General features: G+C 35.1%; 4 protein-coding genes, 2 long non-coding RNA genes and 5 other non-coding genes across 13 annotated transcripts; 6 read left to right on the plus strand and 5 right to left on the minus strand.

The window, feature by feature from the left end:
* Positions 1 to 4881: 4881 nt before the first annotated feature.
* Positions 4882 to 9870, plus strand: LOC110894696 (protein PSK SIMULATOR 2). Its single transcript, XM_022141920.2, has 12 exons — positions 4882 to 5520; positions 5905 to 6218; positions 6302 to 6394; positions 6837 to 6927; positions 7039 to 7132; positions 7576 to 7673; positions 7825 to 7894; positions 7987 to 8096; positions 8202 to 8318; positions 8409 to 8485; positions 9019 to 9063; positions 9146 to 9870. The coding sequence occupies exons 1-12, from the start codon at positions 5215 to 5217 to the stop codon at positions 9609 to 9611; spliced, it is 1881 nt and encodes a 626-aa protein (XP_021997612.1). The 5' UTR covers positions 4882 to 5214; the 3' UTR covers positions 9612 to 9870.
* An 818-nt stretch (positions 9871 to 10688) lies between these two features.
* On the minus strand, positions 10689 to 10795 carry LOC118485324. Its single transcript, XR_004875626.1, has one exon. It is a non-coding gene; the product is annotated as a small nucleolar RNA Z279/snoR105/snoR108 (small nucleolar RNA).
* A 900-nt stretch (positions 10796 to 11695) lies between these two features.
* Positions 11696 to 11802, minus strand: LOC118485323. Its single transcript, XR_004875625.1, has one exon. It is a non-coding gene; the product is annotated as a small nucleolar RNA Z279/snoR105/snoR108 (small nucleolar RNA).
* Positions 11803 to 34132: 22330 nt separating this feature from the next.
* On the plus strand, positions 34133 to 39099 carry LOC110894694. 3 transcript variants are annotated; one of them, XR_004874795.1, is made up of 8 exons: positions 34133 to 34662; positions 34747 to 34795; positions 36021 to 36189; positions 36322 to 36438; positions 37018 to 37062; positions 37143 to 38179; positions 38631 to 38854; positions 38956 to 39099. It is a non-coding gene; the product is annotated as an uncharacterized LOC110894694 (long non-coding RNA). The 3 variants fall into 3 exon arrangements; XR_004874796.1 differs by lacking the exon at positions 37018 to 37062; XR_002566615.2 differs by lacking the exons at positions 37018 to 37062; positions 37143 to 38179.
* A 4696-nt stretch (positions 39100 to 43795) lies between these two features.
* LOC110894693 (sister chromatid cohesion protein DCC1) lies at positions 43796 to 45212 on the plus strand. The gene is made up of 4 exons (XM_022141919.2): positions 43796 to 43893; positions 44052 to 44107; positions 44206 to 44876; positions 44976 to 45212. The coding sequence occupies exons 2-4, from the start codon at positions 44058 to 44060 to the stop codon at positions 44993 to 44995; spliced, it is 741 nt and encodes a 246-aa protein (XP_021997611.1). The 5' UTR covers positions 43796 to 43893; positions 44052 to 44057; the 3' UTR covers positions 44996 to 45212.
* A 124-nt stretch (positions 45213 to 45336) lies between these two features.
* On the minus strand, positions 45337 to 45443 carry LOC118485321. Its single transcript, XR_004875623.1, has one exon. It is a non-coding gene; the product is annotated as a small nucleolar RNA Z279/snoR105/snoR108 (small nucleolar RNA).
* Positions 45444 to 46957: 1514 nt separating this feature from the next.
* Positions 46958 to 47066, minus strand: LOC118485325. Its single transcript, XR_004875627.1, has one exon. It is a non-coding gene; the product is annotated as a small nucleolar RNA Z279/snoR105/snoR108 (small nucleolar RNA).
* A 2123-nt stretch (positions 47067 to 49189) lies between these two features.
* On the minus strand, positions 49190 to 49296 carry LOC118485322. Its single transcript, XR_004875624.1, has one exon. It is a non-coding gene; the product is annotated as a small nucleolar RNA Z279/snoR105/snoR108 (small nucleolar RNA).
* Positions 49297 to 53590: 4294 nt separating this feature from the next.
* Positions 53591 to 54115, plus strand: LOC110896610 (NADH dehydrogenase [ubiquinone] iron-sulfur protein 4, mitochondrial). The gene has a single exon (XM_022143853.2). The coding sequence runs from the start codon at positions 53657 to 53659 to the stop codon at positions 54113 to 54115; it is 459 nt and encodes a 152-aa protein (XP_021999545.1). The 5' UTR covers positions 53591 to 53656.
* A 2403-nt stretch (positions 54116 to 56518) lies between these two features.
* LOC118484872 lies at positions 56519 to 59429 on the plus strand. Its single transcript, XR_004874797.1, has 2 exons — positions 56519 to 56639; positions 57810 to 59429. It is a non-coding gene; the product is annotated as an uncharacterized LOC118484872 (long non-coding RNA).
* A 3845-nt stretch (positions 59430 to 63274) lies between these two features.
* Positions 63275 to 63931, plus strand: LOC110894692 (chaperone protein dnaJ 11, chloroplastic). Its single transcript, XM_022141918.2, has one exon. It carries the CDS (start codon positions 63348 to 63350, stop codon positions 63744 to 63746), a length of 399 nt encoding a protein of 132 aa, XP_021997610.1. The 5' UTR covers positions 63275 to 63347; the 3' UTR covers positions 63747 to 63931.
* The last annotated feature ends 8158 nt before the right edge of the window (positions 63932 to 72089 follow it).

Raw genomic sequence — 72089 nt, forward strand, 5'->3', positions numbered from 1 at the left:
TAACCCAAAGCTCTTTTTTTTTCAATTTAACCCCAACACTTTTTTACTTTCAACTTTTATCCCTTATGCTTTTCATCTTTCGCAAGTTTTTCGTTTAACGTTTCATTTTATTTTTTTCGAGTTAACACGCCGTAACATGTGTGTGGGGTTCAACGTTTTTTCATCTGTTTTTCAGTTTGACAGGCCCGTCACAACGCATCTATTTTTCCCTGTTTGATAGGTCTATCGCAACGCGCGAATCAGAGATCGATTTAGTTATTCTTTTCTGTGTTTTACACAGGCTTGCGGGCCATGTAAGAAACACTTGTCTTTCATCTAATATGATATATATAACTAACGAATCCCCACCACATTGCAGCGGGTGGTAATTCTAGTTATCTATAATTTTGTTAAAGATGATGGTTTAATTACTTAGCTATTAAACATTCTAGGATAATAACTAAGTAAGTTGGGCTTTAATCACTTGTACACTAAGGCATCATCTACTTGTACCTTTTAATCCACACGTCAATACTGACCAAGACAACTATCGAAACGTCGACAAAAATGAGTAGGTTGTCACGGTACTTTTGGATTTTTTAATACATTATAGTTTATAAGATATGACAAGAATACGTAAAATAATTAAAATTTGTTGTGAAAGGAGAAAAGTGTAACTAATTAACCATAATTAGGAGTGTTATAAAAAAGAGGAAAAAAAAAGGACGCCAACACAATAAAAGAAGCAAATGGGATAATAGAATTACGAATCAAGGAACGTCGAAGCAATAAAAGAAGCAATGGGCAAATAGTAGAATTACGAACGAAGGAACAAAACCAAAAGAAAAGTAAAACAATGTTGAAAATGTGTGTCGTTGCAAGTCTAATCTAGTCGCAACGTCGATTTTTAGTGTTGAAACAACACATGCGTGGCCAAGCAAGGTAAGCATACGCCTAGTCCTTTAAACGAATCGAACGTTCATGAACTTGTTCGGCGGGAAGTTCGTTTGTGTTCGTTTATTTAATAAACAAACGAACACGAACAAAAAAATTTGTTCGTTTAATTAAATGAACGAACATGAACACACCTTACGTTCGTTCATTTATGTTCGTGAACATTCTTTTAGGTTCGTTCATTTATGTTCGTGAACGTTCGTTTATTTACGTTCGTTTGGATTTTAATAATTACATAAATAATTATATTTATATAAATAAATATTAGGTTTTCTAACTAGTTATATAAATATAACTATTTAGTTTATCTATGAACCCTTTATTTAGATGTGTTTTCGGATGAAATGTAATATATTAGACTTGTTTTTTCAATCATGTTAATTTATGTTTATTCAAATATATACAGTTAATTTTTTTTATGTTCGTTTGTGTTCGTTTATGTTCGTGAACTGTTCGTTTAGCCTTTAAACGAACGAACATAAACGAACACGAACATGCCCAAGTTCTTAATGAACGAACCTGAACAAAAAAATGTGTTCGATTATATGTTCGTGTTCGTGTTCGGTTAAAGTTAAATGAACGAACACGAACATGCCTATGTTCGTGTTCGTTCGGTTCGTTTACAGGCCTACGATACGCCAAAGTAACATAGAGTTGCACCAGAAAACACAAGTTTTAAGGTTTCAAGTTATTCAAGGTGTATAACGGCAACAAATCAAAGAGGTTTGATTATACGGTTTTGGCTTAAGCACTAGAAAACACAAGTATTAAGGTTTTCAGGAACATTGTTAATTGATTTAATTAAAGTATAAGATGATGATTGGGTGTTGAATAACACATTCTTCCTTTTCATTCGTTCATTCTTTTAATTTGGTTAAGATGTATCTATGCTCATGGCAGGGGCGGATTTAGCATGGTTCCATGGGTTCTCAGGAACCCATTCGATTCGAAGAAAATGGAAAAAATTAATGTAAATCTTGTATGATTTGAGAAAAAATAATGAAAATTAGTGAAAAACTACCAAAAGGAACCCAATGGAATCCGACCCTGGATCCGCCACTGGCTCATGGGGTTCCTTTGCTCAACGCATTAAGGTCTGAAAAACGTCCCTTGATCACGATTTGTCTCTTTTGATGTTTAACTTTGACATATAGTATTTGCATTCAACTTTTAAGGGTTTTGCTGAATTGTGACACGATAGTTTATATTTGTTCTTGTGTGATTGTTTGGTTGAGTCAGTCGTAAGACAACTATCATATGTTCCTCGATCGTGCGTATTCCAAGTTGGTTCGTTGTTTGACTAGCGATATAGTATGTAATACTCTTTCGGATTACAATTTTGCGTATCATATAATAATTGTGGTCCATAACTTTTATCACATATATGTCCATTTTACCAATATGGATATTTTCTTATGGTATTTTCAAAAGTGGTCTGAATAGTTGGAACAACATGTAATTCATATAAACCGTTATCACATGTAACACATCAATTTTATATTAAATTAAACTATACAATATATGAATTGTATCTTTAACCAATGCGGTAGTGTTTTAGCGGTATCCGGTGACTTTCTTTAGAGAAGGTCGCTAGATAGAGTTCATTCGTGACAAAATGTCGAGTTAGAGGTTTTACCACAGTGAGCCTTCTGACAACATGTTTCCTTTGCAATTGGTGACGAGCTGGGTCACGAACGCTGTCTGCGATCATGAACGTGGGTGTACCCATGGGCGCAGCAGCTTAAGTAGGGCGGGAAGGGCGGCCAACCCCCCGAACTTTTTGCTTAGTAGTGGAGAGTATGTAGTTTTCGAATACAAATTTTTGAGTATATATGTTTTCAACCCTGCGATTTTATAGAAATTTTAGATCCGATAACTTCTGGCCCCTGGTCGGAAATCTTATGATTCGCCACTGTGTGTACCCGGATGCCCGAGCATTGTTAGGTGATAAAAAAACTCTAAAGACAATATTTTTCAAATCTAACTACTATAATAAAAGAAACCAACTTTTGAACACGTGTCATTCATTGAAGGTATCCTCAAATTTATACTTATCTTATATTAACTAATAAATAAATAATAAATTAATATTAAATGTTATCCTAATTTATCAAAAATATAACTTTTTTTATTATTTGGTATACAAAATTATATTTATTCAACTCGTGTAAAATGCGGGGTTTTGAAAAATATAACTTTTTTTAGTATTTACTATACAAAGTTACATTTATATAACCCGTGTAATACATGAACTTTTTAAAGATATAACTTTTTATCATTTGCTATGTAAAATTAGATTTACTCAACACGTGTAATACACAGTGTTTTTAAGGATATAATTTTTTTATTGTTTGGTAGATTTTTCAACCCGACTATACACGGGATTTTTAAAGATACGACGTTTTTAGTATTTAATATACAAAATTACATTTATTTAATATGTGTAATACACATGGTTTTTAAATATATAACTTTTTTTTAGATCTATTCAACACGTGTAACGTACGAGGTTTTTAAGGATGTATTTTTTTATTTATTGGTAGATTTATTCAACCCGATTATACACGGGTTTTTCAAAGATACGACGTTTTTAGTATTTAGTATATAAAATTACATTTATTTAATCTGTGTAATACACATGGTTTTTAAAGATACGACGTTTTGAGTATTTAGTATACAAAATTACATTTATTTAACCCGTACAATACACATGGTTTTTAAAGATATAATTTTTTTTATTATTTGATATATAAAATTACATTTATTTAACCCGTACAATATACGAGGTTCATAAAAATATAACTTTTTATTATTTAATATATAAAATTACATTTATTCAACCCGTAAAATACACGGGATTCTAACCTAATAGTTTTATGAAACAAAACTACAAATCATTATAAACTATTAATTAGTAATATATCTTGGCTATATGGTGTAGTAACATGTGTTTAAAAGGTTTTTCTTGCTTTAAGATTTTGTACATAATGCTTTGGTTGACATACATGGTTTATAAGAAACCCATGGGCTGCTAACTCATAAGGTCGGAGGGTGTGGGGGCGTCACTCCCGCCAACTCATCATCTATAACGCCCCGAGACACTATACCTCCTCTATACTATAAATAAGCAACAACATTTAGCTTAGGGTGATTGTATCTTTGGCTTTGGTTGTGTTTCAAAAAAAAAAAAAGATTATGTGGTTATGCTTCATACATTTATATATTTATATACTATTAGTTTGGAACATTTGTATGCATGTTTGGTTGTAAATTGTGCTTAAGTGTTGTACCTTAATCAAATAATGGTTTCATTACTTTACCAAATTCAATCTGTTTTGTATGCATGTATGGTTGTAAACTGTGCTTAAGTGGTTGTACCATAATCAAATAATGGTTTCATTATCTTACCATATTCAATCAGTTTGATCAACTCTAAGTTGTGTTGGTTTATTTGTAAATTATTATTATTTATAATAATCTAATTAATTTAACCAAAATCTTGTATAAATATAATTTGCAACATATTGATGCAATGGTTGTTGTAATGTATGCATTATGGTTTTTATAGTGATAATGATATATATTATATATAGATTACGATGAATCTGTCAAACGGGAAAAAATAGATGCGGGTTCATCGTAACGCGCGAGTGCTAGATGAACTTAGTTATTTTATTCTATGTTTTACGGTTCGGTTTAATTTCTTCACATTAACACACCGCAACTTCAGTGTTGGTGGTCGCTAGCAGTAGTGTGACCTTAGTGTTTGCCCCCGCCGCAACGCGGGGGCTACTTAATACTAGTTACAATCTAAGTTAAATAGTTTTCCAACAAAAAAAAAGAATCCAAATAATATTGTTTCTCTTTTAAAAACAGTAAATATAATTTTTCTATTTCAGCCGGCCCCTCCTAAAAAAATCGAAAGATATTTAGAGAGAGAAAACACAAAGAAAAGTTCTAGAGAGAGAGAGTAAACTGAAGAACAGTCAAACCTTTTAAAAAAGTCTTCTTATTCTTAATTCTTCTTCTTCTTATTGATAATCGATATTTTGTATTTTAGGATCACATTCATTCATCAAACTCCAAATCTCAAAATTCTCAATTCCCCCAATTTTCTTCAAAAATAACACTCATCAATTAGTGCGTTACAATCATCACATCTACATCTTCAATCCTGTTCGTCAATTCTTAGGGTTTGTTTCTTACATTATCATGTTATCAAACAATAACAATAATCAGTGAAGTAATATTATTATTGTGGAATAATTCGAGGCGTGTAAAATGGGAGGGGTGTGTACCGGCGGGACGATGAAGCGGAGCACGGTGGCGGAGTACGACGGAGACAGGGGTAGTTTAGGGTTTTCAGGGAAGTTGAAGTCAATGACGAGTTTTGGTCAACAGAAGAAGAAAAAGAACGATGATTATTATTATGATGATGATGTTCATGATGATGATTCAGGTGTATCATCTTATGGTGATGATGGTGGTGTTTATGATAGGAAGATGACATCATCTTATGGTTCTGCTGAAATGTTTTTAACCATTTCAAGGGAGTTGAAGCCTTCTACACCTGCTAGGGTTAGTAAGGTATATAATTATATATGTTGTTATCTTTAATTTCAGTTTTCAGAATAAGTTCATGTTTAATAATGTATCTGAAATTGAAGTTATTGTTATGTTCTAAGTGTACTTAGGTTATATATGTGGTGTTTGATGTATTTAGGGGAAATTATTGGCTAAATGTTCGCCGTATGTATACGTGCGTATAGAAGTGTGTGGCGCTTTGATGCGTTTTGATCCCAAAAGCTGATGTGTGATACGTATACGACGCTTTTGTTATTAAAAAAATATACTAATATTATGCGTTTTGATCCCAAAAGCTGATGTGTGATATGTATACGGGGCTTTTGTTATAAAAAATATACGAATATTTATGCGTTTTGATCCTATCGGCATTTTGTGTTTTGGTAGGCACCTCATGTGAGTACATTTCTCGGGAAAGCTGGTAACGTAGGTCTTGAAGTGTTGGATACACTGGGCAGTAGTATGACTAATTTAAACGCTAACAGTGGATTTGTATCCAATATGGCTTCAAGAGGAGATAAAGTATCGATTTTAGCATTTGAAGTAGCTAATACTATTGTTAAAGGGTCCAATTTGATGCAATCGCTTACCGAAGAAAGCATCCAGATCCTTAAAAAGGAGATTTTGATTTCAGAAGGTGTCCAGCTTTTAGTTTCTACAGATACGAAGGAATTGTTACGTATTGCAGCTTCTGATAAGAGGTTTCTTTCTTTCTGTATTGTGCAAATTAAGGCATTGTTATTTGTTTTATGATTATAAATTATAATACGTTTGTTCTTTTTAGGGAGGAACTTGAGGTATTCTCCAGAGAGGTTGTTCGGTTTGGAAATATGTGCAAAGATCCACAATGGCATAATCTGGATCGTTTCTTTATCAGGTAATCTGAGTGTGAATATCGTGTTATTAAGGGCTGCAAACGAGCCGAACGGACACGAAGAAGACCTTCTTCATGTTCGTTTGTTAAGGAAATATGTGTTCACGGACTGTTCATGAACATTTACCAAACGAGATTTTCTGTTCGTGTTCGTTCGTTAAGGAAATGAACGTGTTTGTGTTTATTTGTCGGAATTTGAAGTATTTGAATAAAATATAAAAATTGAAAACACTAATGAGCTATCGAACACAAACGTACACGTTACCGAACGTTCACGAACATAAATAAACAAACATGGCCTCCGTTCATGTTCGTTCACTTATTATACTAAACACAAACGAACTTCCTGCCAAACGGTTCATGAACTGTTCGCTGAACGTTCAGTTCGTTTGCAACCCTTTGTTTTTATGATATTGGAACTGGATTTTGATTGTTGATGGATCAGATTGGACTCGGATCTTGTAACAAACAAACAGCTCAGAGAGGAGGCCGAAATTACTATGCTCGAACTCACCAATCTTGCTCAGTATACATCCGTAAGTTATCATCAGTTTATTTTACATTTATAACCAGATCAAATACTAATGTATACCATAGTGTCGACAAATATTAACGTAAAAGATGCTAACATGTTTGTTATGCTGCAGGAATTATATCATGAGTATCATGCGTTAGATAGATTTGAACAAGATTACCGACGCAAGCTTGAGGAAGTAGAAGCCTTGCATCTTCCTCGAAAAGGTTAGATGAAGTTATAATTTGATTAAAGTACATGGATGGTCTCCGTGGTTTAACAAAATTTTGGATTTGGTCCCTAACTTTCCAAAAGTACACGGATGGTCCCTGTGGTTTGTATTTCGTAACGTATTTAGTCCCTATCTTTTTTCAAAAGTAAATGGATGGTTCTTGTGGCTTGCACTTTGTAACACATTTAGTCCTTTAGATTTGTTGGCTAGAGACTAAATGCGTTACAAAGTGCAAACCATAGGGACCGTCCGTGTACTTTTGGAAAGTTAGGGACCAAATCCAAAATTTTGGTAAACCACAGGGACCATTCGTGTACTTTACTCTTATAATTTCTTATAGTAATTTAGTATCTAAGGGTTTGTTGCCCTTTTGAATTATCCGGTTTCTGGAATGAGGTTGATTATTTGGTTAACATGTGATTTTTGTTTCCGTTGTAGGAGAGAGTCTTACAATCTTACATAGTGACGTAAAGCATCAAAGAAAACTCGTGAGGAACTTAAAAAGGAAATCTCTTTGGTCTAAAAGTTTAGAAGAGGTATTCTATCAATCGGTATTTACATTTTAATTTTATTTCATATTTTTATGCAAAGAAGTTGAAAAATCAATAACTGTCTTTGCTAAATTGTGTGTTATATGTACTATTGAGCAATCTTTTTGATCGTTCCTTATGCCGTTACCCATTCTAGGTTGTGGAGAAGCTTGTAGATATTGTGACCTTCATCCATCAAGCGATTGCCGAGGCCTTTGAAGAGAATGGTATTAATTATTAAACTTGTTTATGATATATTATATCTATATATCTACTATTCCAAATTTCTCGATAATTTATATATCTTCATCATTTGTAGTACCAAGTTCAATGACGAATGAAAAGATAGTTCATAAAAAGCCGGAGACACTAGGTGTTGCAGGTCTTGCTTTACACTATGCTAACTTAGTCACTCAAATGGACAACATTGTAAGCTAATTATCCTCCGCATTTGTATTTACACGCTACACATACATGTATATATAATATATATACATACATATATAAATGTATTTGTGTTGACAAATATTCCAGGCAGCGCGGCCCATCTCATTACCTCCTAATACGAGAGACAATTTATATAATGGCTTACCAGCAAAAGTCAAGGCAGATTTACGTTCTCGCATACAAGCACTCGACTCTAAAGAAGCGGTATGCCTTACCACTATTATTTATTTAATTATATGTTTTTAATAATTACAAAATTTTCTTTTCTAAAAAGAGAATATGCATTTGTTTCAGATGACAATGCCTCAAATTAAAGCAGAAATGGAAAAAACACTTCAGTGGCTTGTTCCAGTAGCTACAGATACTACCAAGTATGTTTTTCGTGCGATGTTAGAGTAAAATGCCATTTTCGTCCCTGAGGTTTGGCCAGTTTTGCTACTTTCGTCCAAAGGTTTGTTTTTCGCTTCTGGATCCAAAAGGTTTGAAATCTTGCCATTTTCATCCGGCTCGTTAACTCCATCCATTTTTCTCTGTAAGTCAGGGGTATTTCCGTTTTTTTTGTTAACTTAACAACAATTCAGTCCTTTTCAAGGGTATTCTGTCTTTTTGCATAAAGTGAAAAAGACCGAATTGCCCTTTAAGTTAACAAAAAAGACGGAAAATACCCCTGACTTAACGGAGAAAAATGGATGGCGTTAACGAGCCGGATGAAAATTGCAAGATTTCGAACCTTTTAGATCCAGATGCGAAAAAACAAACATTTGGACAACAGTCGCAAAATTGGCCAAACCTTAGGGACGAAAATGACATTTTACTCGCAATATTATTAACAATTTAATTTATGTTCCAAATAATTTCATTCAGGTTACCATGCTTACCAATTATTTACTATCGTGATTTGCAGAGCACACCAAGGGTTCGGATGGGTCGGAGAGTGGGCAAACACAGGGTAATCATTCTGTTGTTATTTTCAGTTTTTCATGATTTTATCTTGCTGGTTTTAGATTTTAACGGGTTTATTTTTTCAACAGTAACGAGTTCGGGAAAAAGACAGCAGCAGGGAGTAACAGTATTATTCGGCTTCAGACACTTTATCATGCCGATAAACAGAAAATGGACCGATACATTCTTGATTTGATCATTTGGCTTCACCGTCTAATAAGTCTAGTCAGATTCCGAGACAAGGTTCCAAAATACATTCCCGCTCGACCTCCTAATAATGATAACGGTCTGATCACGGGTTCAAATCCGTCTAGATTGAAAGCTAATGGTAAACTTCAACGGGTTCAAATCTCCTTGGAAGATAGGAATCTTTTAGAAATGGTTATGAAGCGAACGATGCTGGTTCCGGGAATTAGCAAAAGTCAAGAGTTCAAGAGGAAGAGATCTGCGGTTTTCGCATCAAGTAGAAGCATGGGAAGCTCACCGAGGAGGGAACCGGGGTATGCGAATGCTGATATATTAGACGTTTTAGATGGCTTAGGTACAACATATTAAGCGATCGGTACAAGTTTCCAATCAGGAACTAAGTGGGATATAAAATGATGATATGGTTGAATGCAGTGGGTACAACATTTTGAGCTGTTGGTACACATCTGCAAGCCATTGTTTCTGTGTGTATATATCATATATGAAGTGAGTGTAGTAGATTATTAGAGATCATGTTAATATTGTGGTTGGAGTAATTTGTTGGAACTTATCCTGTGATTTTTATTCAAACATTAAGAATGCTCAATATACAAATACATCATGCATTGTCCTTTGTGCATGATAGATAAAAGGCTTCAAGAGTTAATTGCTCAAGTTGTAGGGATGATTGCAAGCAACTTTTGATGACACTACATTGTTTAAAACTGTTAATCTTGTAAAATCAAAATGGTTACACAATTTAAGTATCCATTTAATACAATTTAAATGATTTGTGTTCTATCATTAGGGTGGTGGTCCATTTGCAAACGCAATGCCTTTAAACATCTTGGGAGGGGAGGTCTTGGGTTCAAGTCCCATAGACGACAAGATTAAAGAAATTTGCCGTTCAAAAAAAGATGATTTGTGTTCTACTTCGGATCTTGCCATGGAAAAAACCACAAGCAACTCAGCTTCAATGTTAGATAAAAGTTTCTCTGTGGTAATACAAGTATTGTTCTGATGTTGTACCCACCAGACAACTATAGACGTAATCGAATGTTGTGTTGTACACGACGTTATATCGAATGTTGTACCCGCCAGACAACTATAGGCTATAGGCGTGAAATGTGTTTCCACGAAAACGTGTCACATTAGTGGCTAGTAGTGTGTTTCTGTGTTATTTATCCAGCTTATTTTTCAATAGTATCTAAATTTATGTGCAAATTGCAATCAACTAATTTGCAGTTAAAAAGATAGCTAGCGATAATATTTATATACCTCACAAAATATGTAAAAATAACAAGTTAACTTATATACCTCACAAATTATGTAAAAAATAACAAGTTGACTTGTATACCGCACAAAATAGGTAAAAAACAACAGGTTTAGAAAACAAAAGGTTTTAAAGAAAACAATACTTTAGTAAACAAAAACTTAAAAAAGATAGGGATCAGATGGCTTAAATTTGGAGGTGCCCAATTGTCGTAACAGGCTTTGGGCGGACACCCCATCTTGCATATTTAAATGCAAGCATTGACCACTCCTCATTTCCCTTCAAAACTTGCCTGAAGGATCATGGGTTTAAGATATTTCGTGCTTCCTTTTTATAGCTTCTCCCAACCTATCCTTTTTCTTCTAGTTTCGATATGGGACCGTTTATAACCTAACCAATGACGATGTAGTGAAAGTTGCCTTGCTTGGAGTGATCATCTCGGTCAACACGTTTGCTAACGAATCCAGAGAATTTAATGATGTATGCTCTATACTTTTACTAAGATGATAAAGTGACAAATTGAGACCTATTTACATCTAAGTGTTGTTGGATCTTCATGTATTTCCCCTGTCAAGTTTATTGCTTGAAAGATTCATGTTTATGACCAATAGTCTAATACCCATGTTTTTGTTTATTCAAAATCAGCACATTCCATGACCTGCATCATGTTTCCGTCGCAAGCCGAACGCTTAAGAGGACCATATAACAGGCTGCACCAAATCAAGCCATATAACTATCCAAAATAATGAGAGATGGATCATGTTACTTGGGGGTTTGTTATCATGCAAAAATGTATGCATAAACCTCTTTTGTTTTTCTCTAGTAAAGTAGTAATCCATGCAAAAACACAACACAAAAACATGCATATGTTTTCTTGGAGAGTTTAAGAGAAGGGACTTTTTCTTCTCAAATGGGTTTCAAGTGACTAGAATCATATATAAAAGCTTGAAGTGTTAAAATAATAAAAATAACGATAAATGTCTCTATTAAAACATACTTCGTTTCAAATGGTTTGTTTTTTAAGATGATAGAAACAATATCTATTTTTTTTTTTTTTTTTTGTGTTTATAAAACAAAAACTTTCAGAAAAAATGTAAAACTTAAAGAATTTAAATAAATGATTTTTTTTCAAATAAATAAGAAAGATAATTTAGAAAACAAAAAGTAAAAAAAAAAGACAGGGATCAGATGGTTTAAAAATGGAGGTGCCCAATTGTCGTAACAGGCTTTAGGCGAACACCCCATCTTGCATATTTAAATGCAAGCGTTGACCACTCCTCATTTCCCTTCAAAACTTGCCTGAAGGATCATGAGTTTAGCTTAAACCATGTGGTCCCTTTTTATAACATCCCCCAACCTATCCTTTTTCTTCTACCCTCGATATGGGACCAATCATGATGCCCAACAGCTACTCTTTGATCTTTCATTTATTTGGTTGTTGTCATTCACTTTTGTTTTTCTTTCAAAAGATGTTTTCTAGCTATTTGTCGAAAATTGTCACTCTAGTTTTGTTTGTGTTTAGAAACTTGATGACACACACCTTTTGTTTGATGAAATGCATTGCCGACCTCTTCCCCTATTCATTAAGGTGATTGGATCGGCTTCAGACCAGTGGCGGAGCCAAAACTTATTGGTTGACTGTCGTAATAAAGTTTTTTTTTCCGATTATTAGGGGAGTGGGGGTGGTCCGTTATGGACTGCCCATCACTCGTTGAAATATCACGAACACCGCCGCCACCTAGTTTATAACGAGTGATACTTATAACGCGTGCATTTTATCACGCGTTGAACATTGATGAATGTATGTGTATGACTTATATTGTGTATTAATACTTGTACATTGGAATCCCATCACTAGTGATGACCACCGCCACTAAAGAATGCTTGTGAGTGATAGAATAGTAGTTGCTGACATGGCGGAACATGATTGGATGTTTGTGATGTTGATTATATCATAAGATCATGGGTAAAACATAAACCCTAATGATGTAAATTCAATCATGAACAATAAAATAAGAGGTGTGTACCTGATTAGCAGTCACCACACCAGAGAGGGAAGTAGACGTCATGTTCGTCAGATTGGTCTGGTTCCCCTTTAGGATGTATCTTCTTGATGGTAGTACCGAGTTCTTTAGGGTTGAAGAACTCGTAGTAATGGAGAGAGAGGATGGCGATTTTTGTGTGATGTTATGAGGGTCTAACCCTAATCCCTCTCTAGTAATCTCCTTATATACACCCAAGGGGAAACCCAATTAGTTAATTAGGGTAATCTGGCCCATCAACAATTACCAACTAATTTATTATAGGTTTTAATATATTTTGATCCGTATTATATAAATGATAATGATGGCTACTAGATTAAATATAAATAAATAAATATTTAATCTTACATTCTCCCACTTAGCCGAATAATCATTTATCATGAGTATTAGATAAGTCTGATCAGAAGTTAATACTCATTTTAGCTTTAAACAAGAACTATAGCAGAGAAATACAGCCGTTGAATCATTATGCGACTCAGGACCCCCATTAGTCATACTATAGCCTTAATTTAAAACCTAACAGTTATGATCAAAATACAAACAAGCCCTTTAGCGTTTGATTTGTATTTATAGTTGTCTATATGTCATTACACCGGCAGAACATATGTAAGAGACATACAAAATCAAACTGATGAGGAATATTAAAAGTTAATCATTCATAGTACGATATGCAGTTGTACATAGTCATCAATAAACCCGTGATTATTATAAGCGCTTACATAATAGTTATGGGTGATAGACTTTTAGTTATAGGATCCTTAAGCATATCATGAATGCATTCGATACAAAGATTTAGTTTCCTCAATTCGTTCATAAACGAATAATTAATTGTGTATCGAAATGTAATGCAGCACCTCTCGAACTGTTACTGTTCAAGGAGACATGGTAGCTGACTTTATCACAATAAGTCTTCAATATATTAATTATATGGAGTTAATAAACTTATGAGTCCACTGATAAATTTCCAACAACATTTAGTGACTATTGCTTTGTGATCAACAATATATTATATCGTCATATCTTAGGTTGTTATTATCAGTTTATTATGACTCCTCCATAAGATAGGTTTTGTCTGCTGACATAAAGATATACCCGAAATTACATTTTGTCATCTTTGAATATTACAAAGTTAGAGTAATAAACCGGTTTTAATTCTCACTTCTTCTTTAAATTATAGTCTCTCGTTTCTTTTAAAGATATTGTAATACTCAATTAAATGCTTCACATTAATCTAGACATATCTAGTGTGTTGCAATATGAGTAATATCTAAACGAGTATAGACTTAAACTTACGTAAGGCTTCTAATTAGTGAAGCGTAAGAAATAATCTCATTTATCCTATTATCCTCTAAAGGAGAGCAGTATTGTTTGTTACATATGTAAGGACCAATTTAATGTTAAACTTATGGAACGGAAGTAATGTCCCATTTGGTCTATCTCAACATGTTATGATATCTATTATGTAAGAGATATCTCTGAGATCTATTATATCAAAGTTTTTGTTAACAATGCTTTGACTTATGTAACATATACCTGTCAAAAGAATATCATCTATATAGACAAGTTTAATTTAGTTGCTCCCACTCATTTTGAGGTAGGTTCATTAATCCACTTGATTCTTGATGAAAATAATTACGTTAAGATCACATTATAATGTTTGCATTAACCCATACATGGATATTATTGGCTTACAATGAAGCGTTCTTTAACCTTCAGTTTGAAACTTTAGGTTGTTATCTAATGAACATGTAAATGTGTCAGCCATTGTTAGGGAAAATTCTTTTAATGTTCATCTAATGTAGCTTTAAACTATTATAAGCTACTAGAACAGTGATGATCCTCAAAGAAATCTTTGATAATTTATCTCTTCCTAAGTATAACCTTTGACAATCAATCATGCTTCTTTGTGTCTTAACGTTTATATAAGGATTTGGTTTAGTTATGAACACTCTTAGGTAATTCAATCAAATCCCAAACGTTATATGAACACATAAAATCAGTTTTACTAGAAAACGATTTTATTCTATTTAGAAGATTGATTAACTCTACTGGCTTAATTTGAAGAGATAGGATCAGTAAACTTTTCCAAAATCCATTTCAACTTCAGTTAGGGAGGTTATGTAATCATCAAAGTTAGTAGGTTTTTAAACCTAGATGACCTCCTGAGTTGATTATTGGGTTCATTAAAAGTTTCAATTTTATGGATTAGCTCTTGGTTAGGTTGCTATCATTTTCATTCTAAGTTTGTAAGAGTTGGTGCAGTATAGTGTACAAGAGGTGTAATCGGAGTTAAATTCGGAGTGAATTTAATGACACTCTTCCCCCCGCCTCTTGTATTCCTTGCAAGTCATAATAAGGACTTTGACTGCTCCCACTGACCTTAGAAAACTTAAGGAACTCGGCATGCTTAGGGTCAATGTTTAATAACCAACAAATTCTAATAGAGAAAACATATTAATGACGTTAGTCGTTGTAGTTTCTCTTGTTGAGGATTATGTTAGTTTAGATAAGAAATCTAAGTGTGCCCACAATTAAGCAACAATGAAACTTTTGTAAGAGTAGCTTTAGATTTAAGGAGGCAAGTTTTGATAGAACAGTGTCATAATGGAGCAGTGTCTTGTACAAGAGGTGTAAATTGAAGTAATATAAATTTTTCACTCCCCACCTCTTGCAACTATTGCAAGTTATTATTAAGACACTTAATGCTCCCACTGATCTTTAATATCTCTAGAATGCTACAAGAGAAGTTTCAATGAGCTACGTGACGTAGGAACCTATCATATATACGTTAGACTTTATTTGATTCCTTTAATGTCCAGATATCATGAGAAACTTTAGGGACATATTTAATAGAAATCTTATTAAGTACATATATGAATAGATTTCTTTTAAAAAACTGTGGGCCATATACGACAAATTTAGATACAAGTAGATAGTCTTTAAATGATAAATGAATTATGTCTAAATGTTTCATTTGGAATAAGTTCCACGAATGTCAATGAATGACTTATGATGGACCCATACTTATTCCTTGAGCCATGTGATATTTAGGGCTATAACGCCATGATTTAAAAAACACTTAGAATGAGATTAGATAAGAAATCATCCTCATTAACCATGTCATGATTTCTCATGAATTTTGGTTATAATGGATGAAATTTTTAAGTCTCATTTTCCTTTTGTCAAATTCTCATTTACATGATGACAAAAGTTGTGAAAGTGTAAGGTATCATCTAGTTTTATCTTAGTAATGTTTCAATTCAGATATTAAAACAAATAATATGAGAGTTTAAGTAAGTGTGACTTTATGTTAACCATGCAAACCTCACAGCCTTCATAACATAGCTTAATTATGATACTATATTCTGATTAATCTTTAGAATATGTAAGGTATCGAAAGGTTTTGTTAGAAGACTGCTTATTATGGTTTTTATAGCCTTAACATTTAATTTTGTCACTAACTCTCATGTTAATTATTTGTTGAGTTCTGGTAAGGAAACGTTTAGAACTAGAGTCAACTTATCATGTGTTAATAGGAATATTAAAAATTAGTAGACTTAAATATCATAGGAAGTGACTACCTAATTAATTCATCCAACTGTTCTTTAGAATAATGGATAGTCTCGTTGCTTATGTTTAGTCTAATGACATAATTATGCAGTGAGATTTTCCTTTGAAGAAACTAAAAGTTGGAATTTTTACTTGTAATTTGTCTATAGACCTTAAAACAATCCTCTTTTAAATTAAGTGGTTGTAAGGTGAGTAACAACTTATTTTCCAGCTTTAAACATTTATTTATTTGTACATATGTTGCTTATCAACACACTCATTATACTTTGGTACTTTTGAGTGTTATAGTTGATTTATAAGGCATCAAATTGTACAAGTGAAAATCTTAGTATGTAATGTACTGGAAAAATGTACTTATTTCCATGCGTAAGCCCTTAACTTTATGGGTCATGGTATCGTACATTATTATGTATTCACATATACCACTTAACTTTATAGTTTAGAATTTTAAAAGAAGGCATGCATCTTAGGAGTTCTAGTGATTATTCCATATATAAGAGATTAGCCTTAGGAAAATCTTAATCTGGAATAACTTTAGTGATAGCATTATGTTAGAGAGTTCTTGATTATTATAAGAGACATCATGTTCGATTTGTCCTGATCATCATGCTCTAATTTTCTTCTTTATAATCTTTATCAGAAGAGAGCAATAGGATTATCGTGTCTTAAGAAATAATCAAGGATTTAATTTAAGAGCTAATTCCAATAGAAACTTTAAATAAAGCAAACATTTGGGTTTAGGAATTAGAGTGGATGAGATATAGGTAGAAGTAAATTATAGTGAGTAAAATTATGGGTACTTAAAATAAGGCAGACGAAATGATCATAAAATTAAGTAAGGATCATTAATATAAGGATCATTATGTGAAGAGATTGTGATATGTCTATTACTAACATCAAAATAATAGACTTAGTAAAATCCTACTTAAACAAAGACAAATCAGCTTTGGCCAGAAGTGTAATCATTTAAGTATGTGTGCAAAGTAATCGTGACAAATCAGCTTTGGCCAGAAATGAGACAATCACTTTAGTTATGCACTTGTCAAGCATGCTAAACATAAATGAATTAAATCAGCTTTGGCCAGAATTAAGACATTTCACGTTTGTAATGCATACTTAACATAGCTTTTATAAGACTTGAACAATAAATAGATGTAGTAAATCAGCTTTGGCCAGAATTAATACATCAAAAGCTCATTCAAGTTAAGCTATTTTGGTTTTGTAAAACATTATTTGATCCTTATTAATTAACTAAGTATTTACAAAACCAATTATTAATTAGCTAAGTCTTAGTTCACATTAAACAGCCTAAGTTTTGAGATTTCGAGTCATGGTCTCGAGTCGTGCTGTTATGGTTTCGAGTCGCAACCTTAGTCTCGACTAATCACGTTATGGTTGCGAGTCATAACCTCATGGTTTCGATCAATCATGTTATGGTTGCGAGTCGCAACCTCATGGTTTCGAGTCGCAACCTCATGGTTTCGAGTAGCAACCTCATGGTTGCGAGTAGCAACCTCATGGTTGCGAGTAGCAACCTCGTTAACAGCTGTTTTGTGATAAGGTTTAATCAGCTAATTTTAATGGATTTTGATTATCATTTCAAGATATTTCTATCTATCCAAGTTAGTTATTCGATTATAAATAATATATTATTCGAAACTTGGAGATAAAGTTATACAATTTTAGGAAATATAATCAAAATCTAATCTATCACAAAATTAGGTGACATCATAACAAACATTCATATAAATAAAATAAATGAAATCTCAATATAATAATTGATTTAATATTCATGTTGATTATATTTGAATGAGAAAATTCAAATATATGCGTGGATTATATTTCAATGAGAAAATCCATCCATTCCACGAAATTCAATTTATGCGTGGATTAAAAAATGAATTTATGGAGTCATTACAAGAACACATGACTTCAGTTCAATATTCATGTGAACTTTAATACAAAAAACAATTCATTGAATTAATTATACTTTTAAATTTCAAAGCCACATAAAGCAATTCTGGGCGATTATTCTCATAAAAAAAAATGATTTAGTCACCATCAAACAAAAGGTAATTATGATTGATTTAATTTTCAAATCAATATCCAGATTAAAAAATCGCAAATCTGGAAAAATACAATCTTAATGTTTTGATTAATTCATATAGTTCAATTCATTGATATCCTTGATTGAATTGATATAATCAACATACGCTCTGATACCACATGTTGATTATATCATAAGATCATGGGTAAAACATAAACCCTAATGATGTAAATTCAATCATGAACAATAAAATAAGAGGTGTGTACCTGATTAGCAGTCACCACACCAGAGAGGGAAGTAGACGTCATGTTCGTCAGATTGGTCTGGTTCCCCTTTAGGATGTATCTTCTTGATGGTAGTACCGAGTTCTTTAGGGTTGAAGAACTCGTAGTAATGGAGAGAGAGGATGGCGATTTTTGTGTGATGTTATGAGGGTCTAACCCTAATCCCTCTCTAGTAATCTCCTTATATACACCCAAGGGGAAACCCAATTAGTTAATTAGGGTAATCTGGCCCATCAACAATTACCAACTAATTTATTATAGGTTTTAATATATTTTGATCCGTATTATATAAATGATAATGATGGCTACTAGATTAAATATAAATAAATAAATATTTAATCTTACATGTGAGTGATAAAATTGGATCACTAGTGACCACCCCCACCCCCTTAGTCCAACTCATAGTTTGCTTATGAAAACTTAGTTCATAGTTTGCTTATGAAAACTTAGTTTTATATATAATAAAAAGTTCCGATGAATTCTTGTAACTGGGTCAACAGATAATTTTCAAATTTACTGCTTCAGGTTTTCTATGTTTCAATTCAATTTATATGTTTTTTTTTTTTTTTTTCTGTGTAATGTTAAGTTACCATGGTGTTAATTCATTAGGTCAACACAATGTTATTAAAACCTGACCAACCGGCCATCGTAGTTTAACCGGGAGCCTGTGTAGTGTGTACTCTTTGGTTCTGATATTCAGTAGCAACAGCGATATTGCTTGTGTTAAGCCTTGTTGGTTTTTGTGCGAATTGGATTAGACTGAAACCAGATCTTTAAGTGATCTTTTTGCAAGGACAAGTTAAAGTGAGTCACCATACCTTTTCATTTTATAAAGTGAGGAAGGAGGTGAAATCATCCATCAACTGATGCCGGATGGTTATCAACTGGATCAAGTATACAGATCCTGGGCTTTGGCCCAGTGGTCATGCAATGATGGGAACAAAGGCCTGGTCTCAGGTTCGATTCCCGAAGCACACCCGAGTTTTCTATTACATTGCATTTACTCCAGAGACTCTTAGACTTTTGAGGAGGGTGCAACTACACGCTCCTGGTCTTTCGGGTGGGCGGTAGGCTGGAAATTTTCTCGGGGAGCGCCAAGCCAAACTCTGATGCCAAGTGTGGGCCCGGTTAAGACAACATAGTCTTGGCGAGTGTAGGGTGGTGGGCCTGCCGATGTGGTGGATGCAATATCTATCGCCTGTTATAGAAAGTCGCCGTTCAAAAAAAAAATTGTATCAAGGATACAATTCATGATTGGACACATTTACCTTTGAAATTATGAAACCCCAACAAACATAACCTTATTATAGAGTAAACTGCAATTTTGGTCTCTGTGGTTTGGACAGTTTTGCCATTTTAGTCCAAATCTCAAACTTTTTAAATCTGGGTCCCTTTGATTTGCATTCTGTTGCCATTTTAGTTCAAATATCAAAAACTCTCATTTTTTACTGTTCCAACATGTCTTTTTTGTTTTTTTGTGCGGGGGTATATTTGTCCAAGTACATTTCATTAAACATTTTCTTAATTAAAAAACTAAAGTAAATAAATTATTAATTCCTTTATATACCCTTATTAATATTCAATATTCATAGAAAACCCCCCATCCTTTAATAAAATCCCTGCCTCAAAAGATAAAACCCTAAAATCTTTCATCAGCCGCACACCCTTTCTCCCTCATCTGATCAGAACCCTCCGGTCGCCGGAGCACCCCCCGGCCGTCCTTCCTGCCGTCGTGCACCTCCACCATCTTCAACCTCCAGTAGCCTAACATCATCATTGACTTGGTATCCAGCAGAACACCGAAATCAATCTTCAGAAAAAAATGAAAAAGGACGAGGGAAACAGAGAGAAGTGTTACCGGTAAAACAACTCGTCAGACCAAAAACCGTGTCGCCGCTACCGTCGTCGGCGTGGCTCCGCTGTCTCCCCTGCTCCGGTCTCTCTCTCATCGCCGTCACTCTCTTTCTTCGCCGTCACTCTCTCTCTCTCTCCGTTTCTTTGTCGTGCCACCACCAGACGGTGGTGGTGGTGGTGGTGGTCGGCCGGTACACAGATCAAAGGGAGGGGTGGTTTAGGGGGTTTGGATGTGTGGTGAGGTACCAGAGAGTGAGAGAGGGTGTGTAAAGGAAGATATTTATTTGGGGGTTTTTTAATTAATAAAATGTTTTAATGAAATGTACTTGGACAAATATACCCCTGCACAAAGAGACAAAAAGGCATGTTGGAACAGTAAAAAATGAGAGTTTTTGAGATTTAGACTAAAATGGCAACAAAATGCAAACCATAGAGACCCAGATTTAAAAAGTTTGACATTTAGACTAAAATGACAAAACTGCCCAAACCGCAGGGACCAAAATGGCAAATTTACTCCTTATTATATATAATATTATATAATAATCTAATTTACAACATAACTGAGTATATGATGGTTGTAAGCTGTGCTTAAATTGTGTTATATGCTTTTGTTACTTGTACGATACCTTAAAAAGTAGTACATAACAATTCTCACCTTTTCTACTCTTCTTTTTCTTTATCAATCAATATCATCTGCACTCTCCTCCTCTCTTCTCTCTTCTTTCTCTCTCTAGATGACTTCACCGTACCTGATCCCAACTCCAAAAATTTATCGGCCGAGAGTGAAGAGAGAGACAAAGGAGAGATGGGCAACATATATGTGGCGTCACGGTGGTTCTTAGGCGGCGGCGGCTTAGGGATGGGAATTTATCCCGGCGGCCTAGGGTTTAGTAGATTGTCGTGATCACCAATGCCAACCATCTTCCACCGCTGGTCATCGTCTGATCCGTCGTATCATCATCATCATCATCACTGTAATCATCAGTAGCCAAGTATAAGCAACTTTCAGAGTTAATGTTTTTTTTTCAGGTATTATTGATGTGGGTAGTTGCATAGTGTGACCAAAGATTTGAAAAATCACAAACCCTAAAACAGAATTTTGGAATGAATCCATCACTAGAGCTTCATCCACCATGGTAAGTATTCTCCTTCAACTGAAGGCTTGTATCTTTTCCAGTTGTTTCCACTACATGATACAGTAAAAAACATTCAATGATATTTTATTTTTTCTGTTAAATAATATGTTGGGACAAATATGCATGAATTAGTTATTAGCCCAGTAGTCTCTGTAATACCTTACGCCGGAACAAAAAGAGTTTGATAAAAAGTTATAGATTTTCAACTATCTATAGTAAATTTACTAATAAGAGTGCGTTGGAATCGGGTTTTGTTTCGGGTCAGAATTCGGTGTTTGGATGCAGTGAATGTGTTTTGTGGATTTCCGGGTCACCGTGTACAATATAAAGTTTCATCCTTCATCAAACCAAGAGTTAATCTTAGAGGAGAGATTTCTAAGTAAATTGAGTAAAGTGAAGAAGCTGCATTTGGATAAGCTTTTATAAGAACCCTAGAGTTGAGTTTAGCGGAACGTTTTCTAAGTAGATCAGGTAAAATCAAGAACTTTGAATCGACGAGTTTTAGCAGGGTATCAAAGATCGATTCACGTAAATCTTGATTGATTCCATTGTAACATATTCTGGTAGTGTATCTATGTTTCTATGTTACAGAGTGTTTTATTCATGCGTGATAGAGGTGTACAAAAAAACCGGTTTTAGAACCGAAACCGCTTTTTTTAACCGTTTTTTTATAACCGGTTTTAGAACCGAACCGAACCGAACCGCCGGTTGTAGACCGGTTAGGATTCTTGATCTGAAAAACTGGTTAATAACCAAAACCGGTTTTAAAAAACCGGTTAAAAACCGTTTTTTTTGGGCAAAAACTGGTTAAACACTGATCCCAACTGGTTACACCGGTTATTGTTTTGGACTTGAAAAACCGGTTAGTAACCGAAACCGGTTATTAAAAAAACCGGTTTTCGTTTTAGATGAGAAAAACCGGTTCGGTTAATAACCGAAACCGGTTTTTGGAAAAAAAAACCCGATTTGTACACCTCTAATGCGTGATTCTATATCTTTTTAAGTATATTATAGGGTTTTTTTTTTATTTCATTCTATAGATGAACACATGAATAGTCAAACCTACATCAACAAAATGGTTGAAAGTGCAGTATGTTATTCTAAATTCCATGAAAATATGTGGATATTGAGAAGAGGAACTTTGAACACCTGGAAATGGAGTAAATAGGGGTGAGCTGAGAATGGGTTGAACCAACACGAATTAAAACTAAAAAATGCTTATGATGATATCCTTTTCTCATGGCACCGAGTAGTTTGGTAATATTGCGAACACGGGCTTTGTATCTGTCACAACCCCCAATCCCTAGTTCCCGGGAACGGGCGGCCGTGAGCCAGTTTCGGTGGTATCACGTTTATTTATCCAATTTGGCAACGGAAATTTTCATCAGGACCGTAGTTAGGAAATATTTTAATCAGAGTAAACCACCATGTTTTATAACATTAAACATATGGGTAAAACCCAAGTTTTCAATACACACGTTTCATAGGAATACATCCTATTTATTTGAATAAAAACATCCATTTTATTATTAGGTAACTTTATTGCCACTTTTCCAAGCCTCCAGTGCTGTCCAGCTGGCTTCTATTTGGCTTTCACATTTTGTTACCTGAAACGCGTTTTAAAAACATTTTGTCAGTGGGAAATACTGGTGAGTGATTCCCAGTTTAATCAAGTTTAAGTAAAAACCAATTTGCAGTATTGAGGGCACATCCGCAATTACATTTGTATCCAAGACATCACAATTAACATCAGTGGTACGGTCATACTCAACTTATGGGATGTTACCACGCCAGTAACCAATTTTGTATACAAAACCCCAACATACCCACTATAATTGTATTCTTTACAAATACTCAATAACTGGTTTGTATGTATTTAGTTAAGTGAGGTTTTGTAAAAACAGTAAACAAAAGGTTTACAAAAAGTGAATCAACTCACAAAAATGAGTATATAAAAAGAAGAATCAACTCACATTGCTGTTTTAGGTTTTTCGTAAGGGTTTCCTGGAGATAATCTATAAATTACACAAATGCACGTGTGTTAGTATAATAACCCATTTTAACATTAGTAATACCCTCCCCGAGACGGCATTCCAACGACTACGTCGGGCAGAACCACGACAGCCGTTACGGAACCCTAGATCAATCGGGCAGCGTATCTAATACGTCTCCAGGGGTTATAATACTTACATCGTAGCAGAACCTCGCTATTTTAGGGGGTATAATGCCCGGCTATAATAACTCCCTACAGAAATTGTGATTTGAGATTGAGAATGTGAACGACGGAAACTGAAAGCCCGTTGCCTTCTTATATAGGGCTGTAATTGGACTTCCTCGCGGCCCGCGTGACATTAGGGCTGGGCCTACGCGGCCCGCGTCAATCCTGGTCAACGGACTAGCTTGTCCGGCTCACCCCCTAGACTCGCCACGATGATGACACGTGTCATCACCGGGCTGCGCCACTATCTTGGTCGCTCGCGGCCCGCATTAACTTGGATACACCTTTACGCGGCCCGCTTGAACTTAAAAATCAAAGAATTCTGGTTATATCCTCGCGCGGCCCGCGTTAGGTTGAGGTGAGGTCCCATGCGGCCCGCCTCAACTTATTATTTATTTGTTTTTAATTTATTTTATATATTATATTCTAATTTGGGCTCGGTTTTCACATACGGGGTGCATATAAAGACATATTAATATATTTACAATATATATTAGGGTGTCAGAAATATTATGAGGGTGTCGGTTTTACCGAGGGTTGTTATATCCTCCCCACCTTGTTTTAGAGCTCGTCCTCGAGATCTACTGGAACAAGTGTGGATATTTCTTTTGCATTTCTGATTCTAGTTCCCACGTGTATTCAAGTCCTCTTTTGGAGTCCCATTTCACTTTGACCAGAACTAATCTCTTATGCTTGAGATTTTTAATTTTTCTATCTTCAATCTGTAGAGGCTTCTCTACAAATTTGAGTTGTTCATTAACCTCTATATCCTTGAGAGGTACTACGAGTGATTCATCAGCTAAACACTTTTTGAGATTAGATACATGAAATACATCATGTATTCCTGCCATTTCCTCTGGCAGTTGTAGCTGATAGGCTACAGGTCCTATTCTTTTAAGAATTTTGAAAGGTCCAATATACCTAGGACTTAGCTTTCCTCTCTTGATGAATCTTACCACTCCTTTTCAGGGAGAGACTTTCAATAATACTTTATCTCCTACTTGAAATTCTAATGGTTTGCGTCTGTTATCGGCATAACTCTTTTGTCGATCACATGCTGCTTTTAGTCGTTCCTTGACTTGAATGATTTTGTCAGTTGTTTCTTGTACTACTTCAGGTCCAGATAATTGTTTTTCCCCAATTTCTGCCCAACAGACTGGGGTTCTGCACTTTCGTCCATAAGTGCTTCGAATGGTGCAGCATTGATACTTGTGTGATAACTGTTATTATAAGAAAATTCTATTAAAGGTAAGTGTTCGTCCCAATTACCTCCAAAATCAATTACACAAGCTCTAAGCATGTCCTCCATTGTCTGAATTGTCCTTTCACTTTGTCCGTCCGTTTGAGGATGATAAGTTGTGCTTAGATTTAACCTGGTTCCCATTGCTTTTTGGAAACTTGACCAAAAATGAGAGGTAAAACGGCTATCCCTATCAGAAACAATTGATAAAGGAATGCCATGTAATGAAACAATTTCATTTACATACAATTTGGCTAATTGTTCCATACTAAAGGTTTCCTTCATTGGTAAGAAATGAGCTGACTTGGTTAATCTATCTACAATCACCCAGATTGTATCATTACCTTTCCATGTTTTAGGCAATTTGGTAACAAAATCCATTGTTATCAATTCCCATTTCCAAACTGGTATTTCTAATTGTTGTAACAATCCTGAGGGTTTCTGATGTTCAGCTTTAACTTGTGAGCAAGTTAAACATTTAGAAACATAAGCTGCTACATCCTTTTTCATTCCTATCCACCAGAAATTTTTCCTTAAATCCTGGTACATTTTATCACTTCCTGGATGCATCGTATATTTAGACTTATGGGCTTCTTCTAATATACGGTGACATAAATTTCCTAATTTAGGTATCCACATTCTCTTTTGATGGAACCTCCAAATTCCATTTGTTCCTTGTTCTAATTCTTTAATCATTCCTTTTAATTTTTCAGTATCCTCCTTGATTACTGATTCTTGTGCTTTTCTAATTTGATTGTTTAAATCTACTTGTAGATTTAATTTAAGAGAATGTACCCTTTTTGGCTTTTCGTGATATTTACGACTTAAAGCATCAGCCACCACATTGGCTTTTCCTGCATGATACTGGATATCACAATCATAATCACTAAGTAATTCCATCCAGCGTCTCTGTCTCATATTTAATTCTTTTTGCCCGAAGACATATCTTAAACTCTTATGATCCGTAAATATGGTAAACTTACTACCATAAAGATAATGTCTCCAAATCTTAAGGGCAAAAATTATGGCTCCTAATTCCAAATCATGGGTCGAATAATTTCCTTCATGACTCTTAAGCTGTCTAGATGCATAAGCTATAACCTTTTGACGTTGCATCAATACGCATCCATAACCTAACTTAGAAGCATCACAAAAGACTACAAAGTCTTCAGTTCCTTCTGGTAATGCTAGTATGGGTGTATGGGTTAATCTTTGCTTAAGGATTCTAAAGGCTTCTTCTTGTTTTGGTCCCCATTCAAACTTAACAGATTTACAGGTTAACTTAGTTAAAGGAATGGCTATTCTAGAAAAATCTCGAATAAATCTTCTATAATAACCGGCCAATCCTAAGAAACTTCTAACTTCAGTTGGTGACTCTGGGGTTTTCCATTTGGTAATTGCCTCGATCTTTGTTGGATCTACATGAATTCCTTCATGATTAACTAAATGTCCGAGGAATTGTACTTGTTCTAACCAAAACTCACACTTTGAAAACTTAGCATAAAGCTTCTCTTTTCTTAATAAACTTAAAAGTAAGTGCAAGTGCTTTGCATGCTCATCTTTATTTTTAGAGTAAATTAGAATATCATCTATGAAGACAATTATGAATTTATCCAAATATGGCTTACATATTCGGTTCATCATGTCCATGAATGCAGCTGGGGCATTGGTTAAACCAAATGGCATGACAGTAAATTCATAATGACCATACCTTGTTCTGAATGCGGTTTTAGGAATATCCTCTTCCTGTACCTTTAATTGATGATATCCTGATCTTAAATCGATTTTAGAGAAAAATCGAGCTCCTTGAAGTTGATCAAACAAATCATCGATCCTCGATAATGGGTACCGATTCTTAATTGTGACTTTGTTCAATTCACGGTAGTCAATGCACATACGCATTGATCCGTCCTTCTTTTTAACAAATAAAATCGGCGCTCCCCATGGCGATGCACTTGGCTGTATAAATCCTTTCTCCAACAATTCGTCTAATTGTTTCTTTAATTCTTGCATTTCAGCGGGTGCCAAACGGTAAGGTGCTTTGGCAATCGGTGCTGTTCCTGGTAACAGGTGAATTCTGAATTCAACTTCCCTGTCTGGCGGTAGTCCTGGCAATTCTTCTGGAAAGACATCTGAAAATTGGGACACTACTGGAATGTCTTTTAATTCTTTTTCTTTAGTGTTAGTGATTATAGAAATCAAATACACTATAGATCCTTTCCTTATACAACTTGCAGTTTTCATTACAGAGATGAATTTAGGGGATCTAGATGATTTATCTCCTTTAATTGTGATCTTTTCACCTCTTGGTGGTTTTATCTGTATTGACTTTTGATCACATAAGATATTGGCTTTATTGGCTATTAACCAATCCATTCCTAATACGACATCAAATCCTACCAGATTCATTGGGTAAAGGTTTGCAATAAATTTTTGATTAAAAATTTCTATTCTCGCTCCTTGCAAGATTTCAGAAATTTTAATGGTTTCTCCATTTGCTGTTTCTACTAGACATTCTTGTGGTAGTTTAGTTAATGATTGATTTAGGAGTTTGCAAAATGAAGTATTAATAAAACTTTGGTTGGCACCAGAGTCAAATAATACTTTAGCAAAAATATCATTAACTAAAAACGTACCAGCAATGACGTCCGGAATTAGTCTAGCTTCGTCTGCAGTTAGCACGAATGCTCTAGCATTTTTAGGATTTTTGTTGGTTGCAGCTGGAGCCAATTTCGGACAGTTTGTCCTAATGTGACCTTTTTCTCCACAATTGAAACACATTCCATTACTGGATTTCTTCTTGCAATTCTCTTCCTTGTGTCCTGGGGCCTTGCAAAAATTACAGTAAGTAGAGCATCTTCCAGAATGCTTCTTTCTGCAGGCTTTGCAGTAGGGTGCAGAGGTAGAACCTACATTCCTACGATTGGAATTCCCAGAACGGAATTCTTGAGTAAGCCTTTGGGTTAGGTTTCTCCTCTGGTCTTCTTCTCTAGTACGGATTAACTCATCTGTCAAGGTATTGGCTAGTTCTACAGCTTCCTCTATGATTTGGGGTCTAGCTGCCTTGACTACATGTCTAATCTCTCCAATTAATCCCCAGATATATCGGGAGATTAATACTGGTTCAGGTGATGCAAGGGTAGGTACTATCCTAGCATATTCAAAGAATGTGGTAGTGTAACCCTTACTATCTACTCCGGTCATTCTTAGATTTAGAAACTTATTTGCTATCTGTTCCTTTTCATTGGGAGGGCAGAATTTCCTTTCTACCATATTCTTAAATTCCTCCCATTCCATGTTATAAATTCTATCACTTCCTCTTGACTGGAGGATAGTGTTCCACCATTCTAAGGCTGCGTTTTTAAACAGATTTGAAGCAAACATTATCTTATCTTCTTCAGCACATTTGCTTATTTTTAAAACGGCCTCAGTTTTCTCTATCCAGCGTAGAGCTGCAATGGGTCCTTCATTGCCCGAGAATTCTATTGGTTTACAGGACCAGAATTCCTTGTAAGAACAACCATATGACATGGTTCTTCTTCTTTTGGGAATGGGCGCTTGAAGTACGGGTCCATTGTTCACGCTGTGTTCCGGTTCACTTGGTCGTTTACTGCTATGCTTACTTTTATTATTCGCTTCTTGAACCGTTTGAATAATAAATGGCATTGCATCTATAATTCCTTGTGCCACTATATGTTGAACGACACTATTATCCATTTGGTTTCCATTGTTATTGTTGTCCGGATTCTCGTTAACCACGTTAATGTTACTCTGGTTATCGTTATTCAGATTATCTTGATTTCCTTCGTCGGCCATCTGAATTTTAAACATTTACCAAATATTAATATCACAATTAATATTTGAATATAGCCAATCACATGACACGCACGTTTAACCAAAAACGTCGAGCATTGCGACTTTTACTCTATTTATATAGTATGCATCATTACACACTAGTACTGAAATTTAAATTACAATACCGGCTGAAATGTAAAGCTACAATACTAATAATAAGCATCCGTAGTTTTTTTTTTTCTAACACATACACACATATATTATTTTATGATTATTATTATTACTGTTTCTACCATCACCTTCACTGATATGGATTCATCCAAAAATCCATATTACGCTCATCGTATTTCCATACGAGGCGTTCTCCCACCTGTCGCATACGATCACTGCTTTCTAAAATTTCCTCCCCAAAAGTCCTAAGTTCTTGGACATTTTCTGCACTCATTGGGGGTGCAGGTTCTAGGACTGGGTTTGGAAACTGAGGTACGGGTTCCCGATACGGAGGCATAGGGGCCTGGTACGGGTATGGATTCTCTAAAATTTCCCTAACGTATGCATCACTAATGTTGTAGGGATCTTGAGGATCTAACCCTGGATAAGCTCCTAAGTTGGGCATTGGCACATTTTCCTGTATTGGGTTTTGTTGCACGTAGTCCCTAACATCGTCCCACCAGGGGTCGTAATTGTTTGGGTCTAGAGGATCAGGTGCAGGTACCCTAGGTATCTCCTCCGGGTTGTAATCAGGCATTTCTATCTGGTCTTCTACTTCCATGGGTTGGTCAGGATTTTGTGGTTGTGGTGCTAGCATTTGTTCCAGGTTTGGGTCAGCAGCAGTGGTTGCTAAAATATGGATATTAGCGATACCCCTATTGAGCATATCCTGATTATAAGCATCAGTTTCTCTTTTTGCTGCGGCTAACACTCGCTGTTCCTGCAACTTTTTCATTCTTTTCCTACGCTCGTGCGCTCCCCTACTGAACCATCCCCTCTTTTTCTGAGGAAATGGCTCTTCAGACTGAGCCTTAAACACAAAGATCCCTTCTTCTGTGTCAGCAGAATACCCTGAGAGGGCAGGCTGAGAAGAGGAGGTGCCTTCGCTCCTAGGCGAACCAGACAGTTGACGATAGGCGTCAGAAGGTCCTTGGTCACTCATACTGTAAACTAACAAATAGTCAGATAACACATAGCAAGAAATACAATTATACACGTATTTCCATAATTTATTTCCTAACACTTTGAATTTTGATGTCAGCAGAACACTTCTGTGGCTGAATCAGTGGCATAGCTCTGATACCACCTTCTGTCACAACCCCCAATCCCTAGTTCCCGGGAACGGGCGGCCGTGAGCCAGTTTCGGTGGTATCACGTTTATTTATCCAATTTGGCAGCGGAAATTTTCATCAGGACCGTAGTTAGGAAATATTTTAATCAGAGTAAACCACCATGTTTTATAACATTAAACATATGGGTAAAACCCAAGTTTTCAATACACACGTTTCATAGGAATACATCCTATTTATTTGAATAAAAACATCCATTTTATTATTAGGTAACTTTATTGCCACTTTTCCAAGCCTCCAGTGCTGTCCAGCTGGCTTCTATTTGGCTTTCACATTTTGTTACCTGAAACGCGTTTTAAAAACATTTTGTCTGTGGGAAATACTGGTGAGTGATTCCCAGTTTAATCAAGTTTAAGTAAAAACCAATTTGCAGTATTGAGGGCACATCCGCAATTACATTTGTATCCAAGACATCACAATTAACATCAGTGGTACGGTCATACTCAACTTATGGGATGTTACCACGCCAGTAACCAATTTTGTATACAAAACCCCAACATACCCACTATAATTGTATTCTTTACAAATACTCAATAACTGGTTTGTATGTATTTAGTTAAGTGAGGTTTTGTAAAAACAGTAAACAAAAGGTTTACAAAAAGTGAATCAACTCACAAAAATGAGTATATAAAAAGAAGAATCAACTCACATTGCTGTTTTAGGTTTTTCGTAAGGGTTTCCTGGAGATAATCTATAAATTACACAAATGCGCGTGTGTTAGTATAATAACCCATTTTAACATTAGTAATACCCTCCCCGAGACGGCATTCCAACGACTACGTCGGGCAGAACCACGACAGCCGTTACGGAACCCTAGATCAATCGGGCAGCGTATCTAATACGTCTCCAGGGGTTATAATACTTACATCGTAGCAGAACCTCGCTATTTTAGGGGGTATAATGCCCGGCTATAATAACTCCCTACAGAAATTGTGATTTGAGATTGAGAATGTGAACGACGGAAACTGAAAGCCCGTTGCCTTCTTATATAGGGCTGTAATTGGACTTCCTCGCGGCCCGCGTGACATTAGGGCTGGGCCTACGCGGCCCGCGTCAATCCTGGTCAACGGACTAGCTTGTCCGGCTCACCCCCTAGACTCGCCACGATGATGACACGTGTCATCACCGGGCTGCGCCACTATCTTGGTCGCTCGCGGCCCGCATTAACTTGGATACACCTTTACGCGGCCCGCTTGAACTTAAAAATCAAAGAATTCTGGTTATATCCTCGCGCGGCCCGCGTTAGGTTGAGGTGAGGTCCCATGCGGCCCGCCTCAACTTATTATTTATTTGTTTTTAATTTATTTTATATATTATATTCTAACTTGGGCTCGGTTTTCACATACGGGGTGCATATAAAGACATATTAATATATTTACAATATATATTAGGGTGTCAGAAATATTATGAGGGTGTCGGTTTTACCGAGGGTTGTTATAGTATAAACTCTGTCACTATATTATTTTTCTGTAACAAATTTAGTCCACTGGATCAATGCTTGATATACAAGTTGATCTTTTTTGCAACATTATTAGTGTTTTTTATAATATTTTTTTGTAATTTTGTTTTATTTGCAGAGGTATATGCAGCAGCACAATGAAGTTGAGCTTTTAGCCCTTGGAATGGATATTCTTTTTCATATCTTCATACATTACAAGTTTTTCGCTTTTACTTTTGACAATTATATATTTATACAAGGTTAAAAATCGTGTAGTCGTATTCTGGTCTTAGCTCAAATCATAGTGGTTTCTCGGTCGCATCCCTAATCAGTCATCTGATTTTTGAAAATCTATAGTCGTACGTGTCTGGTGCTCAGAAGGTATACAAATTTCTTTTGAATGAAGACTAATAGAGTTGTTAATTTGTGTTTGATTGTTTATTCAGTGTAGTTATTATCATTGTAGGATTAACATCATATTATGTTCCTTATTTCAAAGTTGTCAAATCCAGAGAGGTGTAAATGCCTTTTTAGGGTTAGGTTTCCACCTGGCTTTGGTATTTTTTGCTGTGCGTGAACTGAACTTAAAGATTTTTTATCAAATCCATAATTTCAATTACTTACTGCAGATGTGATATTCAGTGGATTCTTTGATTACTTGATTAATAAGAGAAATCAATAGGAATATGATTAACTAGGATTAAAATTTAATATTTTTGTGCTTTTGGTCAAGAACTGAAAATTTAGGAATGCGAAAGAATCTTAGCAAGCAGTTGTATAGCTGTTTGGAACCCCATTGTTTAAAATATGGTGTATGATACTTTTAGCTAACAACGGATGGTCATTGGATGATAGGTTGTAAAATGGGTGAGGTGATAAGAGAGAAAACAAGTGAAAGGATAAAGCATTTACAAGCCATTGTACCAGGTTGTGACAAGGTGAGTTGGTCTTCTTTCTTTCTGTCTTTGTTATCTATTTAAAAAAATATATCGACTTATTCAAACAACCTAGGTTGGTAACTGGAAAGGCCCTCATGCTGGATCATATGTCCAGTCCATACAAAATCAAGTTGAGTTACATATATTTTTATAGTATTTAGTTGTTTAATTTATATAAAAAAATTAGTTTGCTGAAAAATTAATAAACAAATTTGCAGTTTCTTTCGGTTTGTTCTATATTTTTGGAAGGTTTATTGATTCCGGCGATGATGGTGTCCTGCTTCTTGGCGTGGCAACTCTGGTTGCAGCCGTGATGGCACTGAGTCGTTAAGACAATGATGATCTTTTAGATCTGAGTCTCTTCGTTAACTTATTTGTTTTCTACCCGGTTCGGTCCGGTCTCTTGACTTTGTTCACTCCTAAATTTAGTGATTGTTATTAGTAAATATACTTTATAGATTACCCTAATCTAACTTGCCAGAAAAAGGATCCTATTTTAAAACCCTGATGCAATGGTTGAAATATTTTCAAACCCCCGCCGCATCGCGGTGGGTTACCTTTCTAGTTTAATGGAATTAGTATCAAATTAGCAGGCCGTAGCGTGCGTGTCTATCATTTTTTTAATAAAAAATGGGTATTTAAAAGTAGGCATAATATTGAAGGGGAAATGAGTGTGTTTAAAATTTTAGTGGAAATTTGATTTGATAGTTGATGTGACACGTTTGAATGCACTTAAAAGCAAATACAATAGAGATGCCTTAGAGCATTCACACCCATTCCATCAAAGTCTGTGTGTGAAGTTTTTATAATATAAATAGTATAAAAAGTGATTGTGAGTGGAGGAGAGAGAAAATGTTACTTTTCATCTGTATATTTAGGAGGACACTTTTCACCCCCTATAATTTTTAATATATTTTGAAAGTGGTTGTGAGTGAATGAGAGAGAAAACATAATGATAAAGATATAAAAGAATATTATTTAATTGAAAATGAGAGAGAAAATGTAGTGTTTTTAGTGTAATTTAGGGTGAAAATATGGTGGAATGGATGTGAATGCTCTTAGACCATGGGGCATGGAATGGATAGTCTCTTTGAAGACTACCCACCACGTAGGCACCACGTCATCACGAGAGGAGGAGCATCCTCTTGGGGACTACCCAAGGGTGTGGGGGACTACCCAACCCCACAATAAAATATATTATATAATAAAGGTGGAGAGAGAGAGAGAGAGAGAGAGAAGTTAGAGGGCCCACCACTTTGGTCCGTCTCCATCATCTTGGAGAGGACGGAGAAGCCGGCGACGGAGCAACCGGGACGGTGTGCGACGACCCGGGACGGAGGGGAGACGAGGCCCATACCGGGTGGTCTTAGTTAAGTTCACATATTTAAAACGTGAAATATTTATTTTTAATATTGTCGTTTAATTTGGCTTTTTTTAATCTCTCACTCAATACTAATAATATGAAAAGCTTTTTTTCTTCCGGTGACTCAATAATGTACTTATTAGATGTATATAGCTCACAACTTATTTTCACTTTGATGTCTCAAAATGTAAGAACATGATCTCAAGTATGTATTAGTTGGAGATTTGGTAAATGAATCTATTATCTATATTAAAACAATACATTTTGGTGCCACATGGCAGTAACTTAAGCCAATCTCTGCCACGTGGCAATGTGATATTCCTCCTCTATTGATTTTGAGTGGCATTTTATTTTCTCAATAAGCGGCTTCTCAAACACGGCTTCTCATCCGTGTCATTCAAAAACCCTAATTCTATCAAACACAAAAACTCTCATCTAGGTATCTTTATCATCTTCAACATGCTTTCAGATCTTGAAGATCCATCCAATACTCCTTTTCCTTCGTTCATCCCTTTTCATTATCATCGATTTTCTTTTGTCTTCCCCTTTCATAATCCTCTGTAAACCCTAGAGGAGTCTGCACCAGTTCTTCGAGGTTACTGATTCAGTCTGATGGAATGATGGATCTTTATTCAGGCATTTGGAGAGAGGGAAATGGTCGATATATGGCAATAAGAGAGAGGGAGTGAGTGTTAGAGATAGAGACGGTGGTGGCTGTTGTTGCGACACCACTCGCCACCGGCGACGAGGATGACCATCAGTGGTCAAGGGTTTAGAATAGCGGTCTCGCTTATGACCACAGTGGCCTCCGGCAAGCGTTACATAGTCGATTGGCTCCCGCTTCGTTTTTACCCAACATGTGTCGATTTCTTCATCTCGAAGGTTTGTTTTTCGTATAATTATCCTGCTTCGTTTTAACTTTCTTTCATCAATTTAATGTTAAATATGCATTTGTTTTTTGGTTAGGGTTTTTAGAATCCTCCAATTGATTTGATGTTGAATGTTCATTTGTAAGGTATGTTACATTTATTGGGTTTCATATTCTTTACTTTGTTTAAAATTGAATGGTTTGAAGACGCATGCCAAGTGTTTGATGAAATGCTTCAATAAACTTGACTTTTATTACCCATGTGTTTTTTTTTTTTTTACAATATAAGTGGATGTTTAGTTGTTCAGTACTACAAATTATCACAACTGAGTTTGTTTTTCTGAACTTTATTTCAAAGTGGTTAAAGAGGTTCGTAACTATTTGCTCTATTTTCCAATCGTATCCAACAGTTAGTTTCTGATGGTCTTAAACATTAAATTCATAACTTATGTCATAATCTTGAATTTTAATAGTTCTATGTGCTGAATTATTTTTTAGAATTTTTAATTTTTTTTGATGATTTTGTTACGTTAAGAGGAGAAACAACTATAGTTAAGGATGAGGATAGCATTAAGAGAAATGTGTAACTTTGTGATATTGGCTAATTGGTGTGAAATGTGTTCAGCTAGATGGATCCATGACTATGGCTGCTAGAGAAGCTTCGATTACCATATTTGCTTCCAAAGTTGATTTTAGACATTTGTATTTGTTTAAGTACTTTTTCAGATTTTTTTTAATCTCAAAACACTACACAACATTCATAAATAAACTGTAGCACAGTGGTTGAGCCTGCGCCTGTGTTTGTGGATGGGCCTGAGACAATGTATGTGACTGGGTCGGAAACTCTGTTTGAGACTGGGCGTGAGACTGTGTGTGTGACTGAGACTGGGCATGAGACACTGTGTGTGATTGGGCTTGAGACTGTGTGGTTTGCCCCTGACTATCAGTTTAGAGTCCTGTAGTATTCCAAGAACCGCCAGTATGGACCTGAAAACAAAGAGATGAGAGTCCTGTGTGGTTTGCCCCTGACTATCCGTTGTTTCCAGTGTGATAGACTTAAAAGCAAGTGGAACAAAAACTTAGTGATGAGAAAAATAGGCTGGGTAACATGGAAACTCTCAAAGTTTTGTCCAATGTTTAATAAATATTTGTGTGCCAAATATGATTACAAGAATAAAATCATATAAATTGTTTATATAAAATGGTTTAAGAAATTTTTTGCATAAAATATTGACACAACACAACTTTGATCCGTTCGAGAGAGAAAACATAACATGAACCGGCCCGTTTATAAGTAAACATGTCTAAATAGCCATGATATGAATTTACAAATTTTGTTCGACTAATGTATTCAAAATGATGTCAACTATAGGGAGTCAACATGTCACTAGCAAGATCCTGTCGAAGGTTATTGAGTACTGTAAAAAGCACGTGGAATCGACGAAAACGAAGGAAGGTAACTGGTGAGGATCTAAAAGCTTCTGATTCAGAGTTTGTGGAAGTGGAGCATGGATCGAACGACTCTTTTTTACTTAATTCTGGTAAGTGTCTTTTGTTTCCTTTTAATTTCATCTAATTGAAATACTACAGTTAGATTTCACTTACCCAGTCGTATTACCAACATCGTTACGGTCTGCACGAGGAAAACTCAAAATGTTCTTCCTTCTTGCTAGGGTACATTTATTATACTCAACACTGCTGTGCTAGCTCCTACTGCTACAATCTCACCCACAGAACCTCAATCCACGCCATTTGCAAAAACAACTAACAAAAAATTTCACAGGCCACTGGTATGTTATTCTTAGTTTGTAACCTACTAAGTTTACGTATTTTATTACCTTTTGATTAATTTTTATTAGGGGTAGAGATTGGAATTTGACCTTTCACTAACTTCACAAAAAACGTAAAGTAGTCGAATGATTGATATTTCGTACTTAGTTTTAAGCTGGAATAAAAAAGAGTAAGCTATCATCAATCTATGTAGATGCATGATGAAAAAAACCTTGAGTAGATGTTACCTTTTACAGCTAAAGTTGTTAATACATTTAACTTATAAGTTATCTTTATAGGTAGCTATGTTGACCCACTCACTTATGAATGTGTTGTTATGTTATACTTCTAGCACTTCTAGCGGGTCAAGCTGGTAAAATAAACTAAAATAGCCTAAAATGTAAACGAGTCGATCTGGATGAAAGTCATCGAATGTGTATTTTAAATTCATCTAAATCATATTTTATAAAAATTATATAACATATTAATATGCTATACGGTTCCATTCTCCGAATGGAGGATTTGTTTTATTTTCTTGGATGGAAAAAGCTGATAAAAGTAGTTTATGTATATAAACTGGTTATGGATTCTAAATTTAGGTAGTAGAGAATAAAAGCTTCCAATAACAAGTTTGCACAGAACTGGTAAGAAAGCAACTAAATCATTTATTCAATTAATTTTTTCTCTGAATTTCTAAATTTTGATGTGTCACTCTCTCTGACAGATTAGAATCATTTTTCAAACCTGTTCTTAGCAAGTATGTTTCCATTAAAAGAAAGGTAAAGTTTCATTTGAATTTTGTTGATTCTTTTATCTTACTTTGTGTATTTCTTCTTAAGTGTTAATAAGTTCAGATACAACTTAGTTAGCATTGGTTTTCCATGGTAGTAGCCTTTTTTTCAATTATCACATTGATTCCTCTTACCATTTGTCTTCTTGAGTACGATATGAACAAGTTAGAAAACAAACCTAATCTATTAGCTTTGACTTCCTTTTTCAAACTTTGAATCAAATTTTGGTTTCTGCTTCAATCTTTGAAGGGTGATAATGAGTGGAGGTGGGGGCTCATGGATTGGTATGATACTATGATGTGATGAAAGATGGATGTGCGGAGGGGTTGTGGTAGGTGGCAATGAAGTGTGATGGTGGTTATTGTTGAAGAAGGTGGTTAACAAAGGTTTGTGGTCGTCAATGACTGTGGTGGCTGGCATCGGAAATGCTATATCGTTTCTTTATATTATTCTCTAAAATTTTGAGATAAAATATGTAATTATGTATAGAGGGTGGGATGTGAACGATCAAAAAACTTGAACATGAGTGTGACAATCAGCCTAGAGTATCATTCAAAACATCAACCTCTGCTACGTAGCAAGTTCATTGATTGTGTCGGGTGGTTCAAGCTGTCCTTAATACAAATTTAGTGGATAAAAAAGACGGGTCAAAGAGCTGCTATAAGGGCTGGCATTGTGTGTGTTATCATAATGAACGCGTTGTTTTTCTATTATAAAGTATTGTTGGATAAAAAAGACGGGTCAAAGTTTTGCTTTCCAAATTTAAAACTTATGCAAATTTAGTGTCCCAGAAAATTATTAGCGCTTCTAAGTTTGTAAGGCTTGACTACGATATATTTAGACTCTAAGAAGGTTGAGCTCATCTTTATAAATGTAATTTTTATGACTGATTATTACTTTGTTTCTTTCTATTTTGATAAACATGCATACATGGGATGGCATTGACGAGAGTACCGAAGGGCGGGTTCAGGTAAATATATTTGGTAGTTCTTATTTTCAAAATCTCTGGAATTAGTGGTGCATTTTGTAAAAGCCTGGGATTGAATAAGGTAAATTTAATCTATACTTGGATTAAAAAAAAACCCCTCCTTAAGCCCTTGAAAATGTTATGAGATTTCCAAGTAAATATTTAAGCTCTTGAAACTGTTATGAGATTTGCAAGTAAATAAAAGTTGGAGAATTATATAAAAGCTTGGTTTTATAAGTGTTTGGTTAATTATAAAACTTTGGAAGTGTATAAATGATAAGGTCATCGGGTTTTCCCGCTCATTCCCTCATCCATCTTGGAAGCCCTAAAGAGGGACGTCGCACATACTCATTGAGAACTCCGAGTCGATTCTTTGTTTAATCTTAGGGTTTTCAATTCCTCTTTCAAAGGTGTGTTCATGATACAATTACTTTGCTTTATTTTACTAATTTAGGGAATAGCGGTTTAGAATCGGTGAATAACGGATATGGATGGTTCATCGTTGGAGGTTGATCACGGTAGGAATGATGATATTGATAGTAATGCCTGCATCGCAGGAGAGTCTAAAGGAGGCTGCGGCTGGGGAGGATTCTCCTGCTTCGCCAGCTCAACCCGTTCATTCTCAAGTACTGCTGGAACAAGATGGCTACCCCAAAGTCAACTAATTCGGCTCCTGAGGTGTTCTTTTCTTTTTTTAGTTACCATAATCTCTACAAAACTTATTGTTGAGCTACCAATGTATGTAACTCTCTTCATATACTTGACTTCTTTTTGTCTAGGGTCAGGATGGAGTATTTCCATGCTAGCTGGTGCGGGGATTGTGTGCTAACAAGATAATATATTTGTCTTTTATCCTTATATGATGCACTTTGTTTCTTACATGGAGTACCATAATAAAACTATTATACTTTCTTTCTTTCTCACATAGTGGCTATTCGATTTTACAACTAAACTAACTGGCTTATATATTGATAAGATAAAATATAAGTATCATTGGCTTCTACAGGACACTATAAAGCTCATTCTTCATAATTCTCAAATTGAAAACAACAGCTAACTTGAAGTTTAGAATCTATTCTAATATCTATCCCCTTATTCTTATAAATATTAACAAGCTATCAAATTTAAGTATAAATTATTTTACTGTTTACTCATAGGTATCAATTTTTTATACAGTTATTATGCCATCTACATCTACATGCTACAGGTACTACGTCAATGCCACTATATTTTGAGTTGGAAGACTCTGAACGGAAAATGAGGAGCTGAATGAGAATGGAGAAGAAATTAAATCAATAGCTTTATATCATTACAAAGTTCATCTTAATGTTAGTAGATATTATATGTTTGTTTTAAGCCACCCGTGAAACTCGCGGGATCTTAGACTATATGAATTTAAATAAGAATTTAGATATTGAAGTTTATATAAACTTGATGTCAATCAAAAGATGAAAACAGTGACCTTTCGTTGATCTATTAAAGGTTCGCTGGTATGTAACAGGTTTTTGGTGAGGGAAGTGATCACTCTGTTGGGTTTTGGGTTTGTACCGGTTAGGGTCGTATATTGTCTGTTTGAGACCTGTTTTAACCCTCAGACGTGAAGCCTAAGTTTGGAAAGGCCTAGAAAAAAAAATGATGATCTACATGGGCTTCAATGCCGGTAGATATTATATGTTTGTGTTAAGCCACCCGCGAAAGTCGCGGGATCTTAGGCTAGTAATGTCATAATTTAAACGGCCATATCTCTCAAAGATCGACATAATAATCTCGGTTTTTATTATATAAAAAGCGAGTATTAGTTTTAAGATTTTTTTTTTCATGTACAACACATGTTGAGTAAAATAAAAAAACAACTAATATACAGCTTCTCTAGCTAATATAGGTAGTTGATTTTGACAATTGTACATTGAATGATATCAATGTCATGATCGAAACATACATGATGAATTAATATGAATAAATATGGTACCAAGAAGAGAGTATCTACACAACAATAATAAGAATTTAAGATGGTTAATGTGTAATATTTTAGATTTTATTTTGGAATAGTTGGATTAAGTGACATCATGAAACTAATAAAAATAACTTAGTTAACTTATATATACATTAATCTAGCCATTTTGGTTGATAGCCCAGTGAGTGATGAGAGTAATCTGGTTAGAATTAGTTTACAGGCCTTAAAATGGAGTATTCTATTATGCTGGGTTGGAGACGCATGACCATCTGTTTTTTCAGTGTTCGTACTCTAGATCCGTGTGGGGGAGCGTCCGGCTTAAAGTGGGTATGGATTCGGTTCAAGAGACATGGGAGGAAATCTCAAGTTGGCTGGTCCCGAGAGCAAATTCAAAGGCCATATATTCGGTTGCTGGTAAATTAGTAGTGGCGGCGGCGACGTATGCAATCTGGTGTGAAAGGAATGCGCGCTTCTTTAGTAACCGTTTGAGACCTCCTGAGCAGATTGCAGATATCATTCTTAGCACAGTTCGAACAAAACTAATCTCCTTCAATATAAACACACATCAGATGTGAAGCGGTTTCTGAAGGAGTGGCAGCTGGATGGCAAAGATCTTTTTGATGAAGATTAGAAGTCCATAGATGCTAGTTACTTTTGTGTTCTAGTTTGGTTGTATGTTGGTTGAGTTCTTGTTGTTACTCTTTAGGGGTATGTCACTAAGAGAACTAGGAGGTATTTGAGCCTTCTACTTGTTTTGTTTGTTTTGATATAAAATCACCGGGGTAAACCCTTTACCCAAAAAAATGGAGTATTCTCGTTGTTTCTAATCTAATCTATACTATATAATAAAAGAAACCATTTTTGGGACACTTGTCATCATATTAGGCCATGTTTTATAGATAAGTATTATTGTAGTTTAATCTTTTCTAATTAATTATATATAATCCTCCTACTAAATATTACTTAGTTTAATTTCTTATGGATAATTATTATTAAGGTTAATCTCATTCTCATTTATAATATTATTTATTTAACTAATAGAGTAAATTACGATTTTGACCCATGTGGTTATATCACTTTTACTCTTTTAGCCCAAAAAGAATTTTTAACATCTGAAACCCCCAACGTTTTTTTTCTAATCTTTTTGGCCCCTAACGTCTTTTTCTAACCCTTTTGGTCCCTAACATTTAATGGATGGGTTAGTGTTAGGGGCCAAAAGGGTTAGAAAAAAAGACGTTGGAGGCTCAGATGTTAAAAAATTCTTTTTTTGGCTAAAATGGTAAAAGTGATATAACCACAGGGGCCAAAATCGTAATTTATTCTAACTAATATTATTTATCATTTATACATTTATGGAGTTTTAAATAATATGTTAAATTTATTGAGACTTCGTTAACAAATTTTGCTACAACAAAATAATCTATTTATATCGATCTAAATTTTTATCTATACTATACTATATAATAAAACATTAATGTGTGACATATGTCGTTTATTGTAGTTATTATTTTATGATTTTCTCGCCTCACTTCCAAACTTATCTTATATTAATTAAATAAATAAATGAATGATGAGCTAATATATTTTATCCTACTTTAAATTTTGAATACCATTATTCTATTTTTCTAATAACCGAAATTGTAAATTGTTAATTTAAAACAATTTAAATAAAAAAAATTATTTATCATGAAAACCAAACTTTGTATTAGTACATTAAATATTTTTATTTTCACTATACAAAATTACATTTATTTAACTCGTGTAATAAATGAGGTTTTTTAATGTATTATTTTATTATTTGGTAAACAATATTACATTTATTCAACCCGTGTAATACATGTGGTTTTAAAGATATAATTTTTTTTATTCGGTATATAAAATTACATTAAATCAACCCGTACAATATGGTCCTTATATATGTAACTTTTTATTATTTAATATATAAAATTAAAATTATTCAACCCGTGCAATAAAGAAAGTTTTTAAAGATATAATATTTTATTATTTAGTATATAAATTTATTTACTCAACCCTTGTAATACACGGGGTTATAACCTAGTATATTTATAACAAAAAATGGTTTTTTGATTGCGTATTTAAAAGTTAGGTTATATCATTTTAAATATACGGATCAGATTAAATTAAACGGAGATCTTGTTACCAAAGTTCTCCAACAAAATAATTTAAAAGATTAAATTATAAATAAACTAGGTTAGTTCCCCGTGTGTTACACGGGTTGAACAATTTAAACTATATAGTATAGATATTTCCTGTAAATACAAAACAAGACAGAGACATTTACATACCATATTGACATAAATGAGTTAATATAAATGTAACCCATCAACTCGTACATAATAATTAATGTCGTAGAGTTTGATAAGACGACTCTAATGTCGGTTGAATGAGGTCAATCAGAGTCTATTTGATACCATTTCTACGACTTCTTATTTTTTGAATCTTTTTATTTGATTCTAAACCTATTATTAATATTATTGATAATAATTTTAGTTATATATATCAATAATATATTTTATATATATATATATCAATAATATATTTAGTCTAACATATTAATATTATTATGAATTTCGAAACTTGTTTAGGTAGGATTTAAGATTCTATTGAAGTTTTAGTTTAACAATAGGTTATTGAATTAACAATAAGAATTTGTATTAGATTAGATTAAATATTATTATTAGTTGTATTAGATTAGATTAAATATTATTATTATTAGTATTATTAATAATTTTAATCAATTAAATGAGAGAATGATAAGTGTCCCAAAACAGGTTTCTTTTATTATATAGTATAGATAGATATAGATATTGATGTTTAAAATTTGTATTTTAAAATTTTATATACTTTGAAATCAAAAATAGTTATCTTAAAAATATAAGAAGTATTTATCACTCATATGCTGAAAAGGCAAATTTTGAACGTGAAGTGTGTGACTATTTTTCCCATTTTGGTCGTTAATAGGTTATTGAATTAATAATAAAAAATTTGTATTTGATTAGATTAGATTAAATATTATTATTATTTGTATTAGATTAGATTAAATATTATTATTATTAGTATTATTAATAATTTTAATCAATTAAATGAGAGAATGACAAGTGTCCCAAAATAGGTTTCTTTTATTATATAGTATAGATAGATGCATCCCTAACCATATATTTAAATTTAAAAGATTTAAATTATATGAGAATAGGTATGGTTATTAGACCACCCGTAGTGGTGAACAAAAATAATGCCCCCAGTATGGGGCATTATCCGACACATGACATCCTAGTCAGCGTTGGGCATTATAGCAAAAGTGGCGTAGTGGAGCATTATTCCAATAACGTCCATATTATTTTTAACGCAAAAAAAACATGGCATCCTAGTCAGCGTTGGGCATTATAGTAAAAGTGGCGTAGTGGGGCATTATTCCAATAACGTCCATATTATTTTTAGTGCAAAAAAAAAATCAAATGGATGTGATTGGTGGGTCAAAATATATACAAAGCAATTTGAGCGTTTTAAATAAAACGCCAGCAACAAAATTTTTCAAAAATCACGTCCCACGGTGGTGTTAGAGTATAATATATTTTCTAATTTATAGTATTTATTTATTTATTTAACCGTCATAAATAATCCCAATCAATCGGCTATTTAAACAAACACAGAGAACCCTAAATCGAATACCACCTCTGCTTCTAGATTGGCTATTTCTGTCCCCAAACCTGTTGTTGGACACATCTGCTTGCTTCTGCGCCAGGTAACAACTGTCGAATCACAGCGACGTTTAGATTTTGTAACTTGAAACAATGAGATAGTCGGTTTGATTTGCTTGCTTGCTTACGATGTCTTGTTTTCTCTTCTGGGTTTGGATGTTGTTGTTGGTTGTCATATAATTTAGTTTTCTGATTGTTTAAGCCAGGGATGGGAAATATTGAGCTTGATGAATTTAAAAAGCATGTCTCTAACCAAAGGTAGGTAATTTTCTTTCTTTATTATCATTAATTAATTAATTACTCGCATAAGAGTTGTTATTTCAATTTTGTTACTTATGTCTTAAATAACAATTCAGACTAAAGGAGGCGGCGGTTGCTGTTATTAAGGTGGCTCCTGGAAGCATGGAGTTTGTTAGATTAGAGAAACTTAAAAAACTTCTGCTAGAAAACCCCTACACATCCGGTGAGATGCCTGATTGTGGTTTGTATCGATGGGATGAGCTAAAGCGCGAGGTGCCGGGAGCTACTGACGAGGAACTAGCGTCCGCTCTTAGGGTTCTTTCAGCCGTAGAGATTAATGGGTATTGGAGATTTGTTGATGATATGTACATGAATCAATTGCTACTCACAATTATATGGATATCCACAATCAAGGGCTGGACTTTGAGTTCACTTGATAAAATTGAGCTTGTTGAATCTCTAGTGGACTGGGGATTCTCTAAAGTTGTTGCCCACCATTGTTTCCAACTGTACGGTAGGACAACATATGGGGGTGGATGGGAGATGGATACGACACGGGTTTGTTTACATGTTGCACGCCGGATATTAGCTAATGGAAAAATGAAAATCGGAGCTTTTATGGAGGAATGGGCAAGGCATATGCCTGTAGAATTGCCTCTGAGTTTGGATATTTTGCAAGGGGAAGTTTTGGTAGAACAATCTTCGGTTTATTTGCCATCAGACCGTTTTCCAGGCTATTTCAAGAACGGGCCAAATGGGATTGGAAGGATTTACACTCTTACATCAGGTATATTATTATTATTATTTATGTTGCTTTTGCTTTACTACTTATCCATAAAGTATTTACTTTCCATAAATAATTAGTGTTTGTATTTGTTTGTTGCAGTGTTCCGCAAGATGCACTAGAACAAGTTAACTGCCGATGCTGTGCAAGATGATTTTCTGACTTTCGTTTCTCTCGTTGTTGAGTATATATATGCTTGCTTGCCTGTCTAACTTTGATGTTTACTATTTATTTCGTCACATATGAAGTTTTTGCATTGGTTATTTATGCCACTTTGATGTGCATTCGTTTCATCACATATGAAGTATTGCATCCAAGCAGAGAAACCTTAAACCGGAAGGATGTCATACCCTTGTTTAAATACAAAAACATGATTTACTTCAACTTCGAAAAAAAAAATACAAAATCATTTAAAACATTTAAATTTGAAAAAAAGAAGAGAAAAATAGAAGTTACTAAAATAGGGATCAGATGGTTTAAAAATGGAGGTGCCCAATTGTCGTAACAGGCTTTGGGCGGACACCCCATCTTGCATATTTAAATGCAAGCATTGACCACTCCTCATCTCCCTTCAAAACTTGCCTGAAGGATCATGACTTCAATACATACTCCTAATCCCTTTTTATAGCATCCCTCACTTTATACCTTTTCTTCTAACTTCGATGTGGGATTAATAGTAATCTACAATAACATTTGTGCATAACACTACTTACGTGATAGCTAATCAACGGGCAGCTGATCAGCTTCGGTTAGATCTGCCCGGTGAGGGTGAGATACGACACGCATACTTTACAACCATTTGCGAAGAGGTCCTGCGGATATGCTATCATTGGACAAAACTCATGAAGTTTCTTTCGGCTTTGAAACAACGTGCAAAAGTTCATTTTCAAGAACCGAGCCAAATTGTTTTGTGTTCTTGATGTGATGATGTGTTCTTTGATATTAAAATTCCTTCCGATACAATCTGAAGCTTGTAGTCCTTGATTTAGAGTTTTTTTTAGAATCCTTGATTCAAATGGAATCATGTGTTCTTTGATACATAAATATTTTTATGGATGTATCCTGAGTTGGTTGGATACGAGTAAATTTTTAGTATAGGTTTAAAAGTTTTGAGTTGCATCGGGTCAAATTACGAATTTGGTCTCTGGGTCACAACTTTACAGATATAGTCCATCTGAGCATTTGTTTTTTTCAAAGACGGTCCCTTAAATTAACATCGCTAATGTTTTCCGTTCTTACGAATATCTTTTATTTTACATTACTCAATAAAGCGAAAGATTAGAAGTGAAATGAAAGAAATGGAAAGTAGTAATCTGTTTAGGTCAGAATTTGAAGAAACATTAACACAAAAAGCTAATGCTTCCATGAGTGTGAAATGTATGCCAAGAGATATTGGTACCATGAAATAGTACGTACGACTCTGTCAACAATTTCATCGACGTGCTACAATTTCCATCGACTATGCAGTGAAATGTTTTATGAAAGAACTGAAAGAAGACAATAATATTAAAAATGTTTAAGCATAACACTCTTTATCATGCATGTTGTCTTGCAGAGTTAGAAGGAGCTATTTTAGAATCCGTTTTAGGATCGTTGCCATAGTCTTCACATTTCTTAAAATCCCAACAATCTAAAGTTAGTCTTAGCCCTGTTATTCAAACAGTCAACAATTCCTCACATTTGTTGATAAGTGGTCCATTTGAAGCATGAGGATAAACTAGTTGAGGAAAACAATGAAGTATACTTTTTTTTGCATTCCGGTGAGAGCTATGTATGACATTTTGCTCCTACATGTTTCTATATGAATTTATTGTTCAGGTTTTCTATGTTTCAATTCAATTTATATGTTTTTTTTTCTGTGTAGTGTTAAGTTACCATGGTGTTAATTCACTAGGTCAACACAATGTTATTAAAACCTGACCAATCGGCCATCGTAGTTTAACCAGAAGCCTGTGTACCCCAACAAACATAACCTTTTTTTTAATTTAAACACAAAAACAGAATTTACTTTTATTAAAGAAAAAAAAAAGCAAAGTTATTTAAACATTTATTTAAATTTGAAAAATAAAAGTTACGAAAATACAGGGATCCGGGTTTAAAATTAGAGGTGCCCAATTGTCGTAACAGGCTTTAGGCAGACACCCCCTCTTGCATATTTATTTAATTGCAAGCAATGACCACTCCTCATCTCCCTTCAAAACTTGCCTGAAGGATCATGAGTCTAAACTATACTCATGGTCCCTTTTTATAGCATCCCTCACTTTATCCCTTTTCTTCTAACTTCGATGTGGGATCAATAGTACAAATATTCCAACAGAACTTACGTGATAAAAGAACTTGCAAATCAACGGGCAGCTTCTGCCCGGTGAGAGTGAGATACGACACGCATAATGTACAACCATGTGCGAAGAGGTCCTGCGGATATGCTAGCAGTGGACAAAATTCTTGATGTTTCTTTTGGGTTTGAAATAACGTGCAAAAGTTCATTTTTAAGAACCGAGCCATATCGTGTGGATGCATATGGAACTTACCTCTAGAACTTGCATTCGAATAGATTCAGGTAACTTGCCAACCTAAACTCTCATTTTATATGCTGTTATGCGCATAAAGTTTTATTGTGACTGGTAAATCTTATAAGTGATGATGTGACGCGTGTGCCAACAAAATTAGAAAAGTAAAAACGGGAACAAAAAGATGCACATTATACCCTATGGCTTAAATCGTTTTGTGTTCATGATGTGATGATGTGTTCTTTGATATTCATTAAGGGGTATCCTTTGTATAAAACTGAAAAAATACACTACGAATATGGGATTGAGCCGTAGCCCGTGCTACCCCTCTTATAACACTAGTTCCGCCCCTGCTGAGTTGATTGGATGACAGGTCATTACGAGTAAGTTTTTAGTATAGGTTTAAAAGTTTTGAGTTGCATCGGGTCAAATTATGAATTTGATCTTTGGGTCACAATTTTACAGATACAGTCCATTTCAGCATTTGTTTGCTTTCAAAGATGGTCCCTTAGTTTAACAGCGCTAGTGTTTTCGGTTATCTTAGAAAGATTTCATATTTTTTTACAACTCAATAAAGCACAACAGTTTTCGATTATCCAGAGAGATTTTATATTTTTTTTTTATAACTCAATAAAGCACAACATGTTTGATGAAATGCGTGAAAGGATTAGAAGTGTAATGAAAGAAAGGGAAAATAATAATCTGTTTAGGTCAGTATTTGAAGAAACATTGACACAAAAGCTGATGATTCCATGAGTGAGAAAAATATGCCAAGACATATTGGTACCATGAAACAGTACTATGACTTCCTACAATTTCATATCAATCACATTTCATAAAATCCCAACAATCAAAAATATGCCCATAACCCATTGTGTAGGTTTTTAATTCAGCTTCCTTAATCTGATGCATTTGGATCATGATGAAATTTTTTTAGCGTTTCTCTTTTTTTATTGCAACTTATTTTGAAACAGTCATACAGACTCCAATAGGATGTTACCTATGATTCTGCATTATGTGACTTGTTGGTTAAATCCGGTCTTTTAACAACTTTTGCAAGAAATGTGTTTGCGAGGGATGCCCAATATGATTGAGCATAAGACACGTGATGATGCTTACCGCTTATGATGCAACGAACCAAATTCGAATAATAGTGTTGCTCGACCTCTTGGGTTTTTTTTTTCGCATAAAACAAGTGTTGATGCTGCTTGTCCTTGTAAGTGCAATGAGGTTTATAATCTTTTTCACTATAAAAATATTGATATAGCAATATGATGAACCTATCTCTCCATCAGTGGTAGGCCTAGCTTGTTAATAGGGGTAGCCCCCGCTACCCCTTGAAGCTCAGGTGGTAATGTAAATTTTGGAAACTCCAGGACCTTTGTTGGATGCAATCGGTAATCAAATAATAAAATTTGGCCCATTAAGATTAAGGCACCGTGCACTTGGATCATCCAAATAATAAAATTTTCTAGTTGTAGTTTGTCCTGTATTTCTTTTAATTCGAGTACAACAAATGACAATTGTAGCTCTTGGTTTTTCTATTCTTCACAAATGCAATTCCTTAATAAAAGCTTGAAGTGTTGAAATAATAAAAAACGATAAATTTCTATTAAAACATACTTCGTTTCAAATGGTTTGTTTTTTAAGATGATAGAAACAGTATCTATTTTTTTGTGTTTATAAAACAAAAACTTTCATAAAAAAAAAATTAAAACACTACAAGATTAAATAAACGATTTTTTCAAAACAATAATAAAAAGAATTTAGAATTTAGAAATCAAAAAGTTAAAAAAAAATAAGATAGGGATCAGATGGTTTAAAAATAGAGGTGCCCAATTGTCGTAACAGGCTTTAGGTGGACACCCCATCTTGCATATTTAAATGCAAGCGTTGACCACTCCTCATCTCCCTTCAAAACTTGCCTGAAGGATCATGACTTTAATAACATCCCCTAAGTTTTTTTTATATCACCCCACAACCTATTATTTTTCTTCTACCGTCGATATGGGACCAGTCATGGTGCCCACAACCCAAATATTAAACCAACCACAACATTTGTAGATTCACCATCTACTCTTTGATCTTTCATTTGGTGATTATGTTGTTGTCGTTCACACTTGTTTTAAAACCGCACGTCCTAGTTATTTGTCTAAAACTGCAACTTTCATGTTTACAAAGATGTATTTGGTTTCATCGATTGGTCCGATCGGTTGAACCAGTGAATCGATAGGACGACTGGTTCGATATCTGGTCCTGGTTTTATAGATCGGTCATTCGGTCCGGTCAGCTGGTTCAATGAATCTATAGATCAATCCAATCAGTTCAACCAGAGACCCGATAGGACAGCTGGTTCAATGAACCGCTAAGACAGCTGATTCAATCAATATTCCATTCTTAAAACTGGAAACAACATGACTTTCTTTTGAATTTAATTATGAAAGCAAGTTTTACTTTTATTTGCAGCTGATCAGCGTCGGTTCGGTGAGAGGGAGATACGACATGAAACAACAGCAGAAGTTCATTTGCAACAAACGAGCCGAATGGAGGAGACTGCATCTATAAAACTTATATAAGATTCAGCCAGATGATTGATTCTGGGAAGTGTTTTACTTGAAAATGAAGTTGAAAACCAAAATCAACTTCTGCCCTTCTCTATTAGTGAGGGAGTTATGTGAAATATAATGTCAATAGATTTGGTTCACTCGAGTCATCAATAGTAGGGAGTAAAAACTTAGCTCTAGAAACTGCATTCGAATAGATTCGGGTAACTTACATACCCAAACTCCCATTTTGTATGCTATTATGCCTACAATGCTTATTTTGTGACCGAATAAATTCTATAAGTGATCATGTGACGCACACGCCAACAATATTCAGAAATGTAAAAAAAAAGGAAGCACAATATATTTTACGGCTTGAATCGCTTCGTGGAAAAACAATTTGAGTTGCATTGACCCTGAAATACATATGTTTTATTTTTTTGAGTAAGTTAGAATTTTAGTCTATGTGGTTTGGGTCAAATTACGAATTTGGTCTCTTGTTTACAACTTTTACTAATTTTGTCCATCTGAACATATTGGTACCATGAAATAGTACTATGACTCTTCCAACAATTTCATCGACGAGCTACAATTTCCACCGACTATGCAGTGAAATGTTTTATGAAAGAACTGAAAGAAGACATTAAAATTAAAAATGTTTAACCGTAAAACTCTTTATCATGCATGTTGTCTTGCAAAGCTAGAAGGAGCTATTTTAGAATCTGTTTTAAGTCGTTGCCATATTCGTCACATTTCTTAAAATCCCTACAATGTAAAGTTAGTCCCAGCCCATAACTTGTGCTCAAACAGTCAACAATTCCTCACAGAAACATGAGGACAAACTAGTTGAGAAAAACTATAAAGTACTTATTGATGGTTACAATTTTAAGGGGACTAGGGGTGGTTCACTAGTGATGGAATTTCATCACTCTCACTATCCAATCAAGTAATGTCATGTCATCAATCCAATTTCCATCACTAGTGATAGAAATGTAGGAGGGGTGGAATCACTAGTGATGGAATTCTATACTCCCAAATTTTTTAATTTTTATTTTATAAAATTCTGCCATAAGAGGACACGTGTTGTACCCAACAACACCCAATATTCTTCCATATTACACGTGTGCGGCAGATGGTGTGCAACATGCAGATGGTGTGCGGCAGCTTTATGCATTCAACATATACAACAACGCGTTATACAATTAACGCGTTTAAAATTCCACGCGTTATCATGGGGGCGGTGGCGGTGTGCTCGGAGGTGATCACGCGTGCTCGGGAGTCCATAACGGACCGCCCCGAGTCCTCTAATAGTATAAATCTAAAACTATTGAAGATGTTGACAAGGATGAAAGTGAGATTCCAACACTAGTGGTGGTGTATAGAAAACATCAATTGCTTAAAGAATCATTGTATCTTAAGAAAGGCCTATAAAGTTCACCAAGTGGACATTGATACTGCTGACTTTCTCATAAGTCAAATCATAATATAAATTTCTGCATTCTTGATTCTGGAGGTTCAGCAATTGCTTTTGGGATGGTTGAAGAACCTGCAGGGCCATTTCATGTCGGTATGAATGGGAAGTTTTTTGACCCGAATCCATATTCTCGAGATATTTTGAGTAATAGATATTTTAAAAACAAGGGATATTGGATTTAACTAAGCCCAACTTTCACCAATTGGCCGATAACACTCCCAACTTTCGATTTGTACCACACCACTCCCAACTTTCAACTTATTTTCCTCTAACACTCCCAAACTAACTAAACCCTAACACAGTTAGTTTTTTGCTGATGTGGCACATTAGTTAGTGATGTGGCATCTGACGTGCCCATTTTGCTGATGTGACACTTATTTAGTGACGTGGCATATGACCTGGCTTTTTTTTGATGACATGGTATCTGATGTGGCACTTATTTGATGATGTGGCAACTGAGTAAGTAATTGGGTTATGGTCCAGTTAGTTTGGGAGTGCCAGAGAAAAACAAGTTAAAAGCTGAGAGTGGTGTGGATTTTCTACAATTTAACTAATGTGGCGTATAAAGTTCCCTCGGTATACAAGACCACTATGATCCTAGTTAAGCCAACCATTGCGAGATATCACAAATCAAACACGCGAAGTTCCATTTATCTCAAGAATATTACATGGTGGGGAATGCCTTAATAGATGAGTGTAGTGATGATGTTGGACTTTCTCAGTTTATGTGGACGGTTAGCAGGGGCGGACCCAGGTATAATCCTGGGTGGGCGGGCGCACCCCTTGAAAAAAAAAATTAGTGTATTTTTTAGACAAAAAACCTGACCGCACCCCTTGAAAATATGCTTGAACCACTCATCTACACCCCCATCAAATAATTCTTGGGTCCGCCACTGACTGTTAGTATGACTTCTGACCATTAATCAAATGACTTATGTAACAAGGTATTGTAAATTTGTAATTTACCCTTCATAAAATTGTACGTTAGTGTGACTATATAACTAAAATTGTTCCTCAAGAAATGGGTAATATACCCGTTTAGCATCTTCTCTACCTCACACTGCGAACAGTGTCACCTAGCAACTTTTGAGAACATGGCATGTGATTGGGCACATTGAGCATAGTTATGACCGAACAACACTCCATAGTTATGTTCAAGTATAAAAGGAAGTGTGAAAAGATGGCTAGTCACATGGAAATGGAAAGATGTTGTCGAACATGTAATTTACTCTAGTAGTAATAATAATAACAGAGGGTATAATAGTAATTTCTTTCAATTTTAACATCTAACTGATAACGGATCAACCATCTTTAAAAGCGAATAATGCTCAAGCGAGCGTGTAAAAAGCCCCGACCCTAGCTTGGACGTTTGACCCAGACCATGTATACTGAAATTGTAATTTATTCTTTCTATTTCATAAGTCTAGTATGTATATATGATTTATAGAGGCAATATTGTTTTTGTAATAGTCTAGATTTTTTTAGAAACATGATTTACGAAGGTTCTAAGCCAAAATCCCTTTTGTCCTCAATTGCAAAATATCTTCCTAACTTCCAAAACTCAGAAAAATATATATAAAAACCCTTGTGACCCACCTGCAGCCACTTGAACTCCCGTTATTTATCTATTTTTATAACGAAATAACATTTTGAAATATACAAATTACATAAGAAACTCATAAGATTGCCTATTTGCCCATTTAATTTATACGTGTTCATCTATTATTTTACCCACTATAATTACATATAGGTTTCAAAAATTGCTTTATGCGTGTTCAATTTGGAATGGAGTGTTAGAAAAAGGAAAAAAATAATTTAGAGAAAATTATGGATCCTTCACATCTTCTCCATATTTATCAAAATCTTTCCTTTTTATTCATTATTGTAATGCCTATAAATAAAGGCTTGATTTTTCTGTTTGTATGCAAGAAATAAAATCAATAAAGTTCAGTTCCTTTCGATTATCTTTTGTCTCTGATTATCATTTACAACATGGTATCAGAGCAGAGTTATGATCCTTGAAAACTCTGTTCGTAAATCTCAAACCAAAACCAAAATCGTTAAACCAAAATCAACTTCAAATCAGACCTGGTTCCACTGTTCCGACGAATCAGTTCTCCGTCTTTGTTCATCAGTTCCGTCAAACCAGTTCGCCAAAAACCCCCATGAACTATTCCAGTCCACGACCTTCAATTCCGCTGCCACGAAATTCCTCATATCTCCATCACGCCCCCAAACCGTAAACTGAGAACAAAAATGGCGACCTCTCTCCGTCGTATCGGAATCCACACAACCAATGCTCACCGATCACTAATTCCTCAACTCATCAATCGATTCTCCACAGATGCTTTATCTGTCGAGTACAAAGCCGGAGAAATAAGCACCGTTTCCGGCATTCCAGAAGAACATCTTCAACGGAGAGTTATTATCTATTCACCTGCTCGAACAACCTCACAGCAAGGAGCCGGAAAAGTTGGAAAGTGGAAAATCAATTTTATATCCACACAGAAATGGGAAAATCCATTGATGGGTTGGACATCCACTGGGGATCCATATACCAATGTTGGTGACTCAGCACTTAGTTTCAAAAGCGAAGCAGATGCAAAAGCGTTTGAAGAATGGAACTATACGGTCAAGAAGCACCAGACACCTCTAATGAACGCAAGGGCCTATGCAGACAACTTCAAATGGAAGGGCTCCCTTTCTTTTAAATAAAAGAAAATATTAGAAAAAAAAACACGCATCAACGTTTCTGCTCTAAAAAAACAAAGCTAAAAAAAAGAAAAAGCTCAATAAAAAATAAAATAAATAAAAAACCAAAACAAAATCAAAACCCATACGAATGCCAAAACCCAAATGGCCAAGTTGAATTTTTTCAACTTGAGGGGAAACCAAAACCCAAAGTAGGCTGCCATGTCGAAAGGCGGTAGCCTCAATCAAACCAAAAGTTGGCATGTCGAAAGGCGGTAGCTCAAATCAAAACCCAAAAGTTACCATGTCGAAAGACGGTAACTCAATAGCTCAAACTACTATGTCAAGGAGACGGTAGCCAAACCAAATATAATCAAAACCCAAAAACAAAACCTATCCAAGTTGAATCGTGGCAATCCCACAATTCAACTTCAGGGGGAGTGTTAGAAAAAGGAAAAAAATAATTTAGAGAAAATTATGGATCCTTCACATCTTCTCCATATTTATCAAAATCTTTCCTTTTTATTCATTATTGTAATGCCTATAAATAAATGCTTGATTTTTCTGTTTGTATGCAAGAAATAAAATCAATAAAGTTCAGTTCCTTTCGATTATCTTTTGTCTCTGATTATCATTTACAACATGGAGAAAATAATATGTTTCATCTGTAGTGAGTTTATATTAATACACGGAAGATTGGCTGAGCTTACGAAACGATCTTTGTATTTTTACAGTTTTGGCAATTACAAAGAAGCATAATACAAACATAAAGACTAACCGGTAGACGTGAACCCAGGTATTGAAGCCGTGATGTTAAATACTAGGTATAGTGTATGACACAAATACGAAATCTAATTCACAGCCGTCTCATTACATAAAAGTTGTACGATGTAACCCCACTACAAGAAACGGGCACCTTTAGCGGCGCCAAGTGTCGCCGCTATTGCCCTATTTTGTCGCCACTATTAACCTTTAGCGGCGACATGTGGCCGCTAAAGGGTCGCCGGTATAGCTGGGCCGCTATTGCCCAATTTGGCGCCGCTATTGATGTTGTCGCCGCTAATGCCTCTACCAGATATTTTGCCTGAAAGTTTGCCGGAGACGGATTTCCAGGTTACAAAATGATTACAAACGCCCGCTTAATAAATTGGTTATTTTTTTTTAATGATTTATGATTGAAGACAAAGAAGTTACAAAAATTAGACAAAATTATACATTATAAACAAGAAAAAAATCTACAAAAGTTAGACAAAATTATACATTATAAACAACACAAAATCTACATAAAATGTCAAGACTGGCCGGCCGGAGCTTTTGTCGTCGGAGCTTGAGCTTTTCGCCGGAGCTTGACTGGTACGGTGGTGGTTGAAGGATGGCCGGAGCTTGACTGGTAAGTCCGGAGCTTTACTTGACGTCGGAGCTTGACTTGTCACCGGAGATTGACTGGTATCGCCAGAGCTTGACTTGTTGCCGGATCCTGGCCAAGAAGAAAGGTGAAAAAGTTTAAGTGTGTTTTTTGAGGAAGAGGATGAAAAAGTTTAAGTGTGTTTGTTTGAGGAGGAGAAAGGTGACTGCCATTGGATCATGTTTGCATCAAGGGCCAGGATCAATCAACTTTTGTAGCACACGGATCACACTTTTAGCAGAGACAGATGTCGCCGATAATGCCCTTTAAATCCCCAACCGTTAGATCAGGATAAGGATCAACGGCTGGGGTTTGGTTTCAGACTCCGGGACGCAGATCGACCAATAGCAGCGACATTTTGCCAGTCGCCGCTAATGGTGTCGCCGCTAAAAGTGGTAGTTTCTTGTAGTGCCCGTAAACTAAGTCAGTTTTTACGTCGATCGAAAACAAAAATAAACAAGTAAGAGTCCATTTCCAATACACCCGAAACCGGTACCGATGTTGTTTGGTCAGGAGTGGTTTCGTCGTCATCAGACTCGGTACGACTTATGATACCAAAGTTTGTAACAAAGTCTATACTGAACGTCGAAAAAATTGAACACCATATTCATAAAGAATTTTAAAAGTTAACAAATGCAAGTTATCAGATAAAGATCTAGTTAACTAAATATTAAATTCGTTAAACACATATATTACTTATAGTATAAATGGTGAAATAGTAGAAACATAAAAAACCAAATGCGGGACAAGTGGCGTTATGGGAAAGTTGGTGATACTAGTGTAACGCCCCAACACTCGAATGTTTATATTCGCCTTATGTTCTAGTATAATATAACATGAAATAAATAACTAGGCTATTTAACCTAGTTAAGTGTATGGTAAAAACTATAAAAGGATGAAAGTTGTGCCAATTATGTTTTAGTGGCAAACATGAGGGACTAAAGTAGGATAAGATGAAAGTTGAATTATTAAAGTAAAAATTTAACACACACAAATGCACACTCTGTGTGTGTTCTGGAACGATCAGAAGAACACAAGGGGGAGCCAAACCCTAATTATGAATCATCAAATTAAAGGGTGAATCGAGGCTTAAATTTATGAATGAACATGAATTAATGATCACCTACACGAGGGGATCATGAGGTATGTTTTAAAATTTAGATTGGTGATCTTGTATGAAGTGGGTTATGTAGTAATTCGCGAATTTGTATGAAATTAGGCATGAAGATTGGTTAGAATCATCATATAGAAGGTTAATCATGTTTAATTTTGCTCACTAGAATGATTTGAAGTGAAACCCACTTGATGTAGGATTATGATGAAACTTGATGATCATGAAGGTGAAAAAAATTGATGTAATATTGAAGTATGAATTGTGTATTAGAGTAAATTGATAAATGAACTTGATTTAGAATGAAAGCTATGTAAAATTAGTGGAATATGATGAAAACTAAATCTGTCCAGAAAGTTACAGCCGAATGTAATCGGCTGTAACTGGGTCAAATCTTGTCAAAAACTGATGTTTATTGAGTTTGTGATGAACTCACAGGAAAAACCTTTCAAACCCAACTGGAATTGCGTTTTTTTCGACGAAAAATGAACGTTTTATGAATTTTTCCGTATCGAAGGTTCAGGCTGCGTTTTCTGGCAGAATTTTGCAGCCCATTACGAATGTCATAACTCAATCTAGGAATTGAGTTATGATCTCAAATTTTTTCTATAGGTAGCTTTAGGTGATTTCAAAAATCTCCAACTGGAATTTCGCTAATCGGATAAATGAGGAATTTTAAATGAATTTTTCCGTAAGCTGCAGTCAGAAGTGACGAATCTGATTGCAGCTTAGTAAATGAATTTTTATAAAGTTTTGGTAGAGAGTTAGACTCTAAAAATTTAACACAAGGATAACCTTTCCGAGGGGCACGTCACATAAAAAGTAATTTTTGCAAGCCCGTAAGTACAGTAAACGGATGCCCCAAAACAGCCTATTATGATGTCATGAGTATATGAGATTAAGCCGAAAGTTAAAATGATAAATCGTTGACTCTGAAAGTCAACTATGCATAAGGAAAATGGCTAGACTTGTTGTTGTGATTATAAGATTATAGATAATCGTATGATACATGGTATATAAATATGTGATAAATGGAATGGCATGATCGGTTATATGGGTTTGAATGGATGTGAAATCGGGTACATGTCGTATGCTTGTTAGGAATGATTAATGCAAGTTGAATATGAAATTATACAAATGTATGCTCGTTATCAAGTACAATGATGTGTGCTAACAAGAATGTGTTGATGATAACCTGAAAGCGTAGGAGCCATGTCAACATGGACACGAGCATGGAAGGGCAATGGGTCAAAGGTAAATACGGAAGCTATGCACGAACTCGGACGCACGAGGTAAGTGATTCCGATTCACTTCTTAGTATGTATGTAGAATTTAATTATTATAAGTGTGGAAAATTATGCAAGGACTATGTAATGAATGAGAGCATTAAGGTATGTGTTATTTTAGTATAACGAAGGAGTTATTTATAACGAAGGTAAACTAGTAGGACTAAACGGGTCGAATAATGGTATAAAGGGATTTATAAGCCATTTTCTTATAAATCAGCTCTTGATGTGACCTGAGGTGATAAATGGAATTACTAAGGTAGGAATGATTATTGAGACTGAAAGTGGTTAGTTATGTCATAAATAAACTAGTGAAATCAAATGGGTCGATTAATGACTTAAAGGATTTATAGGTCCTTATCTTATAATTCAGCTTTTGATGTGAGTTAGGATGGTAAACGGATCCGTAATTAAATTACGAACACGTAGAAATAAGAATTACGTAAAACAGATGTCTAGATCAAAAGTTATGCAACTTTAAGTTAAAGTTTTTGGTTAGAATTCATAGTTGGGCACCATATGCAGCAGCAAAGGAAAACAGTCTGTCGAAATAGGGTTGTCGTGCTACGCGACAGCAATTCGGTTTCACCGTCGCGCACCGCGACGTCTGTCGCGCCCCGCGAGCGCTCGGGTAGGGGCTGTCGCGCCCCGCGAGGGCCAGTCAGCTGGCAAATCTTGGTTTTTCTTGTTGATTTCGCAACCGGACTTGATGTTTGAATGATTTTCAATGTTTCATAACTTATTTTAAAGCCGGTTTTTGTACATAACAGATATTATGAGCCTCCGGATAGTGAAAGTACGGATTTTTCTTCTTGTTAGTGAAGGAAATGTAAATGTAACCGAGTCTAGGAACGAATAGGTATGCGAGACTATAGGTATAGAACCTATATTTTGGAAGGTTGTGATTTTGACAAGAAGCATAGATATATGTGAATAATAGCGGTAAGCGATAGCTCGTATGTATGTGTGCGTGTACGAATGTGAGCGTATATATGTTGGTGTATATGTTTGTATGCATGTATGAATTAAGAATGTATGCATACATGAATGTAATTCGCTATGAATGCACGTAGGAATTAGTATACATGCATGAATGCGAGATGTTATAAATGTATGAAAGAATGATTTCATTATGTTTGGGTATTAACGATTGCTAATGGTATGCCTTGAAGTTGGAATGTATGCAGGTAAAAGATCATCGGGTTCACGAGGTACCGAACTCGAAAACGGAACAAGAAACTATGAGAGGATAGTTGAATGAATCAAAGTTTATATTCTTGAATGTTATTTGATATTAAATTATATGAGAATAAATGTCATAAGATTTTGTTAACGACTAATGGTTAAGTTGTATGGGATGTCCACAGGTATTGCACGGATTTCTTCTACCAAATGAAGAGAAGCGGGCATGGATCGAGTCGAGAGCAAGGACTGTACGGAAAGAACAGTCACATAACTTTAATTTTGTAACGCCTTAAAGTGTTAATCGAAAGTGAATGTTGTATATTTCTTTTAGTTAATGTTTGACATTTCATATTTGAGCCTTTATGTAAGTTATGTGTCTAATAAAGAAAGAAAATTTTAAGGCTCTTTTTCCGCTGCGTCGTTTTTAAGTTATTACGTGTTAGGGTGTTTCAACTAGACAGAACTAATGAAGGGATTAGAGAACCCTTCACTAGAATACAAAGTGATAGTATTAAGTACATGAATAATAAGACCAATATGATAGTAATAATAGCTCTAATATGCTCTTTCACGCTAAACGTTGGTAGCAACGTGAAACTTAGAATGAAGAAATTTCAAACTGTGTGTAAATAGTCGTTTCGTCAGAAGATAAGCAATTAGAATAGTAGTAGGAACATAACGAACCATGAGATCGATGTTGGGCGAGAATCATGTCTAAGATGAAGTGCAAATCAATCTTCAGGTGTTTGGTACATTGACACAAAGCCAGTTTAGTTGCTATTTATGTAGCTTCAGTTTTGTCACACCATGGAGAGAGTGGACTAGTGATGGGAATTCGAAGCTCATGAAGTATAGAAGAAATCTAACTAATCTCAGTAGCAACGTGAGAAAGTACACATTACTTTGCTTCAGTGTTGGAATGAGCAACCGTGTGTTGTTTCTGGGAACCTAAATGACAATATTGGCACCAAGGAACACCCATTATATGGTGGTGGATTTGCAATCATCTGGACTACCAGCGGAGTCAGCGTCAACATAGTCATGAATAGCAAAACTGGTAGATTAGCGAATAGTCAATCCATGAGTCATTGTACCCATTAGATACCACAAGATGCACCTAACGTCGATTTAGTGACGTTCAGTAAGAAGTAAGAGGCTGAAGAAACTGAGCCACCTTATTGAGTTCATAGGAATATCTTAACGGGTCAATACAAGATTTTTTTAGCACATCAACAATGCTACGACAAAACCAAAGATCCTCCAATGGCATAATTTCCCTTTTTCTACTATGAATCTTGGGTACATGGTCTTGAGATCTGAATTGCACAAGGGCAAGTGGGTTTAGTGTTTCTTTTATTAACTTTCATGGGGACTACATTTTGACCCCTGAGGGTTTGCCTACTTTGGCATCTGAATCTTCACCATTTTTTCAAATTCGGATTAAACCCAAGCAAATTACCATATACCGTAAATGTTCATTTTTAAAGTATCAACTTGTCTTCTTGACTTAAGTGCATAGGTTTTAAGTTTTAACCATTTCATTCAATTTTTACTTCTATTAACTGACCAGCATAGAATGGAATACATGATGCATCACTTCCAATGGATTTTCTTTGCCTTTGGATCCTCTTTGCAACCTTTTTAACACTGTAAAATGCTCATGATTATCACTATTACATCAATGTTACTAAGATCAACATCCTTAGTGTCATCATGCTCAGCATAATGATTACTAGGATCATCATCTTCTTCGGCATCATAATCAACCCAAGCCTTAAAATGCCTCATGTCCACCTCTACATCCTTCACATGATTATCTTCATTTACAATATAATCAGGATCATCTTCCTCAATATCCTCCTTTAATCCAAGATCGCTACTTTCTTTCCCATTTTCAATTTCAATGATAGGACTAGATGGACCAAGTTCACTAATTTCATTCCCATTTATAGTTGCAATGAGTGGATTAGATAGACCAATATCTTCTACTCATGAGTTCAAAAACACATGTGAATGCCAATGTTCAACCTATATTTCAATAATCTTAATTAACTCCATCTCCTACATGAATAAATATGTTTTCAAAATCATTATCAGTACCCAAAGATTTAAGACCCAAATCCAGAGACAACTACGAAACCTTAAAATGTTAGTAAAAATCATATCACAACGATATCCAAGGCACTTTACCATTTCTTCTAACACATCAATTCCAAAATCATCAATATCAGAACTATCGATGAAGGATGTCTTACCATCTAAGTATGCACTACTTGGAAAACTCACATCCATGAAAAATCTTCAATGTAAACAGTTTGGGTGTGTCAGCTGTAACAAAAAGATTAACAATTGTTTTGTCAATGTTAAACACTCTAAAGTATGGTTCTTAAACAAAACACAATAACAATAAACTTGTGGTATATAGAGTACGGGTCGAATTCCTCATCAATACCATGTATCCTCCAAAATCCACGAGCCATCAGACGAGGACGAGAGCGAAGATTTTAGCTAGGTTGCGAAAGTCAAGGTTTTGGGAGGGAAGATCAGAAAAAGACGTGTATGCGGAAAATGGGAGTTAGGGTATGCACAAGGACGCACACTAGAGACAATGGAAATGGGTTCAATGTGTTGGGTGATGAGATTACAGAAATACCCTTATTTTTAAGGTCTAAGGTAACATCAAATAAATGGAGGGACGCAAACTAAAATGTAGGTAAAATACAAGGACTTAGCATGTAAGAATTTGGATTGATTACGCCCCTAAATCATAGTGATGCAAATTGCAATTTAAATATTTACATGAGTATATGCTACTATTTCTCTTCATTTACCTATATATTAAAAAGAGAAGTGAATGAACAGTAATAATAAATTACCTATATATTACCTATATATTACCTATATATATTAAATTAAAAACATAACTAAATGAATAGTAACACCCAAACATAACTAAATGAATAGTAACACTACATAGGGATAAGCAAATGGTACCGGTACCAAGTTTACCAAACCGGGTACATTTTCGGTTCCGATTCGGCACCAACTTTTGTCATTTCTGGTACCGGTTTTTACCCTCAAATACTGGTGCTGTACCAGGTATATTCGATACTGGTACCCGCTCTTGGGGGTTTTCGGTACCAAGCTCATCCGACAAGGAGAGGTAAAAAGACATAGCATAGCTTTCAGGGAAACTCCTTCAGATGTATTGGAAATGGAAATACAGAAGTAAATTGTATTTCGTTTGAATAAGGTTTTATATACACAAGTTCTTTTGTTTTCTTTTTTGTCATTTTCTGTAATGAATGAATTGTAACATGTAAATTTAACTTTGATATTTAAAAAAATCATTCTTATGAATAGTAACAACACTATATATTAGAATGAAAAATAGTTAATTAATAAATAGGTTAATTCGAATGAAATAAATATTAAAAAGAGAAGTGAATGATCAGTAATAAAAATAGAAATGAATAAATAGTATCGGGTACCGGTACCGGTTTCAAATTTATCAATTATAGTAAAAATACTATGGACAATGAATGGTGAATTTAATATGAAATATTTTTTTTTTTATTTTAATCTCACCAATATACATGAAATAATATACATAATTATGTTCAACTTTTTTCTCAACGGTGTAGAAAACATAGTTGTATTCAAAGTATCATTAGAAGTTTTTTATATAGTAAACTATAGCGATTTCCGGTTGCATGACAAATCGAATCGATACTGACATTGATACCGGTATCGAGTATCATTAGAAGTTTAGAACAATATTCATTTTTATAAATACATGCCGATATCCTTTTGGACGTATGACTTCAGTTTTTTTTTTTTTTTTTTTTTTTTTTTTTTCAATTACTATGCTTAATGTTGGTACTATAACAAACCAAAATAATACCAATCACAATTCACAACCGACTACCCTTCGCAAGACGACACGAAGAATCCCACTATTTTAACATTCAACAACAGGGTTTAACGTAACAACAGAGTTTAGGTGAAATTCTTTTAATAGAACAATATATAAAAGTAAAAGTAAATAAAACATATGGACATCGTCACTACCACCCACACTATGCTGAGTCACATGACCCCAGCAATGAATGGAATGGATAATCTTGAATCAACTTCCTTCACAATTCCACCTCAGCAACATCGTTTCTTCGCATCTATATAACCCCAGCTTATCCACTTCTTCTCACCACTCAAAACATTTCTTCACATTTCACCAATTCACCTACACATTATTACACTTCAACAACAATGGCATCTTCATCTTTCTTCTTCACCTCCCCATATTTCACCACCAATCAACCTAATTCACCTCCTATCTCAGCCACTTTCGCCACATCTAACACTACAGCAAGATCTGCACGTCCTTCTTCACTGTATGAAGTGCTCGGGATACAAATCGGAGCCGATACGATGGAGATCAAGTCTGCATACCGGAGACTGGCTAGAGTTGTGCATCCGGACGTTGGAAACATGGATTCGTCTACGGATGAGTTTATTAAAGTGCATTCTGCTTACGCTACGTTGTCGGATCCTGGAAAAAGAGCGGATTATGATCGTAGTTTGTTCGTGAGACAGGAAGTGGCCGGACGGAGTTCTTCGTCGGCGGGATATAGTGGCCGGAGATGGGAGACAGATCAGTGCTGGTAGTTTGTGGTGGGTCTGCATGTACGTATATATGTAGGGTTTTATTTTGTATTTTTTAGAATGGGATATTTTTAGCAACAAAGTAGGTCTAAAAGCATGAGTGATGTGCAAATTTAGTATCTTTGCTATATCTGGACGTTACATTATTGAACATATTATATTGTAGATAACATTTTCTTTATTTGGTACTTTTTTCGGAAGATAAAAGTAAAGTGTGCAAAACCTTTAAACATACATCTCCATCTCCATTTGAGAGTGAGAAAGTAACACAGAACAGAGATTAAGGTGGTGTTTGTTTTTTTTTTTAAAGATTTGTGCAGCCTTTTCTGTCTGCGCCGCGTAGGCCAAGTACAGGCATTGCTATTTTCAGACTATTTATTTTTTCGAAAACGTTTCATTAAAAAACGTCTGCACGAGCTCTTCTTGGTGCAGACTTGGTCCAATCACTTCTAATTAAGATCTTAAGGTCTATAGAGAATTAAACACCACCGTCCACCACCCACCACCGTCCATCACCCGCCACCGTCCATCACCACAACCACCATCCACCACCCATACCACCACCACCACCACCACCGTTCACCACCTACCACCGTCTATCACCACCACCACTATCACCGTCCGTACACTAGTACCAATTTATTTTAGAAGTTTACATACGTTAAAAAACAAAAGTCTTCCTCTTGCAGACTGCAAAAGTTTGGTCCACTTCTTCTTCTACAGATGTCTGCGAATGTGGTCTGCAGACTCCAGACATTTTACCTCTTAATAAACAAACAACACCTAAAAAATTATCATTAAAAAAAGCTATATTAAAAAATAAATGGAACTTGTTTGATAGACGTTAATAATGGGAGTGCTACTAAGTAACTTTAAACACATAGCATCAGTAAAACAAAACAAGCATAGAGTGTCTATGATTTACCTAGTGGCGCAACCAATTTGACTGCCCATCGAGCACAATCACGACGAGATGCATTAAGGGTGCATCCTTTAAGCTCCCCACCTCTTCCGGTGAGTATGGAAGTAATTACCAAGATAGGCGGTCAAGTGTCACATATTCTTGTTCCTACATTGAACAAACTTTACAAATAAAAAATAAAAACAAAATAAATAAATAAATAAATAAATAGAACACTCTTTTATTTATTTTTCTAAGACTCAACCCGTAATAAATATTAGTATTTTGTCTGTTTTAAAGATTTTTTAATACCATAAAAGCTACCCAAGATCAAACTGATAGTCAGGTCTCCAAGTCCTGCGGTCTCATCGGATCGATAATATAAAAAATTAAAAACAAATTTTCCTACATATACAAAAAACATACGTGGGAATAGTGCCAGACAGCTGCCTATATACAAAAAAACATATGGGGGAATAGTGCCAAGCAGCTGTCTGGCACTCCCCCATTGGACCAACCATTTTTTTATATTCATTTTAAAATTACAGTTTCGTCTTTAATTTAAAATATTTTTCTGGTTTTGCCCTCACTTCAAAATAAAATTATTTTTTGTCCCTCGCTCAAAATTACCATTTTGCCCTCGGTTCAAAATTATGATTTTATCCTAGATTACAAAATTCCTACATATACAAAAAACATATGGGGGAATAGTGCCAGGCAGCTGCCTTGCACTCCCCCATTGGACCAACCATTTTTTATATTCATTTTAAAATTACAGTTTCGTCCTTAATTTAAAATATTTTTCTGGTTTTGCCCTCACTTCAAAATAAAATTATTTTTTTGTCCCTCGCTCAAAATTACCATTTTGCTCTCGGTTCAAAATTATGATTTTATCCTAGATTACAATTATATGTTTGGCCGTAGTTCAAAATAAATTTTTGCTTTTCTCCCAAACTAAAACTGACGATTTTGCATTTTCGCCCCGTTTCAAAAATTATGATTTCGCCTTCAGTTTAAAATTATGTTATTGTCCGGTTAAAAAAAAAGTATGCTCCCCCCCCCCCCAATTCAAAATTACGATTTTGCCCTCAGTTCAAATTAAAAATATAGTTTTGTCCCCAGCGTAAAATTCCGATTTTGTCCTTAGTGCAAAATTATATTACGATTTTGTCTCTGGTTTAAATTTATGGTATTGCCATCACTTTAACTTTTGGCAAACTACGATTTTACCCAAGTCAACAAATACAACTTTGCCCTCAGTTCAAATTACAGTATTGCAATCGTTTTAGTTTTTTAGCAAAACTATAAAAGTGTTTTTTTTCTAATTGGTTGACTGGATTTAATTTTTTTCCATGTCAATGAGCTGCCTAACACTCGCTCATTAATCCTGACAAACTACAGTTTTGCCCTGAGCTCCGAACTACGATCTTGTCATCGTTTTAGTTTTTTTTTCCTAACAAAACTGTAATAGTATTTTTTAATTGATTGAGAATTATTCGGCCATCGCCCCGCAACACAGACGGGGCATCAACTAGTTGCATATACAACCAAAAATAAACTGGGCCAATTTGCATCCAATTTGACATATTTAAAGCTGATAAATGGTTAAATATTAGCCAAGAGGCCACGTTATTGTACGCGCGTGTGTATTTTGTTTCATACAAGCATCTACATTATTGTCTACCACTACACTAAAATCCTCGACCTAGCTCTTAGGAAGGAACCCTTGCTTATGGTCTAATAAGATTGTGTGTTTGTTTTACTTAGGCGAAATAGAAGATTCTATTCATATAATATATGACAGTTTCTTTATACTGATTTTATTAAAAAAAAAAATATATATGCCTCCTGCTTCAGTTGAAGCACCATATGCACGATTTCATAGGAGAAATTCAAGTATTTAATTTTAAATAAACAGTATGGAGCTAAATCATATCAATGAAAAGCAGATGTGATCTGATTTCCTCCATAAAAGAAACAAGAATTAAACTTGGAATTTTCATTCCACATAAAAGAGACACGTTATGAGCATAGATATTATTACAAGTGTGACTAGTTGCCCCACTGTTGAAATTTTTACATCATATCATTTTACCAGCAATATTATGAGGGGATTATTAATTCACATGGATAATCATAATATCTTAAATTTTACTTAATTTCTTTTATTTTTTACATTTTTTTCTATATAACTAATATGTGTGTCTGGATATATATAATTTTTAATTCTAATTCCATGTTAATTTTACGATTCTAACAGATTTAATATATAGTTTTAATGTTTATTAAATACAACAAATTAACATGCAAATTGGAAACTGTAAATTCTTATCGGTGGTTCGATTCGCATAATATTGTTTTTAAGTGGAATATGAAATGCCATCAAATTGGAATTTGAATGAAATACTATAAAACAAGGGTAAAATTAGGTGATTTGGGGAGGATTAAAGTGAAAAAAATAGGTAGTCTGAAACCACACATTGCAGACTTGAGGCAAATCTTTCGAGTTATAGACTGGCTATGATGGCAGTAAGTAAATTTACAGAAGTGGCTAGTCTACAACTCGAAAAATTTGCCTCAAGTTCGCAATGTGTGGTTGCACACTAACTATTTTCCCTTTAATCTTTCCAAAACACCTAATGGTAATACTGTTTAACCTAAGTCTATTACTCTTAAAAAAATTCCTTTCAAGAAGAGGAAACATGATTTTTAATCGATCGAGTCAGTCAATTCGATAATTTTAATTTTTAAATACTAGCTCTTTGTAAATTTATATACTAATAAACAGAGACGGTTACAAAGTAACGACAGATAGACGAGAATCATGAATGTGGGAAACTATTGAAGAAACATGTTTTTTTAGTTCGACTTGTTCAATCAAAGTCCCCAGAGCAATAATGGATGGACATGAATCATATGAAGAGAAAATATGGTGGGCTTTTTGACAATGATTTAAATTTTCATCGGAATCTTAGAATTACTTCACACCACGAAGAAAAGTTGAATTCTATCAATTATTTATATATACTATTATTATTTTGTAACAAAAGTAAGCATTTGTAGTTGTACATTGTGTTTAAATTGTTGTATCTTAATCAAAATAGTTGTACATTGTGCTTAAATTGTTGTTTATTATCTAAAAACTCATTTTTAGTCCAAATCTCAAACTTTTTACATCTGGGTCCCTGTGGTTTGGCTAGTTTTGCCATTTTAGTTCAAATCTCAAACTTTTTACATCTGGGTCCCTGTGGTTTGCATTTTGTTGTCATTTTAGTCTAAAATCCAAAAACCCCATTTTTTGACTGTTGCAACCTTCTATTTTGTCTTTTAGTTCAGGGGCATTTTGGTCATTTTGCTTTTCATTTAACATTTTCTTAATTAACATTTTGGTCATCTTCCCCAAATAAATAATCATCATCCCAAAATAAAACCCTAACTGACTCTCTCTCTTCTCTCTCTATAAACAACATAAAACCCCAAATAAATCAGCAGCAGACTGTGACCACCATCGCTAATTGCTCTACTGAAAATCGAAATTGTTGCATTTTAATCGATTATCTAACGTTTTTGCTCACGGTTTTTGTTCCATATCGGAAGAACAAGGCCACTTGTAGCTCGTAGAACGTGAAGAAACCGATGAAGAAGAAGATCTGTTTGAAGCGATTGACAAGCGTAAGCAGATTCGTATCGATTAGAAGATCAAAGTTGTAGAAATCGTTCTCTTCATTTCGTTACGATGCTAGTTGCTCAACTGAAAACTGAAATCAGTATGAATAGGTTCAGATTTATGGAATAGAACTTGTAAAAATCGTTATGAATAGGTTCAGATTTATGAATCGAACTTGTAGAAGTTGTTATATCCATATGACGATGCTAATTGCTCTACTGAAAACCGAAATTGTTATATATATGCTTGGATTTATGGAATAGAACTTGTAAAAATCGTTATGAATAGGTTTAGATTTATGAATCGAACTTGTAGAAGTTGTTATATCCTCATGATGATGATGAATCGCTGAAGTTTCGATGATGAAGATGAACATCTGGGTTTTGATTTGCTGGTTGCACAAAAGGAAATGAAATTTAAAAAATGACCAAAATGCCACTGCACTAAAGGACAAAATAATCAGTTTTCGACAGTCAAAATAGAGGGTTTTTGGATTTTAGACTAAAATGGCAACAAAATGCAAACCACAAGGACCCAGATGTAAAAAGTTTGAGATTTGGACTAAAATGGCAAAACTGGCCAAACCACAGGGACCAAAATGGCAGTTTACTCTATATATTATTATTTTGTAACATTTTTATAAATTGTGCTTAACTTGTTGTATCTTAATCAAATAATGGTTTCATTATCTAACCAAATTCAATCTGTTTTGTATGCATGTATGGTTGTAAATTGTGCTTAAGTGCTTGTAACCTAATCAAATAATGGTTTCATTATCTTACCAAATTCAATCGGTTTGATCCATTCAAAGTTGTGTTGTTTATTTGTAAATTTACACTCCAAAAATTAGCAACAATTTTGTGCATAAGGTGTTGTAATTTATGTTTTGGGGGGTTTTCAAAAAAAAAGTTGATTTTTTAACTTTAACCCAAAAGCTTTTTATGTTTTGTAATTTTAACACATATAAATTGTTTTTTTTTTTTTTCATTTTTAACTCAAAATTTTTATTATTTTCAATTTAAGCTCACAATATTTTTACCTTCAACTTTGGTCCCTCTACTTTTCATCTTTCGCAAATTTTCCTTTTACGTTTCGTTCTAAATTTTGTGAGTTAAGACGGCGCGACGTGCATGTGTCGTTTAACGTTTTTTTTTGTTTTGTTCAAAATTATGCGAGTTAACACGACACAACATGCATGTGTGGTTCAATGTTTTACATTTATTTTTTTTCGTTTGACAAGTTTGTCGCAACGCGCGGGTCCTGGATCGACTCAGTGTTGGTAGTCGCTGACAGTGGTGTGACATTAGTGCTATTTGGCATAGTTCTACGCCCCGCCGCAACGCGGGGAGAGTTTAAATCTAGTTAATATCAATTAACACCAAGGATATGTGTAATGGTTTTATTAAAAGTGGTGCAACATCGACACATCGTTGTCACGTAGGCATAAGTATTTTACTAACCACTTTCACTAAAGTGTTTGATGGTTTCACATGGAAATTAAATAAAAGAAAAGAACTTGGGTGTGAAGTGTGTGCATGTAGTTGGTTAAAAAATGAGTCGAACATTTCAGATTCTTCATACCATTGCCCTACACTTGTGATCGGCCACACCCCTCTGCCTCTCACGCCCCCGGGTGGAGGGTGTTCCACGCCTATTTTCACTGAGGTGGCAAATGCAATGAGCCCATTACGCATGATCTAAAGGAAACTTTTTCAATTCTGATCATTTCATTGACCAATCAAAAACGATTTTGAAGTTTTTGAATGATATGCTTTTCATTCTCAGTTCCAAATGATTATATGAGTTTAAGGGAACTTACTTAACGTTTTGTCCTATAATCTATTGTTTTTATATTTATTACATAACTATTATTTTATTATTGTTTTGAAGATACACATCCGAATCCGGACCTAATCCTAGGGGGCGGACCGAACCACCCATGGACAAACACTCTGAAGACGTCCGTGCCCCATATCACCAAGGACGGACAGCCGAACAAGTGCGTCTGGACGAATGACGTCATCTCAGTTGACCATTATAAATACCCACTCAAGTACAAAGCCAAAGTACGATTTTCTGAACCTTCGTCCTTACTTTCTCTCTCTATCAAATACTTATCCTCACGTCGGAGGGTGGTCGCAGAGAGGTCCTCCCATCTCTGCGGCGAACCTAACGGTTTTCTCTTTTGCAGGTTCAAGTCTTCATCTCCTATAAGATCCAAACCATTTTTACAGGCTCCGGCCCTATTCGAACTTTAGATCTTCAATTGGCTCCATCCGATTTCACAGCTCACAGTCCTTCACTTTGTGAATTTCTTGAGCAACGAAATAACTGAGCTATGGCGGCCTCGGGTTCTCTGAATTCGGGATCCATTGCTGCTAGTGTGCAAACTACAGCTCCAACAAGCGTTGCTTCCATGGTTTCAGCTCCTTTGAGATCGGAACCAGGAACGACACTACCGTTCATTTTAATGCCAACTTCACAGGCATCGGAGTTTGACGCGGAATTTCTCTCCAAAAACGCGAGTCTCTTGTGACGATTAAAAGCCCAACAGGCTAGAGATGAACAGATCCTCGGTTTACGAACCAGGCTCTTTCATGATGAAACCCAGAGCTCACCAAGCCATACCATCCGGTATCTATGACGGCTAAATCCAAATTCAGTGCTCGCATCACTCATGCCAAGCTTCCTCCGAAGCTCAAAATGCCAACCACAGTAAAGAAATACGATGGCACCACGGATCCGGATGATCACATGTTTGATTTCGACAGAGCCGCACGCGTTGAACAATGGCCGATGCCAGCTTGGTGTTTTATGTTTGCACAAACGTTAACCGGAGTCGCACGTGTGTGGTTTGATGTAACACCTCGAAATTTTTGCGTCCAATAATGTATTGACACGTGTCTTGAGTTTACACGTGGCGTATAATATTAATAAAGGACTAATGTTGACAAACCTCGAAAGTATGTAAATTCGAGGGTTATAAATGTCAAACAAGGGTAAGTATACTGTATAGCAACTCTAAACGATGCTAGTACCTTCAAACGAATAAATCATGGATCGTACGGAAGCGAAACGCAGAAGAAAGTGAGAGATTACAAGCTACAGGGGTTAACTGTGTCAACATGTTTAATTATACCTCTGAGTGACCCTTTGACGTACCCGAGGCTTTGTAACAGTAAAATACGCTCACTAGAAAATACTGTATAAATTCCGCGAAGTTCCGTTTTAAAACGAGAAAGTTATGATCAAATTCGTACGAGAAGGGTTAAAAGCGTCAACAATGAAAGTTAAGGCTTTCCGAATAATTAACAAGATAACCAGGGACTTAACAATGCGGGTAAATAACACGAGGCCCTTAGTTGTAAATAATCAGGGGCCAAATCGCAAAGTTACCCCCTTCAAACCCGAAAGGTCAGGTTATTAATTACCAAAGATTTCGTTACTAAATACCAGGATTTGTTAATCATTACAAAAAGATTGAAAAAGATTTAAAAACAACCTTTACGGACCGCAAGGGTCCTGCCTTACGGACCGTAAAGGGGTGAATGATTAAGCTTGTCTCCGCCACAGGCTTACGGACCGCAAGGCCCAAGCCATACGGTCCGTAAGCGATGCCCAGCGACAGAAAGTTGGCTGTTGGCTGTTTAAAGCGGTAAAACATATATGAATGGGTTTCCCAGAGGTATGGGCGTCCCCTACTCGACCCATAGCACCTTAGGACACCTGCCATTCATCCATACTCATTTGTAGTATGTGTTGTAATGATCTAGAGGCA

Source organism: Helianthus annuus, chromosome 12 (assembly GCF_002127325.2).
Source record: "Helianthus annuus cultivar XRQ/B chromosome 12, HanXRQr2.0-SUNRISE, whole genome shotgun sequence".
Lineage (NCBI taxonomy): Eukaryota > Viridiplantae > Streptophyta > Magnoliopsida > Asterales > Asteraceae > Helianthus > Helianthus annuus.

Bases quoted from the DNA above. Each gene is read 5' to 3' on its own strand.
- LOC110896610 (XM_022143853.2), top strand. From the start codon at position 53,657: ATGGCGACCTCTCTCCGTCGTATCGGAATCCACACAACCAATGCTCAC.
- LOC110894693 (XM_022141919.2), top strand. From the start codon at position 44,058: ATGGGAAATATTGAGCTTGATGAATTTAAAAAGCATGTCTCTAACCAA. The intron at 44,108-44,205 runs GTAGGTAATTTT...ATAACAATTCAG, and splicing joins AAGCATGTCTCTAACCAAAG to ACTAAAGGAGGCGGCGGTTG. The intron at 44,877-44,975 runs GTATATTATTAT...TGTTTGTTGCAG, and splicing joins GATTTACACTCTTACATCAG to TGTTCCGCAAGATGCACTAG.
- LOC110894692 (XM_022141918.2), top strand. From the start codon at position 63,348: ATGGCATCTTCATCTTTCTTCTTCACCTCCCCATATTTCACCACCAAT.
- LOC110894696 (XM_022141920.2), top strand. From the start codon at position 5,215: ATGGGAGGGGTGTGTACCGGCGGGACGATGAAGCGGAGCACGGTGGCG. The intron at 5,521-5,904 runs GTATATAATTAT...GTGTTTTGGTAG, and splicing joins CACCTGCTAGGGTTAGTAAG to GCACCTCATGTGAGTACATT. The intron at 8,486-9,018 runs GTATGTTTTTCG...CGTGATTTGCAG, and splicing joins GTAGCTACAGATACTACCAA to AGCACACCAAGGGTTCGGAT.